The sequence below is a fragment of the Rutidosis leptorrhynchoides genome, chromosome 5 (genome assembly GCF_046630445.1).
Source record: "Rutidosis leptorrhynchoides isolate AG116_Rl617_1_P2 chromosome 5, CSIRO_AGI_Rlap_v1, whole genome shotgun sequence".
Classification (NCBI taxonomy): Eukaryota; Viridiplantae; Streptophyta; class Magnoliopsida; order Asterales; family Asteraceae; genus Rutidosis; species Rutidosis leptorrhynchoides.
In genome coordinates, this window is record NC_092337.1 from 215,193,400 (window position 1) to 215,265,488 (window position 72,089).

Here is a 72,089-nt window from a genome sequence, read left to right on the forward strand (position 1 = left end):
CTCAGGTTCAATAACTACTACTGCTATCGTCTCCTTATTGCAGTCAGAAAAACACCACGACCCTCATCATTTAACTACAGCCTTTCTACTCCATCATAAACCTTGATCAACAACCAATTGATTCTAATGCTCATGATTTGATTAACCAGAAACACAACTCACAACTAAAAATGACCTGCAAATCGTTGCTAAATTTCAGTTTCATTCAATTGTTATTTATTATTACCGGATTATAAAAAAAAAAAAAAAAAAAGATGATAACCTTAATTCTCTTTGAGAAAAGAAACAATTGAAACAAGAAAATTAATATTTAATTATGATATTACCTAAAGAACGGCATCGATTCAGAAAATTTGTTTAATAACCTGATTCTGATTTTCGCCAATTCGATAATCAAAGTGGGATGCCCTTGTTCATCATCAACAAACCCTCAGGACGAACCCTAATAAGTCTCAACAAATCCAATTCAAAGGGTGAAAAGATCCTTATATGGGAAGAAGACTGAACCGATTGTGAGCTGAAAAGAATCAGATGAAGAATTCAATTATTGATAAGCACGATTTCGATTTCTTGGGATTGAATTGGATTATAGAGAGAGAAAAGAAAGGGATGAAGACTCGATCCAATTTGGGGAACTGCAATCAAACGTATAACCTTTTTAGGTATATCATATTACAGTTATAATTATAATTATAATAATATTATTATTATTATTATTATTATTATTATTATTATTATTATTATTATTATTATTACTATCATTATTATAATAAATTATTATTATGTTTATCATTATCATTGTTATTATTTATTTATGTTATTAACACTAATCATAATTAACATTATAATTATCATTATTAATACCATGACTATAAGTATTATAACATTTATTATAATTATTATCTTTATTAATGTAATTATTATAAATTTTTCCATTTATGTATTAGTTATCATTATTATCATTATGACATTAGTTATAACTAAGAATATTGTTATTATTATTATTAATATATTTATTAACAACTAATATATGTATTATCATTATTATTATGTAAACCTAAAAACTATGATTATTATTATTATCATTTTATTTTCAAGTAACATCATTAAATATTAATAGTATTATTATTAGTATTATGATTAAGGGTATTATTATCATTATTATGAAAAGAATACAATCTATTATTGTTATTAATATTAATATTATATCATGTTTATAACTATTATTATCATTGTTATCCTTATTATTATCATAGGTATTATTATTAATGTTATCATTATTACTACTATGAATATAATTACCATTATTAATATTATTATTATTAAAAACTATTATCATTATTATTGTATTCCTTAATCGGGTATTATCATAAATATTAATCTTACGAACGAAAGATAGATATATAAGAATAAATATAATACAAAACCTAACTATATTAATATGGTTATAAAATATATAAATTAACATGTATATGATATTAATACAAAAATTATATCACTAATAATATAATATATATATTTATTCGATTACGATTATACGTTTTAATATATATACAAATGATATAGGTTCGTGAATCCAAGGCCAACCCTGCATTGTTTAGTTGTTCAATGTCGTTCTATGTATTTTTACTACAAAATACATTAGGTGAGTTTCATTAATCCCTTTTTAAATGCTTTTGCAATATATATTTTTGGGACTAAGAATACATGCGCTGTTTTTATGACGGTTTTACGAAATAGATACAAGTAATTGAAACTACATTCTATGGTTGAATGATCGAAATCGAATATGCCCCTTTTTATTAAGTCTGGTAATCTAAGAATTAGGGAACAGACACCCTAATTGACGCGAACTCTAAAGATAGATCTATCGGGCCCAACAAGCCCCATCCATAGTACCGGATGCTTTAGTACTTCGAAATTTATATCATGTCCGAAGGAGGATCCCGGAATGATGGGGATATTCTTATATGTATATTGTGAATGTCGGTTACCAGGTGTTCAATCCATATGAATGATATTTTTGTCTCTATACATGGGACGTATGTTTATGAGAAATGGAAATATGAAATCTTGTGGTCTATTAAAATTATGAAATGATTATTTATGATTAACTAATGAACTCACCAACCTTTTGGTTGACACTTTAAAGCATGTTTATTCTCGGGTACGAAAGAAATCTTCCGCTGTGAATTTACTCATATTAGAGATATTACTTGGAGTCATTCATGGCATATTTCAAAAGACGTTGCATTTGAGTCATTGAGTTCATCGAGATTGTTATTAAGTCAATTATAGTTAGATATATTATGAAATGATATGCATGCCGTCAACTTTAGATGTAAAGCAAATTTGTCTTTTAAAAACGAATGCAATGTTTGTAAAATGTATCATATAGAGGTCATGTACCTCGCGATGTAATCAACTATTATGAATCGTTTATGATCGATACGGACTTCGTCTGGATGGATTAGGATGGGTCCTTTCAGTTGGTATCAGAGCGGTGGTCTTAGTGAACCAGGTCTTGAATTAGTGTGTCTAACTGATAGTCGTTAGGATGTATTAGTGAGTCTGGACTTCGACCGTGTCTGCATGTCAAAAGTTTTACTTATCGTTTTTGTCAGAAATCATTTGCTTATCATCCTTAGGAAATTACCTGCTCATTATTCTTATTCTAGACACGTTTTACTGCAATGACTGCATGAATAGTATATAGACAAAATTCATATCTTAGCGTATCTGTTACCGTAGACTTTATCTGACACGTTTCCTTAATTTTCTCCGTAATTCACGGGATCTTTGGAAGTATGTATAGATATTCTATATATAATTAGGATATCATTCGATATTCAAAAATCATTTCATATCAAAACCCTTTATCTGATCGTGAGAGATGGATCCTATACCTAGCTTGGATTCCATTAGTTCTAGAAGCGATTTCGAGATGTATATTGAAGCAGACACCGAAGTCAATGAACCAGAAGTGCCTCAACCATTTAGTTATTTTCCTTTCTGGAGGAGATGGGGGTGGGTCCGAGACTTACTCACTCGATGGAGAAATGAAGAAGGTGAGCCCCACCGCGAACCAAACTTACCTCCTAACATCGGAGAAAACGATGTACTCACCGGTGAACCTATGCGCAACACTGTATTCACCCTTCTTGCTAAAATATTCCGCCTCGAATGTCGCATTACTTCAATCTCAGAAAATATTCAACCTCTACTTTCGAATACCAATCGAAGGGGAATATTAGAAGAAGTTAGGGAACTTCGAACTGATAATCAAGATCTATCGAATCAGATGAGTGGATGGATAGAAATGATAGAGGGTAGAATAGAAAACCTGACAAGAATGGTGCGTGATCTACAAGCTATATTTACTACACCAACATCATCACCAACCTTAGCACCAACAACACTTGTAGCACCGACAGTAACAGTACCACCATCAGCAGCACCAGCAGCATAACCAGTACCAACCACAACAACATCATCACACGTCTCAATCTCGCAGTCTATACCTCAAGCATAATCATCGTTCTACGAATCGTTCTACATAAACTATCTTCGTCCTTCATGGCGATTATGTAATCTCTAATATTTTAGAAATTATGTACTCCAGTTCTAGCCGTAAATCTGATGAGTTTAATATCACATTGACTCATTAAATCTATGATTACATCTGAAGAAGATATATATGTATATATGCTTTCAAAAAGATTGTAATTAAAAATTCTTTCGTACAAACTGTTAATGGTGAAAATATTTTAATGGGAAGGTAATACCCGAGGAATATTTAGATTTCACATTAATAAGTTATACTGTACATTCTTCGAATCTGATTCAATGGTCATTTACTATTCTATTTACAACTACCGATATACGTATCCGTTCACCACAGAGTAACCATTTTCAATTAATTTCATATTTGGATTTTGACCTATCAGAATCCAACATGTGGCATAATGAAGAAATAATGAACACAATAAAAATTGATTAGAAACAGACTAATTAACAATATGAAATTTTGTTAAGAAACCACGCTAACAAAATCCTAGCTAACTGTTCCTAGCTAACTGATTACATTTTATTTATCGCAATTTAATTATCGCAATTTTATTTATCGTCATTTAAATTCTGTTATTTATTTTACGCACTTTAAATATCGGGACACGTATATAAGGTTTTGACATATCATATCGACGCATCTATATATATTATTTGAAATCACCATAGACACTCTATATGCAGTAATGATTGAGTTCTCTATACAGGGTTGAGGTTGATTCTCAAATAATATATATACTTTGAGTTGTGATCGAGTCTGAGACATGAACACGGGTCACGATATTTATTTATTAATTCAAATATTATATATTAAATTATATATAAATTATTAGACTGTTAACTGTGGACTATCGACTATGGACTAATAGCATTGGACAATTAAAATGAATTAAAATATTGATTATAACATATGAAACTAAACATTTATACAAGTTTGCCACTTGATTTCATCTTAAACCTCGTTTGTATCTTGATGATTACAATCTGCGTTCAAACCTTTCATGATTCTTGAAAACACCTCAATCGATAGGATGCACCAACCGCACTTCATCTACGAAAGAAAAGATTGATGCATATAGTAATGCACTTGAAAAACTCTCGGAAACTGAGTAAACGTTTAACACATGACTGTGCTAATTTCTTTAGTGTTATTATTACCCAAAATAATTTTGCAGTTCTTCTTCAAAATAGCCAATTTTGTCACAGCTCCAGCAAGACAACTTCGACTTTTCGTACGAAACAACCTTATTATAATGTTGATATATACGCGTGCTCTTTTATTGTTACTAGGGAACCTTTTATATTCCACCATATTACCATCAGCGTTTAATCATCTAAAAATACAATTCTCCTGAAACCACATCGGATTAATAATCGATGATTCAGATATCATAGCATTAAATACAGAGGAAACAGAAAAATGGTAGATGGTCTAAACGGCTAAAAGTTTGATGATAAAGAAAGGAGTGTTAGGAACGCTTGATAGAAAATTGGGTATTGAAAAACAGATTGAGCTACCCATGAAGGAGACCAAGGACAAATACAAGGACCAAACCCTATATTCAAGGGATTCAGGTAATTCTGGATCCGTTGAAATCTTTAGAGAACATCTTGCTCCGAAGTCATGTTAAAATCTTGCGGAAAAATCTTTCTCCATCAACCATCGAACTTAGAAATTCCAAAATAACATCATCAATATCTTCGATATTTCTGAGGATATTTTCATAAATATTCTCGTTCGAAATTATATACCTCTTCGTGCTTCCTGTGTATCATTATATTGGAAGCATTCAATAGAAAATTTAGTACCGAAAAGCAGATTATGCGAAACTATGAAGAAAGCTGTGGACAAATCACAAAGAATAAGTTTGACTTCAAAGAATCCAAATGATTAAATGTCTGCTAAAGTCTTTAGTGAATATCTTGCTCCTTACTCTAAACCCTTGCGGACAATAGTTTCTATCATCCTCTGATCTTAGATATTCTGAGATATTATCGTATCTTTCATTATAAATATCCTTGATATTTCTGAAGATATTTTTATAATCATTCTTATTTGAAATCATTAATCTCTTCGTGCTATCAGTATTACATCATATAGAAACTGTTAGTTTCTATATTCTGTAAACTTCGAGCTTAAAATATGAATGTTACTGAAGTAATGTTGAAAATTGATGCATGAGTTAGTATAATATAATGACACTTGATCAACGTGATTATATTACAGTAAGTCATGCTGAGTTTCTAATAAGATGTGATGATTCACATATCATAACGTCATCACGTGCCATGTTACATAACTCTTTCATTCTGCGTAACTTCCGAACATATCAAGAATATATATTCTTGATAATTCTATACTCAGTGATTCTGATAATTTGACAAATCAAATCGTACTAATACTTTCTTTCTTATTTAGAACATGATGTTTATCTAAAATTCCATACTTACGAGTTCTGGACCATTACTCGCTTTACTAGAGGTCGGGAGGATAATAAAAATGCAAAGAGATCCAAAATATAAGAGAAAATATAAAGCCCAATGACAACACCGAAATTACAAACCGTGGATATCAGTACGTATAGCAATATAAAGACACGAGAGAATTATAAGTACAATAATCCCTAGAGCATAATAGATATAAACAGATTCTTCAGGTGGTAGTTGGAAAAGTAGAACGATCATTGCGATAGTTAGAATAAGAACAAGGATCAGAACAGGGTTAAGCATTTTCATAAATCTTTTGAATTTAGAAATTGAGTAAAGAAGTGGTGAAAACAAATGGAACGGAAAAGGTAAATTTTTAAAGGAAATATCAGACGTAGTAATCGGGGCAGATCACCGTATTTAATTAAAGAGATCTTAATTTCCATAAATCCCGAAGAATTAGATCTTATAGATCTTCAAGATTTTCTTTTAAATCCCTTGAATTCTGGAATTCAAACCTGACTACGTCAAAAGTTAAAAACAAATCTTTGTTTCTCATTTCATTCTTTTGTGAATAGCTTCACTCGTGCTCTTCGAATAATCAAATTGTTTTATCCATATTACTTAATGATGATAAAACTATATTTATCAACTCATATTCGTTATGAAAACATTTTTATAGTTAGCCATGATGACCTCACTCAAATTTCGGGACGAAATTTCTTTAAGGGGTAGGTACTGTGATGACCCGGGAATTTCCGACCAAATTTAAACTTAATCTTAACATGGTTTCGACACGATAAGCAAAGCCTGTAATGTGAGTCTCAGAACTGTTTACATGGATAACATTTACCCTTCGACTATGTCCGATGATTCACGAACGATTGTGTATAAATAAATATGTAAATATATATATAAATATAAACATATGTGTATATATATAATATTTGAGTAATTAAATACACATTAACCAATTAGAATTAAAAAGGTAAAATAATAAAATAAAATAGTTAAATTACCATTAAAAAATATATGTAAATATATATATGATTTATATTAATAAGTAATTGTATGTATATATATATATATATATATATATATATATATATATATATACACAAAACATATAAATATTAAATAAATGTTATCATATACTATAATATATATTAATTGTAAAATTAATATATTAAATGTACTTACAAGTTTATTTATAGTTGTTATATTAATTAATACATGGAATATTATTATTAGTTCTATTATTATCATTATTAGTATTCCCACTGTTATTAATAATATTAAGAGTATTATTATTAATAATATATATTTATTAATCATTAATATAAATTACCTAAAATGAAAAGACAATAATTACACAAATCCATTATAAGTTAAATATACTTTTTGACTTTTATTTCTTCTACTTCATACCCGTGATATTTTGCCTCAACAACTACACTTCAATTGGATTGTTATTGATGAATGACAACTACAATATCTAGATTATATATCCATATACATCATATATGTTAGAAAAACAAAAACCATCACCAATACCCAATTTCTGCTTATTGTCCACTACCACTCTGCAGCCACCTCCCTTGAATCACTACCATAGTACGATCAGCACTACAACTACACTTGTAAATCATTGCGCTGCAACCTCTATTCTCTAATTGGGATCGAACAGGCTCATCAAACCAGCATAGCCACCACCAAACCTGCTGCAAAAACCTACAACTTTTTCTTCTCTATTCAGGCTGCTGTTCCAACAGCTTCTACAACTGTTAACAAATCAATTCCCATCACCTTGTTCCTTCTCTCTTTGAAAATCATTAAACCGTCACCGCCAACACTTTTGATTAGGATGCTAGACAACCATCATCTCAGCAAACTACCTACTGCTACATACCAAGTTTCAAATGACAGTTTCAATTGAAGAAGCTGCTACACCTGCAAACTAAAAACACTTTCGATTTCTAATGATAAGTCATGAATCAATCCATAACACCATCGAAGATTGTTACATAAATCAAACCTGTTTACAATTTCATACCCCAACCCTTCATATACAATTCAAACAGTTAAATAAAGCATCGATTAAAAACTCATGATGAACGATGATAGCAAGATACATATTTATGTAGATAGATAAATAAATAAATGATTGTGACCTATTGTTCTGCTTTCTAGTTCAACACAAGAACACACCCAACACCATCACCAAACCTGTAATCTCTTCGACGGGTGCTACTCAGGTTCAATAACTACTACTGCTATCATCTCCTTGTTGTAGTCAGAAAAACACCACGACCCTCATCATTTAACTACAGCCTTTCTACTCCATCATAAACCTTGATCAACAACCAATTGATTCTAATGCTCTTGATTCGATTAACCAGAAACACAACTCACAACTGAAAACGCCCTGCAAATCGTTGCTAAATTTCAGTTTCATTCCATTGCTATTTATTATTACCAGATTATAAAAAAAAAAAAAGATGATAACCTTAATTCTCTTTGAGAAAAGAAACAATTGAAACAAGAAAATTAAATATTTAATTATGATATTACCTGAAGAACGGCATCGATTCAGAAAATTTGTTTAATAACCTGATTCTGATTTTCGCCAATTCGATAATCAAAGTGGGATGCCCTTGTTCATCATCAACAAACCCTCAGGACAAACCCTAGTAAGTCCCAACAAATCCAATTCAAAGGGTGAAAGATCCTTATATGGGAAGAAGACTGAACCGATTGTGAGCTGAAAAGAATCAGATGAGGAATTCAATTATTGATAAGCACGATTTCGATTTCTTGAGATTGAATCGTATTATATAGAGAGAAAAGAAAGGGATGAAGACTCAATCCAATTTGGGGAACTGCAATCAAACGTATAACCTTTTTAGGTATATCATATTACTGTTATAATTATAATTATAATAATATTATTATTATTATTATTATTATTATTATTATTATTATTATTATTATTATTATTATTATTATTATTATTATTATTATTATTATTACTATCATTATTATAATAAATTATTATTATGTTTATCATTATCATTGTTATTATTTATTTATGTTATTACCACTAATCATAATTAACATTATAATTATCATTATTAATACCATGACTATAAGTATTATAACATTTATTATAATTATTATCTTTATTAATGTAATTATTATAAATTTTTCCATTTATGTATTAGTTATCATTATTATCATTATGACATTAGTTATAACTAAGAATATTGTTATTATTATTATTAATATATTTATTAACAACTAATATATGTATTATCATTATTATTATGTAAACCTAAAAACTATGATTATTATTATTATCATTTTATTTTCAAGTAACATCATTAAATATTAATAGTATTATTATTAGTATTATGATTAAGGGTATTATTATCATTATTATGAAAAGAATACAATCTATTATTGTTATTAATATTAATATTATATCATGTTTATAACTATTATTATCATTGTTATCCTTATTATTATCATAGGTATTATTATTAATGTTATCATTATTACTACTATGAATATAATTACCATTATTAATATTATTATTATTAAAAACTATTATCATTATTATTGTATTCCTTAATCGGGTATTATCATAAATATTAATCTTACGAACGAAAGATAGATATATAAGAATAAATATAATACAAAACCTAACTATATTAATATGGTTATAAAATATATAAATTAACATGTATATGATATTAATACAAAAATTATATCACTAATAATATAATATATATATTTATTCGATTATGATTATACGTTTTAATATATACACAAATGATATAGGTTCGTGAATCCAAGGCCAACCCTGCATTGTTTAGTTGTTCAATGTCGTTCTATGTATTTTTACTACAAAATACATTAGGTGAGTTTCATTAATCCCTTTTTAAATGCTTTTGCAATATATATTTTTGGGACTGAGAATACATGCGCTGTTTTTATAACTGTTTTACGAAATAGACACAAGTAATTGAAACTACATTCTATGGCTGAATGATCGAAATCGAATATGCCCCTTTTTATTAAGTCTGGTAATCTAAGAATTAGGGAACAGACACCCTAATTGACGCGAACTCTAAAGATAGATCTATCGGGCCCAACAAGCCCCATCCAAAGTACCGGATGCTTTAGTACTTCGAAATTTATATCATGTCCGAAGGAGGATCCCGGAATGATGGGGATATTCTTATATGTATATTATGAATGTCGGTTACCAGGTGTTCAATCCATATGAATGATATTTTTGTCTCTGTACATGGGACGTATGTTTATGAGAAATGGAAATATGAAATCTTGTGGTCTATTAAAATTATGAAATGATTATTTATGATTAACTAATGAAATCACCAACCTTTTGGTTGACACTTTAAAGCATGTTTATTCTCAGGTACGAAAGAAATCTTCCGCTGTGAATTTACTCATATTAGAGATATTACTTGGAGTCATTCATGACATATTTCAAAAGACGTTGCATTCGAGTCATTGAGTTCATCGAGATTGTTATTAAGTCAATTATAGTTGGATATATTATGAAATGATATGCATGCCGTCAACTTTCGATGTAAAGCAAATTTGTCTTTTAAAAACGAATGCAATGTTTGTAAAATGTATCATATAGAGGTCATGTACCTCGCGATGTAATCAACTATTATGAATCGTTTATGATCAATACGGACTTCGTCCGGATGGATTAGGACGGGTCCTTTCATTCGTGTCCCATATACTTTGAAGGGGGAGTTTCTTAAAGTTTTTCGAGCTTACTAATCAAGGAAAATGTTGAGGGGGAGTTGAGTTCTTTATCAACATAAAGTGATGCTTCGATGAATGTCAAGATTAGGTGTATTCCGCTGTACAAACTCAAAGACCATTGAATGTAGAAGAACTCTAAGTTTCAAAGATCTACTTCAACGACCATGCAAGATTCGAGGGGGAGTTAGTTAGAAATAGTTAATTCTTTCTCATTGTAATTTTGTATGCATTTTACCTAGTGAGCAATCTTCGAGACATAGTTATCTCTTAGGGGGGATTGTTAGGTCTCTAGAAAGAGCTAACTATATCCCTTAGATTGTAAGGGAGGTGTTCTACAGATAAGGGCTATATATCGAACACCAAGCCTCCCTTAGTCACTAACATTAGCCACCGATTTGTAATGTATTCAAGAGAGCCGTGGAATATAGTTGACTAGTTTGACTAATACTCTTTACATTCATGTGGTTTATTATTCACATTCATGGTATTCATATGTCAAGGGTCCTATCACTACCGTGTACCATTACCTGACTCCTTTATCCCTCTATTGTAAACTAAAAATATCAACTTTGGATATCATATTATCTGAGGCCTCAAAATTTCTTTCGTTTCCAAAATTATCCACTCCCGCATTAAAGATGTAACAGTGGTTAGAGACTTTCCTGAAGTATTTCCTGAAGAACTCCCTGGTCTCCCTCCTCAAAGACAGGTCGAGTTTCAAATCGAATAAACTCCCAGTGGTGCACCTATTGCAAAGTCACCAAACCAATTAGCCCCATCTGAGATGAAGGAATTATCTAACCAACTCCATGAACTTTTGAAGAAAGGTTTCATTCGTCCTAGCTCGTCTCCGAAAGGAGCACCCGTTCTTTTCGTTAAAAAGAAAGGTGGCTCGTTTAGGATGTGTATTGATTACCATGAACTCAACAAGCTAACTATAAATAATCGATATCCACTTCCTTGTATTGATGATCTATTTGACCAATTACAAGGGTCAAGTATCTATTCAAAGATTGATCTTAGGTCGGGTTATCATCAGTTGAGAGTTAAAGAAGCCGATGTTTCTAAGACTGATTTCCAAACTCGTTATGGATATTATGAATTTCTTGTAATTCCTTTTAGTTTAAATAATGCTCCTACTATTTTCATGGATCTTATGAACCGTGTTTGCAAACCCTATCTTGACCAATTTATGATCGTTTTCATTCATGATATCTTAATCTATTCCAAAAATGAGAAAGAGCGTGAACAACATCTGAGGTTGATTCTAGAGCTCATGAAGAAAGAAGAATTGTATGTCAAGTTTTTTCAAGAATGAATTTTGGCTACGAACCATACAATTCCTCGGACATGTAGTTGATAGTGAAGGAATACATGTCGATCCTGCAAAAATCACTTCTATTCAGAACTGAGAAGTACCCAAGAGTGAGAAACATATTTGGCAATTTTTGGGACTTGCTGGATACTACGAAAGATTTATCAAAAACATTTTCTATTCGAAGCCAAACCTCTCATCAAACTAACTTATAAAGGGAAGAAATTTGAGTGGTCCGAAGAACAAGAATTTGCATTTAAGATTCTAAAGGATAAATTGACCACCAGTCCTGTTTCCATCACTACCCGAAAGCACCGATGATTTTGAAATCTATTGTGATGCCACTAATCAAGGTTTCGGATGTGTTTGATGCAACGTAAAAAGGTTATCGCCTATGCATCTAGACAATTGAAGAAAAATAAGCAAAACTATACCACACATGACTTAGAATTAGGAGCTGTGGTATTCGCGTTAAAGATATGGAGACATTACCTTTATGGAATCAAATTCACGGTGTTTACCGATCATAAAAGTCTTCAACATATCTTTGACCAGAAGCAACTGAACATGAGACAAAGGCATTGGGTCGAGTTATTGAATGACTACGACTGTGAGCTTAATTATCATCCCGGTAAGGCAAATGTAGTTGTCGATGCTCTTAGTAGAAAGGATCGTGCCATACCGATTCGAGTCCGAGATTTTAACATGGTTATTCATACAAATCTTACATCTCAAATCTGTGAAGCCCAACTCGAGGCATTGAAGGAAGAAAATGTCAAACTCGAGGGAATTAAAGGACTTGAGAATTAATTAGAAGTCAAGGGAAATGGAACACGTTATTTCAATAGCCGGATCTGGGTCCCTTAATTTGGAAATCTTCAAGAACTAGTCATGGATGAAGCATACAAGACTAGGTACTCTATTCACCTAGGTTCTAGTAAATGTATCACGATGTGAAAGAGTTTTACTGGTGGCCTAATCTGAAATTTGATATGGCTGAATATGTGAGTAAGTATCTTACTTGTTTAAAAGTTAAGGTCAAACATCAAAAGCCGTCTGGTTTATATCAACAGTCGGATATTGTGCAGTGGAAGTGGATATGTATCACTATGGACTTTATTACTAAATTGCCCAAGACTTCTAGTGGCAATGATACTATCTGGGTCATAGTGGATCGTCTTACTAAATTTGCACATTTCTTACCGATCAAAGAAACCGAGAAGATGGAGAAATTGTCACAACTTTATCTTTAGGAGATTGTTTCCCATCATGGAGTTCCTATTTCCATCATTTCTAATCGCGATAGTCAATACACTTATTTCAAGGTTACTGAATGAATTGGTTCTGTGGCATATCGATTAGAACTTCCTTCCGAACTTAGTAGTGTACATGATGTATTTCATATTTCGAATCTTAAAAAATGTCTTGCTGAAGACACACTCGTTATTCCTTTGGATGATATTCGCATTGACGATAAAATGCATTTCATTGAAGAACCTATAGAGATTATGGACCGTGAGAACAAGCGTTTAAAACAAAGTAATATCACTATTGTTAAAATTCATTGAAATTCACGAAGAGGCCCCGAGTATACCTGGGAACATGAAGACCAAATGAAATGGAAATAACCTCATCTCTCTCTTCTTAAACGCTGATGCATCCGAGAATTTTACTGAAACTTCGGGCGAAAGTTTTCTTTAACGGGGGGATACTATAACAACCCTCAAATTTTCATTCTGATTTGATTAAATTGCCCCTAGGGTTTTCTCTGCATTCTGTGTGTATTAAATATCTAGGGTTGTTATTTGAAACACAATTAATACGAAACAAATCAACGTTGACCTAACGTTACTTTAGTCAGCAACACATTTTAATTAAATTGATATTATTATATGTAACTTTAGCTAATAGTATTATATGAATTAAAATGTATATATAACCGTGTACGATATAAAAATATATATTATAGTATTTAAATATTTGTGGCACTTTTTTAAAATGTAAAGTTATAAGGTAAATCAATTAATTATATGATACATTGTTATATATAAATAAAAAATGAAATTAATATATATATATAAATATTTAATTTCGGTAATAATAATAATAATATAAATTAAATAATTATTTAATCTAACCATCCCAAGGTAGCCCAAGTGGTTGGGGCCCTGAGATCTTTGCAAGAGGTCTCAGGTTCAATTCTTGGGGTGGCCAGAGAAGGGTTGAAAACAGCCAGGGAGTATTCCTGATGGGCTGCGTACACTAGAGTATGGGGTCGGATTACTCGCCCTTCCCGGGTAACCCGAACAGGGAAAACCTTACAACTTTTTAAACTTTTAAATAATTATTTAATCTAGAATATTCTATTTTTTCTCTAGATTATTTATTTATGGAAATTATACATGTATTAATCTAAAAAGATATTTCTTTGGGAACAAGTTTGTGAACTTAGACATTTTTTCTAACCAAATACATTACTTGGAGAATAAGAAAGATATTTTTTTTAATAAAACAAATCGGCCATTTATATAAAAGATTTATTTTTTATTATTTAAATTATTTAACTTGTTTTCCAAGGTAATTTTTCTCTATAAATACCAAGCTGAACCTCACAATTTTTTCTCATTAATCCTTGGAGTCTCTGTCAAAAGCCTAAATTTATTTTGTAAGTTTTCTTTCTTTTCTTTTATTTTTTCGATTTTTATATTTTTAGCCGATTACATTATTTATTTTTTATTAAATTATATACATCAAAAATAAATATATGTAATACATGATAATTACTGTTATGTATTATAAGTTTATGAAAAATTAATTTTACAGATTTATAAGTCGAAATTATATTTTTAAATAATTAAAAATGAAATTAATATATAAATATATATACAGTATACATAAATAGCTGTAAAAATATAAATAATTCAAAATAAATTATGTAAATATTTTTACAGTAAAGTAAGATACTTGTAATAATTATTATGATCAAAATACAATTTATATATATTAAATACAAATTTATAATGAATTAATCATATTTTTAATAACCGAATAAGATGAAAATACAAAAGTAATTAATAAAAACTTTATAAATTCATGGGATCTGGTCAAAAATCATCTTAATATTATTCTAACATGTAAACATAAATTATTTAGTTTTAGAATCACTAGAATGATTGTTATTAATTTGTTTATGATTCGGTTTACATAAATAATGTGTAAATTAAGTTTTAAATTCTATAAACACTTAAAAACAATAAAAATAATTTTTACAGAATTTAATAGATTTATAATAATTTTAAAGTTGAAACCCTAATTTTTATAACATTATATATATTTATTCTTTATTTATTTGTATACCGAATTACTTAAGTACACATAAAACGAATTTAAAATTTAATAAAATATCAACAACAGTAAGTATTATATAAAAGGTATTTAGAACAGTAGTAGAACATATAAAAATAATTATAAAAATTATTGGAGTATTATTTATAATTAATTTTGAATTATATATTATTTAAACATAAAAATAATGAAAAATTCGTAATTAATATTTTTAACAGCGAATAAAATATATATAAAAATTTTATGAGTTTATAAAATTTATCTAGACCTGCGAAAATTATAAAAATAATTATTTGAGTTGAATTAGTATTTATTCCGTAATTAAACTCTATTTGTGTATAAACCGAAAATAAATAAGGAAATAAATAGAAAATAAATATAAAGATAAGGTATAATATTATTATAAAAGTTTTATACACATTTATGAACTTAAAGAAACTTATAAAAATTATAAAATTAATTATTTGATATTTAATTAAATTAAAAACAAATTTAGGGAAGTATATATCTATTTTTGGAATATATAAAATGTATATAAAAATATATTAACCAATTATAATAATTCTAAATATAAAAATCTGTAAATAAATATTTAATTAATAATTAAATATTTATTTAACATATATAATAGATATTTAATATTATACATATACCTTGTAAAATATATAACATATATTTTACATACACAAGAGCGTAGGGGTGCACGCTTCGCTGCTTATAATTGTATGCGATGCCGATGATTATTTATTACACAGTCAGTTTACATAGGAAAGTATTACATGGCTTAAAACTTACCAAAAGTCTGCTATTGGAAATGGAACTATAAAAATACCTTATTAGTGGAGTATTACTTTATTAGGTCATCAAATCTAAAGCCCAAATCAACAATAAAACATCGTTCAATCAGATAGAAAAAAAATACATAGATTCTGCAAACTACCTTCTACACTTCATAATATGCTCCAAGATTGAAGCACAATGACACCTGGTCAAGATAATGAATAAACTTCAGATTTTGCTATCGAGATCAAAGAAATCGAATAAATAAAAAGGCTCAAGTACAATGGTATGTATTGACAATCAAACTTGATCTCAATGAACCCTAAAAACTATGATATCTAGTACGAAGTATATGGAATTTAAAGTAAATGGAATATAAAGCAAAATTATTAAACACAAAGCGAGCTAAGCACCTTCTAATAAGGTATACCATCACCGTCAATATAGGAACAAACCTCACTTTGATATGATATAGCAGCCGTACCTACAATAACACTATCAAACTAAATTAAAAAATGTACTAAGGGTAAACAAAAATGGATGATATAAATAAATAACAACCAGTCCAAACAAATACACCTATAATGGGTATATAAAAAATAAATTTATATAAGTTTGAACCCTAGTTTTGAGATAAGATCATCGAATAAGCGGCAAAATAGAAATTGTGCATCTACACACACGTTTAAGCAATAATGATCACACTACAAACAAATTATGGACAAATAATATAAACCAAAACTAAATTACAAAACACTTACCAATTGCAAAATCCATGGAATGAAACTATAATGATCAAAATCGGCTTGTTAACTAAACCTCATTAGATTACAAATATTGTTACCGTTGTAATTTTTATAACATCCCTCGTCAAGTTTAAAAACAATTATCAGTATACTTTAAAAAAACATTTGTACATTTACATACAAATAACTAATCTAAAAACTAATAGCCAGTTGATTAAATTAATTCGCTTTTAAATAACATCCATACAAAGAAAAGTGTTTGTGATTCGTTGGATATTAATAGCGTGCTGTAAATTTTTATATGGGTCAAAAACACTTACTAAACATTACCCTTCATAACCCTAACGGGTCAAAAAGTCTCACTCTTAACCGAAACAATAAACACTCATTTATATAACACCAAAACTTACAAACTTACATAACTCGATAGAATGAACATGTTGACGATAACAATCACCCATTTTGAGACCAATTATAAGGTTTGTTTGCTTTTCTGCCTTCTCAATAAGTACCTGCAATAAACAGCATTTAAAAGAAAATGAAAAGTCCTTACCAACTTGTCAAAACAACCTAACTAAATTATAAGCACCCAATGTACCCCATTTACGCTCTTAACCGTTGATAGGAAACCTTCATATAAATAAACTTTTACAACATTCAACCTGCAAAAATGCTTATATAAGTTGTAAGTCAAAAAAGAGTTGTTTTTCTCTTCAGATGGAAGATCCTTGAGATCTCATGTCAGCAGCTTCAATTATGGAAGTATATTGGTACCAATCTATATACTTGTACCAAATATTCTAAGCAGCTCAGTTTCCCTTCAACATTGGTTAAACTTTAAAATTATCACCGGTAATATAACAGTCTAAAAACTTAAATTCTTACCCATCTCAATTCTACTTCCATCAATAATGCATAAGCCAGCCACTTTGAGATAAAACACAAAGACAGCAGAGCCAGCAACTAAGGCATTTGCCCCAGCCTCAATCACCTGTCATCAAATATGGAGATCAATAAACCCTTTTGCCTGAGTTTTTATTAAATAGTTGTTTCTAGGTTTATCAAATAAATTGGTAATAAACATCGAGTTTGAAGTTTAATCCTAATCATTCAAATGAATATACCTTGTATGCATTGTTGTAATTCCACCATCTACCTCAACCCACGGGTTGACGCCCTTCTCTGCACACATTTTCTTCAAGTCTGATATCTTCTTTACTTGGCTTTCAATAAACCTCTGCCCACCAAATCCAGGATTTACAGACATAATCAATCGTAAATCAACCACTGGTAAACATGAAAAGTATAATTTTAATTATAATTAATATAATATAATTAACCAACTCAGCACAACTACATTTCATTATCTAAGAAACATCGTTGTTAGAGTTAACTTTACATAACAATTGGTACTATTTACCATCAAGGACGTATTCTATGGTTGTTAACAGTGTCCCAGCGTTAAGAACTACTCCAACTTCTTCTCCAAGACTTTTAATCTGAACAATAAAACAGGATAATATCAAGTGGTAAATAGAAAACAAAAAGCAAAATACTAAGACCAAACCTCTTAGAAATCACAACTCCAAGAATAGTTTGCAACTCAACGAAAATTCCATTATATATCAGTGATTATACCTTTAATAAATATAATTAATGAAAAACAAATATAAATTATACGTAAAATTATACTGTAATAATAAAAGTGTATATAGTAGTTGAATCTACTTGAATTTCAGCCAATAAGTCAGATAGTTTACCAATTATCCTCATCAATGCACCTGTATACCCTACACAACACATTACATCATATCCAATTTGATTAAATCAATTCAAAATCATACATATATGCCTCTGAAACAAATAAAAAAATAGGGTTTCAAAAGTAAAAGATCTGATAGATACATAAACCGTACGTATAAATTCAAATAGAGATAGCTATATGTAAAGAGAACATGCTCTGGAAAATAGGGATCTCCGGAGATTGGATTTGGATCTAACGGCGATTTGGGTCGGAAAAAGAAAAGGAAATATTGATAAATGGTAAATGGATATATCGAAGTTAAGAGAGGGTTCCGGTTTCAGTCTAATTTTGTTATCTAATAATTGAAGATGCAGAAGGTAATAATAATAATGGATGAAGAAGGAAGTAAGGCACCCCATACCCCTGCCCATACCCCTGTTTATTCATTCAGTCACGCCACCTTCATCTGTCTCTATAAATAATAAATATAAAAGGGGAAAAAAGGAAAAAGGGAAAAGGGAAAAGGAAAAAAAAAAAACTGAATAGGTAGTAGAATAATGTGAAGCACACAAATATATAAGATTCCTTGAAAACTTTTCTCACGTTAACAAGAAAATCCTCCTTGTAGTTCTTCAAGATGGCCTCAACTTTGGCCGTGAATTCGGTGTCCTCGCTTGTACCACCGATATCATTATCGTGTCCGTTTCTCGTCTTCATTCTATAAAACGGAAAAGGTTAAACCATGAACGAAAAGGCATAACACGTAAGTATATACATGCGTACCACACTACCCCATCTTGCTCAACAATCGTCGCACATTACTCGTTTGACACGATTTGCACCCGTAACAACGGTAGCTAATCGTTGTTACGCGAGCACGTCGCATTAACTCTCTAGTACAACGTCCGTCTTGCTTGATGATTGCTAAACACAATACAAAACAATTAGCACAAGGTTAGTTCACATAAACCAAAGCACTAATAAATTCCCGATTAGACCCAAAGTCCTACAAGTCCTGCATAAAGCGCTCACACAATAAAGCCCAAGTCTAGGCACCTACCTCAAGTCGCCTAAATCCCTTAGACCATGCTCTGATTCCACTTGAAACAACCCAACCCGTATTCCATACGAGTAAATTTTTTTTTTATATAATACACATTTACGTGCCAATTAAATATGTAAACCATTCCACAAGTTCCATTTAAACGTACATCAATTTAAATGTTTACAAAAGGCACGAAGGCCATTGATTAAGTTTTATACAAGGTTGACCCACTACAATGATAGTTTATAATCCAAACGACACTCGAGCATGGTTTGGGGCTAAACTACCCAAAATGTTAGGCCAACTTCAAAAAGCTAACACCAAAAGCACCCCCCGACAACATAAACGGGAGACCACTAGTCCAAACGTATGCCCTTACCCTTGTCCAAGCCGGCACCTATAAAATGGTAAACAACGAGAGGGTAAGCAAGGCTTAGTGAGTGCAACAATTATACATACATATATATAACCTACTTACTTGCAAACACTTACCAAATCCGCATACATACTAGTTACATAATTAGCATACCTTTCACATGTATAACGCTAAGTACCACAATAACAAGGCTAGTATAACAATAGCATATAACACAACAATACAATATGCTAAAACACAAGTATAACGATGATGTTCACAACATCCATAGTACTCAAGATCCCAAGGCTAGCCCAACGAATGGTATCGTCAACATCGAACTTAAATCCCATTCGCCTATATTAACGTGGTATCGTCAACACCGAACTTTAAACCCACATATGAGGTATCGTCAACAACGAACGTTAAACCCTCATCAACGTCACTATAATAATCGTATGGCATCGTCAACATCGACCTTTAAGTCCATACGTATGAGGTATCGTCAACAACGAACTTTAAACCCTCGTCCACAACATAATATACTCTAGGGTATGGTATCGTCAATATCAAACTTTAACCCATACCCCACAAGCAAATAAATCATATACATGCATATATAATTATTCCACTCACCTTATCGTCTTCGGTGAATTAGGAAGTAAGCTCGCAAACTTCAAAGTAAAGCACCTATTACATTATGCATATAATTAACACAGCATCAAGTTGAATTAAATGTCAACTTCTAACAACCGGGCATTTAATGACCCGATCATTAAATGACTCATCTACACCAACCACCCAAAATTGGTCAAGACTCATTATAATCACTAAAGCTAGTGAATTAAAGTCCATTACTCTTCAACTAGCACAACCTAGGGTATTTCTCACTCATTTTACCCAAATTAGATCAACTTTGACTCATGTGACCCATCTAACACTTAAACACATAATTTTGGTCAAACATGACCCATTTAACATCTCTTTCAACTTTGAACAAGTGTTTTAATGCTTACAACACCTTTGACACTTACAAACCTCATTTCATTAGACCAAAACCCTAGATTATGGTAATTAGGGTTTTCTTTCAACAATCTAACCCAAGATCCACCCATTTATCCCTCAAATGGGTCATACAACCCCCACATGAACCAAACCCTAGCTTAAACAAAATAAAACTCAAAACTTAGAGTTGGGGCTTACCAAAACTATCCTCTTGTAGCTTATAGCAAGGAGAACAACTTTAATTCTTGCTCCTATGATTGATTCACAAACCTTCCTCTTCAAATCTTGAGATTAAACTAAGTGGGTTTTAAGTTTTGGGAGGAAATTATGAAAGAAAATGGAAAAGAAATGAGAAATAGAGGATAAGTGGCTGAGATTAAAGGCTCCAATCTGATCTACACACAAAAAGACCAAATTGCCCCTAAAGCCCTATATAAAACGAGCTGAAATTGGAGTCTGACCGGCAGTTAGGCCACGGCGCGGCGGCATATGTCGCGGCGCGACGTTACGAAGGAAAAACCACCACTCTTAACCCATGTTCTGATCCAGATTTGTTTTGCTTGTCGCTTCACGGACCCATTTCTCGCGGCACGGCAGTGGCCTGATCCTGATCCCTTCGACATTTAACACCAATCGATGGTTCAACCAACTAGCCCACCACATTCACCCTTCCTATGCACGTCTAAACTTCAACCTTAAGTCTCACACGACTCTACGCCCTCACGACACATCCATAAGCACGCACACGCACGCATTCGAATATACATATATATATATATATATATATATATATATATATATATATATATATATATATATATATATATATATATATATATATATATATATATATATATATATATATATATGCACTTACCCAAAACAAACACTTAGCTCAGTTAATCATACAAATGAACAAATTATAAGCGTGCTAGTAATTAAGTTTGTATCTTTAAACGCGCACGGGAAAACGGGATGTTACATTACAGTCAAGTGGATGATGTCTAGGTTGTAATGATGGGAATAAGGCTTTGGATTAAACGAAAGGTTGTAGACTTATAGTCCTACTGAAAGTTTCTGACCCCCGGTTACATCTGGTCATCCCGACTTACTTGATAATAACAAGGTTTGGACAAAGTTGTACAACGTGTTAAGGTGAAGATTATATCGCGAACTTTCTAAGACTGGAAACCTATTTTAAATGGAAACTTTCTAAAAGTAGAAACTCTTATCATAAATTTTCACTATTAATATAATCATTATATTAGTAAACATACTCTTTGTTTGTTAGACAAATTTCTAATTAAGTCTATATATCACTAGGTTGAAGGCCTGGTCATATATTCTCGTTCATTTCATTCGTAGAATTATCTTCATCTTTTGCGGTGCTATTTAAGGTGATTTTCATAGTCCCATTTTTACTGTTTTTATATTTTGGGATGAAACACATGCTTGCTTTTAAATGTTTTACGATTTAGACACAAGTAACTTGAAAAACTTTATATGCAACTGGATGAGACTTTTGTTAAACTTGTATTTATACATGTATTTATACTTGTATCTTTACATGCTAAATCCCCGCTAGATAATATCGTTAATTGCATGAATTTGAGTTGACAAACTTAATTATTGATGGTAGCGCTATGGGAGCAACGTCGCTACTCATTGACCGATCGTCAAGGGGGTACATAATAATGAAAGCGTGGTACGACGGTACCATGGGGTATTAATTGTTTAGTTCGATATTATACTCATAGCATATACTTTAATTTTTGATATATGATTTATATCGGATTTGTATGACTAAATCTTGTGGTCTAAAAATATTGATTATTGATATAAACCTATGGATTTCACTCAACATTTGTGTTGACGTTTTAAGCATTTTTTTCTCAGGTATAATTAACTTTGTGATGCTAGCTACTGTGCTGTTGATGATTTCCTGCTTTGCTTGCTGCATTGGAGTCCATCATTTTTTATTTATCATTTAATATCTAGACATTTGTCATTGGATTAAAGATGTAAAACCTTATTAATTTTCCGATGCAATACAATTAATGTTTTATAAAACGTCTCATATAGAGTCGTTCTCGTTTGTACACTTGTGTTATGATATTGAAAAGTCACAAATAGCCCTGTCCCTATTTGGGGGTGTGACACTGATGAACAGCATCCGTACGGATACCAGATGCATCCGTACGGATACGGATTGTATCCAGGCCATTTTGGGTGCATCCGTACGGTTACAGATGCAACCGTACATATACAGATGCATCCGTACGGTTGCAGGTGCATCCGTGCAGTTACAGGTTGTCAGCATTTTGCAAAACTTGTTTTAGCCGTAACTTTCAAATTGTAACTCCGATTTTGATGAATAACTACTGTTGGAAATGTAATAAGGTCTACTTTCCATTGGTAAGGTTTTAAAACACTAAATCAAACTTTAATTTGGGTCAAAATGATAGGATAGCGTGTATGCCTCGTTTACACGTGTGTGATAGATGCAATCGAATGGGGAACCATGTAAAGTTGTCATATATGGATATATTAGGCTATATGATGTTGTTTAGAATATTAATTGATGATATTATTGATTAGATATGTGCTAACTTGAGATATATTCTTGAGTAATAAAGGAACGGAGAAGACTCAATAATATAAGACTTCTGAATTCTTGTTGTTTATCAGGTGAGTGGGACTATCTGATACTATTATATGTATGTAGTAGCGGGTTATGCTACTGTTATCCTGCTATGTTTGACCTGATTTGATAGTATATGATATACTATGTTATTTGTGGTGATGGTGTACACATTAGTATTATCAGCTTTAAATTGTGAAGCTCAACAACCGGCTTTGAATTGTGAAGCTCGACAACCGGCTTTGAATTGTGAAGTTGGGTGGAGGTCAACCTTGAATTGTGAGGTTGGGTTCAAGTGTTACTATTCATGTAGTATAGTATTGAATGATGTATTCGATACGTCTGGATTACTATATGAAGGAGACAGTAACAGGAACTAACGGTAAACTCTAGCCCGATCAGCTAGTAGTTAATGGCCCCTACAAGCCGACGTTCCTCTATTACTGTGTTGTTTGTTTAATTGCTGTTATGCATTTGTGCTTAGCTTGAGGCTAGATACTTATGACTGTTAAGATAGTTTCATTCACTTAGCTTTATGCTAACCCCCACAGTTTCCTCCCTTACAGGTTAAGCTTTGCATGCTAGAATTTTGGGGAGTGGTTACTTTGGAAGTGTTTGACAAACTTACTCTGATGACTGTGATTTGTTACTTTAAAACAGATGATTTTTAATAACGTAACACCAGTGTTGATGCGATAATTATGTTTGGTTAATGATATAATTATAGATGTTTATATATACATATGTTATATTTTCGCTGTGATTTAAAAAAAAAGTAACGTGTTACAATTATGCTAACTATATTTTGATCAACTGGAATCTTTTTTTTTGGAAAAGGGGACGGTACCCCGGAAAAATTTATATCAACCAAATAAAAATGAATACATGGGGGGATGTTATTTAGTGGAACATCCGAAACACTTTTACACTTTCCTAACAATCTAGAAAGCATAAAATCTAAATATACACCATATTTCATCTCTATACCAATAAAATACAAAATCGATACAATCACCAATACCATTCTTATATGACCTATTACTCATACCCAGATGAAGATCCACCTGCAAATAAATGTATTTTAAATTAAAATCACAGTGCGTACCTTTATACTTCAACATGATCCACATCCTTTGGTAGCACCCTGGATAATTCAGCTCTTGATCTTCATAATCTTCAAAACAACATATTTCGCAATCTTTAAATTTTAAACCTTGAATGCCTTTAAACTTCAAACTTCTATTTTTTTCAACCAAAACACCATCTAGCCATGTTGCCTTTTCCCTTGTATCATCCATGCTATCCAATGCACAAATCCAAGATCTGCAATAGCTATCAACAAAAGACACTACATGACCATATATTCCTCTATTTTTTATAATTTCATTTTTACAATCCCATATAGCTACAAGAATCAGATTACAATGAGACATGACAAATTGACTAGGTAGAGTCAAACCTGCCATACTACATATACACATACAAACCATAAACCAGTCACTTATGAAAGAATAATGATAATCAATCATTATGACTTGGATTAGGTTTAACCATGACATTTACCATATCAAATCTCCATATATCAGCAGCAAATTTGACCTGGTCAGATGGAATGATTTTTAGCCCAAGTAGCATTAATTTAATCACCTCCTGAATTGCATTACAGATCACCTTTGATGTTCTTAGCTCTCCTTTAAATATTCTAGCGTTTCTTTCCTACCATATGAAGTAAATGGTAGCAGCAACCACCAGTCTACCAATAATACTCCAAATTGATTTATTACATGGAATTTTGACAAAGAGGTCAACAAGACCATCCCATGACGGATCATCCTCAACAATTTTGTCAATAAAATCATCAATATGCGCTTTACCCTTAAAGGATTTCCACACCTCTTTAGCAAATGAACAATCAATAAATAGATGTTTGTGGAAATCCTTAATAGTATTACACAAAGGGCATACCTGGTTAGTGATAATTTCCCACTTCTCCATTCTGTCTTGAGTAGTGAGTCTTGATTGAACAGCTAACCAAAGGTTGAAACCATATTTTGGAATATTCTGAGAAAACCATACCAGTTTGCACCATTTAACCTCCTCCCTTGTTTGCCTAAAATCATTCCAAGCAATATTGACACTGAATTTCACTAGTTTTCCCTTTTTATCACACCATTCTATTGAATCAGCAACATCCATTCTGAAATCAGGATTAAAGGAACACAATGTTGTATCATATTTCTCAATAAACTCCACAGGCCAGACCCAAACCCCATTTCTAAAACAATTGCTAACATAGCATGTTCTGCCTAATCCACTAACATATATATCTCTATTGGAAAACAGATTACATAGTGGACCAGCAGGATGCCAATTATCAAACCAAAAAGATGTATTCAGCCCATTGCCAATATAATGAACAAAGCTCATTCTGAATTTACTTCTTAAGCTTAACAAACATCTCCAGCTATACGAATCATCATCACATAGTTTCACCTCCCAAAAGTTTTTCCCTTGTAACTTATAAGTATTGATCCATTTTACCCACAAGGACTTCTTATTAGTGACAACATTCCACATATGTTTAGCAATAAAAGTGGTATTCCAATCATACAGTGATCTTAAACCAAGGCCCCCTTCTGATTTGGGTAAGCATACACTGTTCCAGGCCACTTTTGCAAGCACTCTACTCTTATCATATGCACCCCATAAAAAATTTCTCAGTATTTTTTCAATATCATAAATCACAGTTTTGGGCAATAAGAACATGGACATCCAATACACTTGCATAGATTGAAGAACAGAAGCAACAAGTTGCAATCTACCAGCATAAGATAGAAATTTGTTTCTCCAATCCTGAATCCTTTTTCTGACATTATCCACCATCGCACTGCAGTTTTTACAATGTAATCTTGAAGAAATTAGTGGAACACCGAGGTATTTAACAGGCAATTTACCAATGGCATAAGGCATAATCTGACTTATTTCCAATCTACTACCTTCATCAACATTACCCAAAAAGATAGTACTCTTAGATACATTAGGCACTAGACTAGAATAAGAGCCAAATTCATCCAATGAGTCTTTTAAAATTCTAATAGAGGTAATATCACTTTTGCAGAACATCATTAAATCATCAGCAAAATAGATATGGGTCAGTTTAAGCTCATTACATTTTAGATGATATTGAAAATTACCATTTTCCTCAATTCTTCTGTTAATACATAAATTCAGGACTTTCATCACAAGAGTAAAAAGGTAAGGGGATAGAGGGTCACCCTGTCTAATATCCCTTTTCCCTTTAAAGTACCCATGTTGTGCCCCATTGATAGCAATAGCATACGAAGGAGTAGTAACACAAGCCATCAACCATCTAATCATTATATCATGAAAACCAAACATCTTCAAACACTTTTCAAGAAAAGACCAGTCAACTGTGTCATAAGCTTTTTGAATATCTACTTTAAAAGCACATCTACCTCTACCCTTTTTCCTATTATATCCCTTCATTAACTCTTGGGCTAACAAGATATTGTCACTAATTTGTCTTTGTGGGATAAAAGCAGACTGATTTTCATTTACAACATCATCAAGGCAGTGTTTGATCCTATTCGCCAGAATGTTACTAATGATCTTATACATTACATTACAACAAGCAATAGGCCTAAAATCAGAAACAACCTTAGGGCATTCGAGTTTAGGAATAAGAGCAATAATAGTAGCATTTACCTCACCCAGTAGCTTACCATTCAGGAAGAACTCTTTTATTGCTTGGAACACTTCATTCCCAATAACTGGCCAGGCAGCTTTAAAGAATTTAGCACCAAATCCATCTGGTCCAGGAGATTTAATATCATCAATCTCCCACAATGCGTCCTTAACCTCCTTCATTTCAACCATCTTGACCATATCCCATGATTTTTGTTCATCAATCTTTCTTTTGAACAAGACATCAGGCCTATCAATAGGGTTTGCAGGTTAACTTTTACCCAATAAATCCTCATAGTATTTAACTATCTGATTTGGAATTTCATTCCCCTCAAATCTATTACCCTGCAAATCTTGAATCACTTCAATTCTGCTTCTATTAACCCTACTGTTAACAACTCTGTGAAAGTAGGTTGTGTTGAAATCCCCTTCTTTAAGCCATTGTACTTTACATTTTTGGATTAGAAGTTTCTCCTCATCAACAGTAGCTTGTTTAAAAGCTTTGAAACACTTGCTTTCCTCATTTCTGAAATCTTGATTCTGGGGGTCTTTCAAGACTTTACTTTGTATATTAGCTAATTCTTGTCTCCTCTTTTGCACATTAACAAAAACATCACCTTTAATCTTATTAAGATTTCTTAGTTTCTTTTTTGCTTCTTTCATCTTTGACACCACTGAGAACATAGTGAATCCAGGAACAGATTTACTCCACACTTCAGTAACAAGTGGTAGGAATTCTTCTTTAGAAGCTAAGTGATTACTAAATCTGAATGGCTTCACCTTTTTTCTATCCATATTAGGAATAGACAGTAGCATTGGACAAAGATCAGATTTCATATTTGGTAAAAATTCAACAAATGCTTTAGGGTATTTGGATATAAATGCATTATTACACATAACTTTGTCCAGTTTGGTAAGTATACCCTTATTTGGACCAGTAGCATGTGGCTTTTGCACCCAAGTAAAATGAAACCCAGAGTGATTTAAATCATCCATTTCAATCTGTTCAACACAATCTCTGAAATTAATCATCTCCCTATCCACAACTAAAGTACCAGATGATTTGTCCTCCGGATTGAGTGCCACATTAAAATCACCCAATATAACCCAACTATCACTACCAACCAGTGACTTCAAGATACACAAATCCTTCCACAGTTCTCTTCTCTCAATATAACAACTAGAAGCATAGATAAAAGAGCAAAAGAATTGTTTCCTGCTGCTTAATTGATGGACTTTACAGTGTATAATCTGATTAGAAGAATGGATAATGTTACATACCACCTCATTCCGATCCCAGCCTACAATTATTCTGGTTCTTCCTTTGCAATAGGCACTGTTTGACCCCCATCTCCAATTACCAAACACTTTTGTAACTACTTTAGGTACATTCTTAGTTAATACCTTAGTTTAAACTATGCCACAAATACTACTACCACTATCCATTAAATGTTGTTTTACCTCCTTTTGTTTAGAGAACTCATTAAGTCCTCTAATGTTCCAACAAGAGAGCTTAAACATTGGAAACAATAGGATTAATATCCACAATAGGATGCTCCTGTTGCAGCCCACTACTCCCCATATCATCCATGTTAACTGTCTGAGCAGTACCTTCATTATCAGACTCAACATCAATCACCATGCCATCTTTATCAAAATCACCAAAACCAGCAGCAATCCATTGAGTCCTAAAATAATTGAACTCGTGTGGTTGCCATTGATCAATTACTTCTTTTCCTGGTGGATTATCTTTGTCCAAATAAACTTATAGTTTCTTTTTTTCTGATTTCCATAGTTTCCACCAATCATCAAATTTATCATTTATAGTTTCTTCAATTATAATCTCATCGTCATCCAAAATAGAATAAGGGTTATTACTTTTACCTGAACCAGAGGTATTCCTTTCACCATTTACCTTCTTCCATTTTTGTTGAAAATTCTTATTAGATCCAATACCAGACTTCATATTTCCTCCTTCAATACCCTTACCTTTTTCATTACCTCCTTCCATGACTTTACCACTATCATTACCTTTTCCATACCCACCATATTTTTTCTGATTTTGATTGTTACCACCTTTAAACGCATTACCATAACCTCCCTCGTTACTTGGTTCCTTATTTTGATTCCTTTGGTTATTCCATGATTGATTAACAAATTGTCTCTGCCCCCCAAAAGCTGGTCTAACCATAGGAGCATCACCAATATCCTTAATAGTTCTATTTCCCTTACCTACAGTTTTCCAGCCCTCATCGCCTTCCATTTGTTTTTTCAATTCTTTCAACTTCAATTCTTCTTCTTTTTTATTCCTAGCTTCTAATTCTTCCTCATTTAATGGTCTATTGTTGCATTTCTCAAACACATGCCCAAAAACTCTACAATGCGAACATCTTAATGGCTTCCATTGATAACCTATTTTCAAGTTAATCGATCTGCCCAAGTGGCCATCGCATGTTGGATAGACTGCATTTACAACATCAGGTAAACCATTAGTTGCATCAGCTTCCATAAGAACCCTTGCGTAACCTGCTTTACCCATTTGATTAGTACACCTCTCATTTGTAATCTTATCCATAACTAATGGTTTACCAATACAGCTCACAATCTGACTAATATTACCCCTATTCCATAATTCAACAGGCAAGTCTATAATTGATACCCACAATGGTATAGTAGATGGTTCTGGTTTTTCCAAACATAACCCAGGTTCCCATTTCTTCCGAAACAATGGAACATTATCAACAAGCCATGGACCACTATCAAATACCTTTTGCATACCTTCTTCATCATTGAATCTAAAGAAAAAATAACCTGAGGTATTCACTGATATATCCCTAATGCCATATACACGCCACATCCTTTTGAGGTTGAAGTTAACAGCAGTAAAACTCATGTTTATACCCACAAAATACACATACAAAGATTTGGCATAAGCATTACATGTTTTAGCAATAAACTCACCCTTCAAATGTACTATCTTCTCCCCATTAGGCATGACCACAGGTGGACAATATTCCAGCTTAGAAAGGTCTTCTTTACCCGCATTTTTACTAACAGTTTCAGCAAATGAAGCATATTCAACACCATCCTTAAAAGTCTTGGGATGAATATCATTTTGGTGTTTATCTTTTCTTTTACTGGCAAACTTAAATTCCTTATCAAAGCTAGAGTTTGATTTCCTATTAAACCATAATTCATCAGCATTATCCATTTTACCACCCTTATTATTCGACCCAATGTTGTATCTCAGAGAAGAATTTTCCATATTCTTAAGAAAATTATTATTCTCATAAAATTTAGGGAACTTAGTGGTGTTTTTTCTTCGACGGTAATAAGTATTTAGTCGTTTGGATCTTTTAGAAGTAGCATTTTCAGCATCTAACTTGTTACTAATGTGAGCCGAATACAAGTTTTCAATTTCTTCATTGCTATGATTAACCAGTTTGGAACTGAATATGTTACCTTGTTTCTGAATCTTAATAGACTCCTCATTACTCATGAATCTTTTTTACCTACTAAGATTGTTCTTCATGTGATTATTATTCATTTCAGCATCACCATTTTCATTATCATTATCAGGTTCCATCTCATTTTCACCCCTATTAATATTGAAATTAATTTCTGAATTCTGTGCAGGAGCAGTTCTTGGTCCACCCATATTGTCATCATTCATATGTAATTCCTTATCATGCACATGATTATGATCTTGAGATTCTCTAATAACAAATTCAGTTTGAGATTCAGTAATACCTTGTTTGATGTTACTAGTATTGTTGTCAATTGTTGCTTTTAATATTTCACTTGTCACTGGAGCACTTGCAACATTTAATTGAATCTGTTCTTTGCTAACAGCAGCCATACCTGATCGATTAAGTTCCAGATCTGAAAAATCCATCTCCAAATCATTAGTAGGAGTAATACTCGGATGTAATTGAGTGCAGATCGAATCAGCAAAACCTCCATTATCAAGCATCGCATCAGATTCATCAATATGAAACTGTTCATCTAAAAAGTTTGCTGAACAATTAAGCCCAGATCCAGTAGTGTTAACATGATTTGATACATCAGGGGGGTCAGGGGGAACATTTCGCTTGGATTTCATGGTGTTACAGTGAAGATTAATTGAATAAAACAGCAGAATTCAGAGAATTACAAGGAAAAAATAATGAACAGTAAAAAATGCCAAAATTGCCACTGTAGCAGAGAGACAGTTTTTTTAAATGCCTACCAGAGTAGCACCATGATCAACTGGAATCTTGGAGTAGTCTTAAGTATGTATTTTGGTTGAATGGTATAACTGTATTGATCAAAGCATCACCCAATTTTATGTTTATGTTAATGTTACAATTAAGAATATGTCATAATTGTCAATGTTTTGATCAACTCATCACTATGTGTTATGTTTATGTAAATGTTATACTACATTAAGAATGGGTCGTAATTGTCACTGTAAATGGGTTTGCAATTCAGTAGTTTTCAAGAAATAAATTAGGTGCACAGTAGGTGTCAATGAATTGTTAATGTCGGTGTGCATGTATTTAGTTGTTACATGAGGTAGGTTTTGTGTGGTCCGTAAATAAATCATGTACCTAGTATGATTCTATTGAATTACATTTTGTATTCCAAAATAATAAGCATACAACTCTGATTTATTATAAAGGTTATAATAGTCATTTACTGTCATTCAGTCCATTCAACAAGTATAAAAAGTAAACAACAATTTTTAATATGTTCTTACTACATATAACTCTTCGGACCTGTTTACTTTTTTAGCCATTAATCTCTTCATGGATATAGATGATAGAATGGGTAATGAGTGACTATATGAAGTAAGTTAAAAATATAAATTGTTGTTTACTTTTATGGTGAATGGCCACTTGAATAATAACAAATGACATATTTAACCTTAAGATGAAAATGATGGAATTCTTTGTTATTAGCAATAAACGATAATTTCTGGTCACAAACAAGAAATATCAATCAATGAATCATAATTTTTGGTCCAATAGAAATCACATATATCAATTACAAAGAAGCACATGAACACGTTTCACAACAAGCTCCAAATCTATACAATATTTATCATCCAGATCTGATTCAATTTATAGGTATCTTTGGTGGGGTTTAACAAGAAAATGGTTGACCTAAATTTCATGACCTACCTTGAAACAAAAATCAACCAATTATATAACAGCCACAACTTCAATTCTTCTTTAATTTTCATCTTCATCATTGTGACAACCCGTAAATTTTCGGCAAAATTTAAACAAAAATCTTTATATGATTTCATTTAACCTCGACTAATTCCGACGATTCATGAACAATTATTTGTAAATAATTACACATTAATTTGATATATTAATATTATTATTATTAATATCCTTTTTAAACAAGATATCAATAATTAATATCTTTATTATTAGTATTGTTATTATGAATAAAAAAAATATTGAAAAATATTCTTGGAAAAGTAGTAAATCAATTTGTTTATTTTAAAAAAATATATATATAAAAAAAATCCTTAAAATAATTGATTTTTTTAATAAAATAAATAAATAAATTACTTTTTAATTAAAAATTATAATGGAAAACTACTTTTATTATTTTATTTTGTGCATTATCCCATGACCCAACATTTAATACTTTTGAATTTTAAAATCCCATTAAAAATTAAAATATATATTTTTAATTATTTTATTCTTTTTATCTAATTTTTTCAAGTATAAATACCCCTCATTTCTCATTCAAACTCACACCAAAATTTCTCTCATTCTCTCTTTGAAGAATTACTACTAGTAAGTATTCTTTTCTTACTTTTTACTTTTTACTTTTTACTTTTTACTTCGGTTTATTATTTTTTTTACCGAAACATGTAAATAATGTTATAAATTATATGCAATTAAAATTAAAATAAATAACATGTTATAATTAGTAATATATGTTACTAAAAATTATAAAAGTATTTTTATGAATTCATATATAGGAGTTATAATTAAAATTGAATTAATGAATATATATATATATGTATATACGCACCTAACGTCAATGTTATAATTAAAGATATCGTACAAAGACTACAAACATCACTGCTACTTGTGGCCTAGGGTGATCCTTGTTACCATTATGGGATGCTTGTGGATCTCAAATGCCAAGACTTAGATTCTGGTCAAGAGATCCTGGGCCGCTCGGTAACAATAGATCATTCGAGTGACTTGCATGTTAGCGACGAAGTTTGGGCGAGATTATACAACATCTTTGTTAAGAATTATAACCCGAACATTCTTAAACTATAAGCTTACTATAAGTGGAAGTTTTTCATAAATAGTAGGTTTCCAAAAATAGAAACTTTTCAGAAATAGAAACTTTTCTCAAAAACCGCCACTGTCAATATAGTTGCTATATTAATAAACATACTTTATGTCAAGTTAGACATTAACTAATCAAACATTATACCTCAAGGTTGATATCCAGATCACTTACTTGCTTTACTTTCCTTCTTGCGTGGAATACTTCAACTGCTATTTAATGTGAGTTTCATATGATCCCTTTTACTCTTTACATTTTTGGGCTGAGAATACATGCGCAACTTTTATAACTGTTTTACACGTATCAACTATTAAACTGTGATATGTTGGGCTATGACCAGCAAGTCCCCAACCGACAAGTATAAACGATAACTTGTTACGGGGCAAACTTGAAAGTTTAGTCTAAATACAAGTACCAACTATTAAACTGTGATATGTTGGGCTATGACCAGCAAGTCCCCAACTGACAAGTATAAACGATAACTTGTTACGGGGCAAACTTGAAAGTCTAGTCTAAATATCAGTACCAACTATTAAACTATCCTATACCCGGCTATGTCAGACTAAGTCCCTACAGTGATATTTTAAATTGCTGCGGCATTCTTAATTATTGGGGATAGGCCTATCGGGAATAATGTCCCCGATACATTTGACTAAGTCTTTGTATTACTTGATAATGAAATTAAATGACAAGGACAGAACAACTTGTTACGGGGCAAACAACGTTTAGTCTAAAAATCACGCACTGGCATAACTTTTTGATCCTGCGGAAGATCAACTTGACTGGATCTGAGTGATCTACTTTTGAAAACAAATCTTGTGGTCTAATACTATTACTGAAATCATTATTTATGACAAACCTATGAACTCACTCAACCTCGTGTTGACTTTTTAAGCATGTTTATTCTCAGGTACTTAAATATTGCTTCCGCTGTATATCTGCTGCTTTGATGATGATTGCTTGCCATGCTTGGAGTCTTCATGCATTACTTACCAATTCATTTAAAAACATTTAATGTAATCTATTTATATTCCGCTGCAAAACTCAATAAATCGTCTCATATAGAGTCATTCTCGTTTATACAACTGTAATTTGATATAATTAGTCACAAATACCTCAGGCCCTATTTGGGGGTGTGACAGATTGGTATCAGAGCAGGTTGTTGTAGAGAACCAGGATTGCATTTTATGTGTGCCTTATACAATTAGGTACCTTAGCAATGTAGGACTACAACTTTTCTTGACCATAGTGCCTTTAATTGTTGACTTTAATTGTTAAATGCTATACTATACTTTAAAAACTTTACTTATCTTAGAATGCCGAGCCAACATAAGAACTCTGCTCACTTTCCTAAGTACTATCCAATTCCGCCACCACATTTAAATACGACACATCATACTGCCATTATTGCATAAGTGGAGTATAGACACATCATATCTTATCATATCTATCTCAATAGACTTTGTCTAACACTTTTCCTAAATTTCCTCCGTAAATTACGGAAATCTTTTTGCTATAAATACGTATTCAAGGAGACGAATATATCATTCAGTATTCAATACCCATTTCATATCAAACCCTATTCCAAACACATAATATGAATTTCTCGAACTCCTCGAGCTCCAACGGCAGCGTAACCGGAACAAATGAACCAATCAGCCATCATCTATTCTGGATGAATTGGGGATGGGTTCGTAGCCGACTCAATCAATGGAGGCAAGAAGAAGGTGATCCCTTCCACCAACCAAATTCACCTCTTGGCGAAGAACCTGAGGCGCTTACCGGCGAACCAGTCCGAAACACCATTTTCTATCTTCTTTCCAGGGTATCCCGTCACGAATATATAATATCAAAGATTTTAGATCTTATTCACCCCCTTGTTCTAACCACCAATCATCCCGGAATAGTAGAAGAAGTCAACGAGCTTCGCGCTCGAGTGGTGGCACTAGAGAATACGGTGCGATATCTACAAGCATCAGCTGCACCAGCAGCATAACCAGTACTATCATCACCACCACCAACAACATCCGCATCCCACGCCTCAACATCACACTCAATACCTCAAACATCAACATCATACGCCCATAGATACCAAGGAATATTAGTAATAATGAGTTAAGATGTATTGACTCATTCTTCGTGAAGAATTATATATGTTTACCATATATATATATATATATATATATATATATATATATATATATATATATATATATATATATATATATATATATATATGATTTGGAACAATAATAAATCTTGTCGTACTAAGCAATTACGTGTGAATCTCAACTAGTATCTACTACTTGGTTAATTCATATCACTAATATGCTATGATGTACACCCTTCGCTAATGACTTAACAATTGTTAATCACTGTTTCAGCACAATAAACTCCATTTCATAATAAATCAAGTGTAACGATGAATGTATTGATTCATAACTTCATTAGCGAAATATTTCGCGACAATTATGAAATCTCTAAGGTTTTGGAGATTATTTACTCTCGTTCCAAACCGCAAATCAGATGAGTTTAATATATATTAACTCATTAAATCCATGATTACATCTGAAGAATACATATATGAACGTATATCTTCATAAAGATTTTAAATTCTGTTGTACAAACTGTTAATTGTGAAAATATTTTAACAGGTAGGAAATACCCGAGAAATATTTACATCTCACATTAATACACTGTACATTCTTCAATTTCGATTCATAAACCATTAATTATACTCACTACCTTCACAATGATACACAATCATCTTCATACAAAATCAATTACACATTCTGAAATTAACATATCGGAATTCAAGTAAAGCTTTAGCAGGTGTTATCTTCCTAAAGATCACTACATTCATGAATTATATTCATTCATATTCTATGATGAATTATCACATCAAACCACCGAAATTATCATTCATTACTTTTTCAACAATGCCTATTCATCAACCATTAGAACCGTTGACGATTACAGTCAGCGTTTAGTCATCTAAAACTAAAATTTCTTGAAACCATTGATAACCGATGATTCAAATATAGATGCATTAAATGCAGAGGAAACATTGTAGAAGGTCTTAAGGGCCAAAAGTTTGATGATAAAGAATGGTATAAGCTCAGATTTGGGACTGAAAAACGGATTGAGCAAAGTATGAAGGAGGCTGTGGATAAATCACAAAGATTAAACCTACCTTCAAAGAATCCAAATGATTCAGTTTCTACTTAGGTCATTAACGAATACATTGCTCCTGACTCTAAACCTTTATGGACAAATCTTCTTTATCATCCTTCGATCTTAGAAATTCTAAGATATCATCGTATCCTTCGTTATAAATATCCTCTATATTTCTGAAGATATTTTCATAACGATTCTTGTCCGCAATTAATTATCTCTTTACGATATCTTTATTACATCATAAAGGAAACTGTATTAATTTCTATATTCTGTGAAATTCATGTTTAAATTATAAATGTTTTAAAGAAGTGTTGAGAATTGAAGCATGAGTTAGTATAATATAATGACGTCAGGCCAACGTGATTATATTACAGTAAGTCATGCTAAATTTTTAATGGAAGATGATGATTCATAGACTTTATAATCATCATTTGCCATGTTACATGACTCTTACATTCTACTTAATCTCTGAACATATATTCTTGATAGTTCTATCCTCAGTAATTCTGGTAATTTACCAAATCAAATCATGATATTACGTTCCGTTCTACTTAGAACATTAGGTTCATTTGAAACTTCATATCTACGAATTCTGGACCGTTACTTGCTTTACAAAAGCATGAAGCTTCGACATATAAGGGAAAATATAAAGCCCGATAATGACACAGAAATTACAAACCGTGTATATCAATGCGTATAGCAATATAAAGACACGGGAGAACTAAAAATACAATAAATCCTAGAGCATAATAGAAGTAAACAGACTCCTCTGGTGGGAATTGGAAAAGAAGGAAGATTGCAGCGATAACCAATATAAGGTCAAAAACAAGAACTGGATTGAGCATATTAACAAATCTTTTGAAAGTATGAATTGAGGAAAGAAAGTATAGAAGTGGTGAAGATAATGAAATGGAAGAAGCTAATTTATAGCGAAATTCTAGACATAGCAATTAAGGCAATCCACCGCATTTAATCAAAGATAATCTCAATTTCCTTAATTACCGGAGAATCAAATCTTATAAAGATTTCGAAGATTTTTTTAAATCCTTTGAATTCCGGAAATCAACTTTAACCATGTCAAAAGTCAAGAGGAACATTTAATTTCCTCATTTCAATCTTTTACGATAGCTTCGTTTATACTCTTCCTATAATCAAATCGTTTCATCCATACCATGAAATGTCGATAAACCTCTAATTTTCAACCCATATTCATCATTTTTGATGTAAAGAATGACGATCTCTATCAAATTTCATGATTATGATTTTCATGAACTCCTCTCTATTTTGTCTACCCTAATATTGTGGCATAAACGCTCAAGGTTTAAATAAGCTTACTATTATTCATCACACATTTCATGTATATTGAAATGCTTATATAACGTCATCATCTCTTTCTGAGAAAAACCTAATCAATGACACTCTTGTTAAATACTTTAGATAACCTCCGCATTAATAATGAAATGCACTTCGTAGAATTTATGGATCGTAAGATTTAAACGCTAGAAACAAAACAATATCCTATTAGTTGGAATTCACGAAAGGCCCCGAGCATACCTGGGAACGTGAAGACCAAATAAAACGAAAATATCCTCACCTGTTTACAAACAACGCCGACTGATGGCAACAACTAAATTTCGGGACGAAATTTCTATTAACAGGGGGATACTGTGACAACCCGTAAATTTTCGGCAAAATTTAAACAAAAATCTTTATATGATTTCATTTAACCTCGACTAATTCTGACGATTCACGAACAATTATTTGTAAATAATTACACATTAATTTGATATATTAATATTATTATTATTAATATCCTTTTTAAACAAGATATCAATAATTAATATCTTTATTATTAGTATTGTTATTATGAATAAAAAAAATATTGACAAATATTCTTGGAAGAGTAGTAAATCAATTTGTTTATTTAAAAAAAATATATATATAAAAAAATCCTTAAAATAAATGATTTTTTAATAAAATAAATAAATAAATTACTTTTTAATTAAAAATTATAATGGAAAACTACTTTTATTATTTTATTTTGTGCATTATCCCATGACCTAACATTTAATACTTTTGAATTTTAAAATCTCATTAAAAATTAAAATTTTTTTTTTTAATTATTTTATTCTTTTTACCTAATTTTTTCAAGTATAAATACCCCTCATTTTTCATTCAAACTCACACCAAAATTTCTCTCATTCTCTCTTTGAAGAATTACTACTAGTAAGTATTCTTTTCTTACTTTTTACTTTTTACTTTTTACTTTTTACTTCGGTTAATTATTTTTTTTACCGAAACATGTAAATAATGTTATAAATTATATGCAATTAAAATTAAAATAAATAACATGTTATAATTAGTAATATATGTTACTAAAAATTATAAAAGTATTTTTATGAATTAATATATAGGAGTTATAATTAAAATCGAATTAATGAATATATATATATATGTATATACGCACCTAACGTCAAGGTTATAATTAAAGATAGCGTACAAAGACTACAAACATCACCGCTACTTGTGGCCTAAGGTGATCCTTGTTACCATTATGGGATGCTTGTGGATCTCGAATGCCAAGACTTAGATTCTGGTCAAGAGATCCTGGGCCGCTCGGTAACAATAGATCATTCGAGTGACTTGCATGTTAGCGACGAAGTTTGGGCGAGATTGTACAACATCTTTGTTAAGAATTATAACCCGAACATTCTTAAACTAGAAGCTTACTATAAGTGAAAGTTTTTCATAAATAGTAGGTTTCCAAAAATAGAAACTTTTGAGAAATAGGAACTTTTCTCAAAAACCGTCACTGTCAATATAGTTGCTATATTAATAAACATACTTTATGTCAAGTTAGACATTAACTAATCAAACGTTATACCTCAAGGTTGATATCCAGATCACTTACTTGCTTTACTTTCCTTCTTGCGTGGAATACTTCAACTGCTATTTAATGTGAGTTTCATATGATCCCTTTTACTCTTTACATTTTTGGGTTGAGAATACGTGCGCAACTTTTATAACTGTTTTACACGTATCAACTATTAAACTGTGATATGTTGGGCTATGACCAGCAAGTCCCCAACCGACAAGTATAAACGATAACTTGTTACGGGGCAAACTTAAAAGTCTAGTCTAAATACAAGTACCAACTATTAAACTGTGATATGTTGGGCTATGACCAGCAAGTCCCCAACCGACAAGTATAAACGATAACTTGTTACGGGGCAAACTTGAAAGTCTAGTCTAAATATCAGTACCAACTATTAAACTATGCTATACCAGGCTATGTCCGACTAAGTCCCTACAGTGATATTTTAAATTGCTGCGGCATTCTTAATTATTGGGGATAGGCCTATCGGGAGTAACGTCCCCGATACATTTGACTAAGTCTTTGTATTACTTGATAATGAAATTAAACGACAAGGACAGAACAACTTATCAAGGGGCAAACAACGTTTAGTCTAAATATCACGCACTGGCATAACTTTTTGATCCTGCGGGAGATCAACTTGACTGGATCTGAGTGATCTACTTTTGAAAACAAATCTTGTGGTCTAATACTATTACTGAAATCATTATTTATGACAAACCTATGAACTCACTCAACCTCGTGTTGACTTTTTAAGCATGTTTATTCTCAGGTACTTAAATATTGCTTCCGCTGTATATCTGCTGCTTTGATGATGATTGCTTGCCATGCTTGGAGTCTTCATGCATTACTTACCAATTCATTTAAAAATATTTAATGTAATTTATTTATCTTCCGCTGCAAAACTCAATAAATCGTCTCATATAGAGTCGTTCTCGTTTATACAACTGTAATTTGATATAATTAGTCACAAATACCCCAGACCCTATTTGGGGGTGTGACAATCATATATAATAGCTTCAATCCCTTCTTGCTGTTATTACTTACTACCTGCAACAATGAAATTTACTATCTATGTTACACAAACGGTGACGGCCGGTCGGAGGAGCAAGTAACAGCGACCGGAAGAGGGACTGACGGCGAACGAAGGTCCGACTGACGGAGACCGGAGGAGCAAGTGACGACGATAGGAGGAGCAAGTGACGGCGTTACCATCCAAGGTTTTCGATCACGTTCGATTTTACAGATGATCGGTTTAGATGAATTTTGAAGATGATGATTAATTTCGATTGTAGTTATTTTCAGTTTAATCAAGGTTTTTGTTGAGAATTATGTGGAGATTAAATGGGCACCTGCTGTGAAGATGAAATTATTTGAGGGTAAAAGGTGGAAATTAGATGGCCATATGGGGACAACACCCGTTTTTTACATTAACCAAACAGCTCTTCAGTATGATGGATTAAAAATTAAGTCAAAAGTAAACAAGGCTAGAGTGCTGACCGAATAATCCCTCTAGACCATTAAGCCCTATTAAGTTAAAAGTAAACCGGCCCTTCATTACCCATACAGCTGCGATATTCATAACTGGCTCAATGAAAAAAAATAAATAAATAAACAAAAAAGTAAACAGCCCTGAGCATTTTTCCTTGTTTTGATAACTAACCCTAAACTTGTGGTTTTTTAAGTCTTGAATTAAACTCGGAGGATTAAAAGCAACAATTAGTAATTCTACTTCTGTGTTCCAAAGCCTATGAGACCTTGGGCAGTCTTGCTGACCTGAGTGCCATTACCTTCATAGCCGACTACCTTACTCAAGAGAATAACACACCAACAACGTCTTCTTCATCCAAGTTTTTCAGAATATAACGAGGTAATTATAAATAAATTTTCTCTTTCTTTCAAAATCCCTAAAACTCAATACGCATAGCACCTGTTTGATAAAAGTCCTCAATGAATAAATTCAAAATTTGAGTAAATCCTAATCTAAAACGATGGAATGTTGTTTAGCTTAAGACCCAAAGTTAATTTCAAGATATAGTTATGATTAGACTATAGATTGGGTGCAGAGAAACACTATTGTTAGTGGCTTATATAGATATACATTTGCTATATTTTGTGACTTTTAGTATTAGGAATGTTTTATGGGTTAATAAAATAATGTGTTGTTATCGAGAGGCTTAAAAGATACTGAGCATATCCAAATTCTAATGAATTGCAGTCATTTACTTTTTAGGGTTTATAATAAAAATGTACATGTGAATTATTGAATTGGAAGCCTGATGTTAGAGAATCCAAAAGTACTAGTTAACATTGTAGAATTAGCTTTGTTACAATAAAAGAAAATACATTTGATTTAATTTAAATGGCATTGGCAATGGGCCGCATTATCGAGGAGTAGTTATACCTTTAGACTAAGGTAAATGGTGCAAAAGGTATACAATTATACCAAATCTCTCATTTTCGGTCCTCACCTTTTATGAAGTTGAGCCCCCAAAAGGAACAATTTGGTTAAGTTGGGTACTTTTTTCAGGGGTGTGCATTAAACGGTTTCGACCACGAAACCGACCGAACCAAACTAATTTGGTTAAAGTGGGTTGGCTTATTTGGTTTTGGTTTGGTTTTCTGGTTTCACCCGAAAATATTAATGGTTTCCGATTTGGATTTGGTTTGTAAAATGATCATTTGGTTTTAAACCGAAATATACTACTACTATTTATGGTATATATATTCAATATTAAATATATTAAATATTTAATTTATTTTATCTATATTGATATGGTCATGGTTGTAAAACTCGGCCAACTCGGCCGAGTAATCGGCGATTACTCAGTTGGAAGAACAAAACGAGTAATCGGTGTCTAACTCGTCCAATTACTCGGTCAACGCCGGTCAAACGGTGGTCAACAATATCGGAAAACTCAGTGAAAAGATGAAGGAAAACAGGAGACGATTTGATGTGTTTGTTTGTTTAGAAAGAACGAATTGAAGGAACATACCTGTAATGTCTCGATTTCCATTCATGAAGACTCTTAAATAAATAATTTAGGGTTTGGTGAATGAGCTAAGGTTGAAGAAGAAGAAGGGAAGATGTAGCGTTAGGTGAAGAATGATGCGGCTGATTGATTAGGGTTTCTAAAATAACACTCATTTTATTATTTTTTAATTTACATTTAAACCCCCTAAAGTTTAACTGTTATAGATTTTAACACCTTAAGTTTAGTTTTTCTTTCTTCTTCATTATCAAATAGATACAAATCTAACCCCTCCAATTAAAACAAATATTTATATGTAACTAAACTTTACATATTTAACATATATATTTATAAAATTTTATATATTTAACATATATATTTATAAAATGTTTGTTTATAGCTAATAATATATTGAAAATATTTAGTTATATTAGAAAAGTCAACAAAAGTCAACATCCGAGTACTCCTCCGAGTTCTCCCCGAGTAGCCGATTACTCCTCAAAAACCTCCGGCTGAGTACTCCCCGAGTCGCGAGTTTTACAACCTTGGATATGGTGTAAAATTGAAATCATGTACCTAATGTTTATCCATTACTCCATACTGTGAATTTTTTGTACCTAGAAACTTAGTTGCTACTGTTTTCGTTTTTATTTCTATGCTACTAATTTTTTATACGGTTCGTTGATATAGTTTAGATTGTAAATATATGTTATAGTGCATGCTTGACATTAAATATTGTATAAATTGTATACTTATAGTTTAATCAATAAAATATATTTGCTTTTCTTAAAAAAACACTACACATTTTTTTATCAATGAGTTTTAATTTGGTTTAACTGAAACCGAACCATGTAAACCGATTTTTTATTTGGTTGGATTGGTTTGGTTTTGTCAAATTTGGTTCGGTTATTGGTTCTCAATGAGTTTTAATTTGGTTTAACCGAAACCGAATGGTAAATATATTTACAATAAAATATATTTGCTTTTCTTAAAAAAACACTACACATTTTTTTATCAATGAGTTTTAAGAGTAGTTATACCCTTAGACTCAGGTAAATGGTGCAAAAGGTACACAACTATACCAAATCTCTCATTTTCGGTCCTCACCTTTTATGAAGTTGAGTCCCCAAAATGAACAATTTGGTTAAGTTGTGTAATTATTTGTGCCGTTTACCGTAGAAATGATATTGATGTGACAACCAAGTTATCGTATAAAAAAGTTCTTCGGGCTACTTTGCTTTGTCCTGTGACCATGCTTTACAGTTATACAGGAAAATTTTCATTTGAGTTATTAACTCTGGTTTTTTCTCTACAAGGCATTGAATCACGAGTTAATTCAATTTGAGCTAGTGCTTTTGTGGTGAAGTGAAAAAATGCTAGGCAGCCCTGGGCTTGAATCTGTTGTTGATCGTAAGTACATTGTTCTTCATCTCTTTTTGTTTGTTCTTGTTAATACAGTAATAATTAAAATTAAAATGATTTGAATACCAGCAGCGTGTACTTATTTGTGGAACTCTTTTTATTTAACTGTTTATCTCTGTTTTGCAGAACTCATTTGGGTTATCACAAATGACGGACGGAACATAGTGGTAGGCTCAATATACTTCATATTTTATCACTCTAGTACAGTCACCTGCCCATAATAATGGATTTTTACTATTTATCATTGCTTGCATTCAGGGATATTTGAAAGGTTTTGATCAAGCGACAAATATAATTCTGGATGAATCTCATGAAAGAGTTTATTCCACCAAGGTTTATTCTATTTCTATTAATGGTCTTTCTGAATTATGAAAACCATCTAATTTTTTTGAAAAATTAGCTGAACGAACAATGTTTAAATGCGCACCTGTCTCTTAACTTTCAGGAAGGGGTTCAACAACTTGTGTTGGGTCTCTACATCATAAGGGGTGATAACATGTATTGTTTCTTAAACCTCTATGTTTATGAATTAATGTTTGTTCATTTATAGCTTTGCCAATAGATCAATTAACGAATCAGTTTATATATCCAGAAGCGTTATTGGAGAACTAGATGAGGAGCTCGATGCAGGCTTGGATTTGTCTGAACTGAGAGCTCATCCCCTCAAGCCTATTATTCACTAATCAACCACATGGGATGCTTCTTAATTGAAAGTATGTGTTTTGGATAAAGTAAATGATTTATTAAAAAACACTACTAGATATACTAGTTCCTTATGTGTAACGCACGTGTATTCTGATCTTCATTATCTCTTTCTCAATCATGATCACTTTTTTAAGAGGTGACAATTTAGACATGTTTACTAAAAATGGGTCACTTGGGACGGGTCGAGTAGTTAAACTAGGAAATGGTCAAACGGGGGTTACACTTGGCCGTAGCTTGTCCTCAAATACATTAAACCTTTGATTAGTCAATGCCATGTTCCTGGCTTTGTTAACGTAACTTAGTTTAATAGTAAAAATACGTAGACTTTCACTCAAAAAATGTGTCATTGTCAATGCTTCTTGTTATAGTTTCATGATGATGATGATGATAATAATCCTTGACTTTTTCTTAGTACGCACATCATACGTAAGTTATATGTAACTACCACTGCCTTAAATAAGAACTTGTCTTTGCTTGTAAAACACACTTGTGATTGCGTTCAAATTTGTAACTAAACAAAATTTTGATGCAAGTTCAATCGCTCATTCAATAAGATAATAAACATCTGTAAGAATTATTTCGTATAATAATCATACTAATAACCTCTATTTAATTATTGAATGTCGCTTTTGAATCAGTCGCAAAATATTTGGTTAATATACAACAACAACATGTATAGGAGTGGTTAATATACAGTTCAATGTAATATGTTTATAGGAGTGGTTAAAGCTTATGAAAGCATAAATTGACCATTCTTTTGCATTATTTTATGTACATTAATGTGTTTCTTTTTTAAGAAAAAATAAACTGTTGGTAAACATCGTTCAACACAACTCTAAAATATAAAATCTATTGTTTAAACAAAAAACAGTCTTATTACTAAAATTTATGCATATAATAATAGTATTAATATAATGGTATGATAAAACAATCCAAAATTATAAAATGCTAATGTATGACAATCTAGAGAAGGGAGGAATACAATATCCTCCACTTTCTCTTCGATATCTAATCAAGAAGCAATAAAAATAGCAATACATAATAATGACAATAAATAATTAATAGAATTAAAACTTAAACCTGAAACTACAACTACTATCCCTAATCCTAATAACATTATCAGCTGATAATGTATTCACATTCACATTACACCTCACCAATGGTTTCCATTTTGGCAACTTTAACTTACCAAGTTTAATACGAACCGGAACTTTAGCTCTTAAAACAAGAGGTACAGTTCCGGTTGTTTGTTGGGCTTGTAACGAATTCAATAAGCCCGTTGCATCTTGAGTTTGGCCCGTTAAAGGAACGTTTAGTATAGTTGTATTCTTTTGATCTTGATAGAATTTTGGCCATGATCCTTCACAAAGAACCGTGTTCATGTAGATCACGGTTAATTTTGATCCACCTTCATAGTATATACCAATTTTTGTGTTGGGATTTCGAGCTGTTATGTTGACGTTAAATTGAGCCGAAATAGAGTTATCATTATTGAGATTGAATTGAGTGATAGTCATGCCATCGACCGAGTATTTTGGTATTTTTGGATCAAATCCAAAGTACACAATTGCTGCTAAAATACCTATAATGATCACAAGTGTGAATAGCAAGCAAAATGTGCAACATATGCATCGACAGCACCAGTTTTTTCGTTTTGGTGGTTTTGAGTATTGAAGAGGGATTGTACGTTGGTGCGGTTGGTATGGTTCGGTTGGGTGACCATTTTCGGACCTAGATGAGCCCCGAGAGACTAATGGCTCGGTGGGTTTGTATTGTTTTTCGAGGTCGACGGTTTTCAGTTCGACAGGGTGGATTCTTTGATGATCCGCCATTGGAATGAGAAGATGATCTTGATCAAAAATAAAAAATGGTAGTAGTTTTATTATGTGATTTGGTTCAAAAAGCAAGCAAAGTAGGACACTTGCTTTTTTCTTCTTTAATGAATGAAACCTTTGTGTTATATAAGACTTGGAAGAATAAAAGAGTAGATATATTCAAGTGCAAGTTTTACTAAAAATAAAAATTAGTCATGAAATTTTAGTTTACAGTAGTTGTCCTTGTACTATGCACTATATAATAGTTTTAGTGAGTTAGAACTTCATGCTTGTACTCTAATTCTTTGTTATACTATATTAACCAACATATTTGATCCAATGTGACAAGACAAATTGCCTTCCTATGTCAATATGTTCGTTCCTAAAGCATCATACTTTCATACCGTTAAATAGCGATAGATTGATAGTCTACCACTCATAAACGTATTTGATACAGATTGTCTATTGCTTCATATTCACTAAGCAATGATTCAAATTAGTATTTGGTAACTTAATTTTATCAACATCACAACATGGCTAACTGAAAAGATGCAAAAGAAAATATGTAGGTACCATGTACCGACCCTTTCATTTTTAGCAATTTTTGCGGCTACACTTTGGTGGATTTAGTGGCTTAGAAACGACATTCTTTTTGCTAATAACAAGATTAGAAAGGAGGATGTGTTTGATCTTATTAGACTTTTTCCGTTTTATTGGCTTAAAAGTAGGAGTAAATTTTTTCCTTCTTGGAACTCTTGGTTATGTAACCCATTGTAATTTGTGTTTCTTTTCTAGCTCCTTGCTTTGTAAAATCAGCCGTTCAAAAAAAAAAGAGTTAGATTAGCACGTTTTCCCTATGTATTTTTTTGTCTGTTGCGTACTTTTTGTGATGTTTTGTAAGCGTCATCAAATTATGTGCTTAATTTTGGTACTTTGGACTAAACATGTCCGACTACATAATAGAGGGATTAGTTTTATAGTTTAGTGAAAGTACGAAGGTCAAAAGCATTTTTATTTGACTTTGTATTATGAAATGGTTGGACGGTCCCTTTCTTACTAGATTTTTATACACGGTTTGGCTTTAGTGTTTACATTTAAGCTTCCTTCCATAACCATTTTAGCAACACCGCATCTTGGGGTTGTACTGTACTACTGACGAAGATTGGTTGTATAATCAAGTAATGCGTGAGGGATTTTAGGTACAACCCCATTAAGAGTGGTATGATTGGGTGTTTTTTCGGTTAGCTACCCTTGAAGACTTGGTGCTATTTTTACACAACATATTTTAAATTATTGACGCGTAGTTGTATTATTTTTTATTATAAAAAACTTAATGAAATTAACGTGTTTAATATTCATTATATGTGTGACATGTTATTAATCATCCTGAATATGATATTTGTTTATGATGTATGCCGTTTTAGTGTTGCACACATACGCTAACTTGTGTTCAACTTAAATAATACGGAGTACTTTTTTAACTTTATATTCAGTGACAGATTTAGAAATCATAGTTATTGGAAAAGAATTTATATTATTCAATACAATGTCAGATTCACAAAAATTTATTCTCGTGGATTGATGATTTAAGTGTGATTGCAGATTCAAAGAACAAAATTTTGGTGATCTTTGCGACCACGCTTTGGACTTTATGGAAGCTTCGGAATAGTGTTTTGTTTGGGCCTTCTCCTATCCGGAAAAATGAGCTCTTTGATTTCATTCGTGATATGTCATTAATTGGTATTGTAATAGAGGTCGCAAGCGTATTAGTTGGAACGTGTGGCTTCAAAAGCCGTTGTAAATCTGTATTCTTTTTTATCCCCTAGCGTATAGCTTGGGGTTATCTAATAAATATTTCTGCTGTTTCAAAAAAAAAAAAAAAAAGTTTATTTGTACAGGGGCAAAAAACTTGCTAAATATTTTGGACATAAAAAGTTACTAGGCAATGTTAACCCATTAGTAAATTCTCAATATACATCAATTAATAACATAATAACCTTAAAAATCACACTCGTCGTTAAAATAATGTTCTCTCATATAAAAATTTAAGATATTAATTTATAAACTTAAGAGGAAATAACATTTTATTTTTCTAACTATTGATGTAGTCAAAACCTTTATTTTTTTATATGTTCACAAGTAAGAATAAAAATTAGAAAAGCGATAAAGAAGAACTAAATTCAATTAATTTATATTATATATAAAAATTAATATTAAAGTCAAAATACAATTATTATTTATATATATACTTTAGCTATAAAGTACTTCGTAAAATATTACTCCCTATTAGAGTAATAGTTACCACTGTTGCAAAAGACCCCGTCTCGAGCCGTTGCGACGCCCGTTGCGATGGTTTGTTGACTAGCCCGTCCCGTCTCGAAGAAAACATCTAATATGACAGTCAACGGTCAAAATTCAGGTCAAAGTTGAGAAAAATTGGGTCAAAGTCGGTCAAAATTCATAAAGGTCAGAAACTCAGTAAAATCAGTCAAATTTGTTGTATTTTACTTTGAACTTTTTGTATTAAATTAATGCTGATAGTGATTATCGATACAAATTAATCAATTAAAGTTTTTGGCTTTAAAATACGTATACATATACATATATACATTTATTTATTTATTTATTTTTTGAATGGCAAGTAGCAATTTTATTAAAACCTCTAGTAAGTCACTGGAGGCAAAAGAAAAATACAATGAGTAAGTTACAAAGGCATCAATAGCCAATTATTCCAATTCACATTATCTTTACTTCTATGAACTACTCATAGAAAATACGTACTTCGAAGCAAATCAAAAAGCTCTCCTTGTCTAATGTTCTCGTCCCCAAAGACTATACCGTTTCGAAAACACCAAATGAGCCATAAAAGAGCAGCAACAATAGAATATAAACGAATCTTGGAACGACTAGGCTTAGCCCTATTGTCAAACCAATGAATCCAATTACTCCAACTTGTAAACTCGGGAAGCCTAATGTTGCACCAGACTCTAATTCTCCTCCAAAAACTTTTCCCTAATTCGCAGCAAAAGAACAGATGCGACGATGATTCCTGTTCAATGTTACAAATCGGACAATCAACATTCTGTATAGCTATACCACGATGAACAATGTTATTACGAGTAGCCAACCAATCACGAGCAATTCTCCACAGGAATATGTTTATCTTGATCGGTAATTCTTTGACCCATCTCGTTTTTATATCCACTGTAGGTAATAGACGATTATCGATAAATTGTCGTGTGATACTAACTTTGTAATTGCTTATATTACCGATCGGCCAACTGAATAATTCATAATCTATTATTAAACGAACATCAACTAACATGCTCTTTAGGTTTTCTAAACTTACTTCATTCCTTCCTCCAATGTTGTTTCTATGCCAGTTCCAAACCCACGAACCAATGGCGTATTTATCATAAATCATACAATTTTTATCACTTGCCAGATGATATAATGTGTTATACTGTTTGCACAAGGGACCTCCATTTCACCAACTATCTTCCCAAAACATAGTTTTTGACCCCATTTGGGCTTTACTAACAATGGGATTAGCAGGGATCAAATTGGCTTGTTAACTTTTCACATATGCTTTAACTATGTTTGTCCAGATACTGCATTTGTAGTTAACAACGGTGTTAATTGCAGCCCTTTTTCCATAAATAGATAATAATACTTGTCTTCAAAGTTGAGTATCCTATGTGAAAAACCTCCATATCTATTTAAACATCAAAGCTAAGTTAAATGCTTCTAAACAACCAACATTCAAGCCTCCCTTTTCAAAAGATGATAATATCGAGTCCCATTTAATCCATGGCATTTTCTTGGCCTCTTCATCACTACCCCAAAAAAATGATCCTCTTAAACTTTCGAGTTGCTGAATCACCTTCTTAGGACATTTAAAAAACAGAAAGATAATGAATTCCAATACTCCCAAGGACAGATTTTATCAAACTTAAACGACCTCCATAAGATAACATTCTTGCTTTCCATAATGATAACCTTTTCTTAAATTTATCCATTAAAGGAGTCCAACTAGATAACAAATTCATGTTGGGTCTTAAAGGTAAACCAAGATATGTAAAAGGAATCGAGCCCGTTGTACAACCTGAATGTGCCACCATTTCAACCATTTCTTGATTATTAACGTTTATCCCGAAAACATTTGATTTGGAGACGTTTATTTTCAAACCAGAAGCTAAGAAAAAAATATTAAAAAATCGTTTAATATCATTCATTTCTTGTTGATCCCACTCCGAGACAATCAACACATCATCAGCATAGAATAAATGTGAAATGTTGACATTTTCATCACCTACTTTGACACCTTTTATAACATTAGAATCAACAGCTTTTTTGATATCCAAGTGTAGTCGATCCATAATTATCAAAAAAAGGAAAGAACTTAATGGATCGCCTTGACGTAAACCTCGTTGAAGTTCGAATTCCTTTGTCGGGCTCCCATTTATCAAAATAAAGGTACGAAAACAAGATAGGCACATCAAAATCCAATTCCTCCAAACAACACCGAATCCCAACTTGAGTAGCATGTGGTCAAGGTATTTTCAACTGACAGAATCATATGCTTTTTCAAAATGCACCTTTAACATCATTAACTTTTTCGACTTACCTCTGTACCAATTAATAATTTCATTGAGAATCAAAGGATCATCTAGGATTTGGCGATTAACAATGCAGTAGATTGCTCCTTGCTTATCACTTTATCGATGACTGAAGCTAACCTTGTAGCAAGAATTTTAGCCACAATTTTATAATTGTAAGATCCTGAATTTTGTGCGTCAGAAAATGTTCCTAAAAGTGTCAGTAAAAGTGTGCAGCAGAAGTGCCACTAAAAGTCAACGTAACACTTATGCATTTTCAGAATTTACATCAAAATCAGAATCAGTCAACTTCAGTCCCTGAACTTCAGAATCAGAAAAGTTGGTTGCCTTCTCTTTCAGTTATACCGCACGGCGCGCACTTATTTGTGCGGCGTGCAAAATGAGCTGACAGCTAGACACATTTTTTTAGGGGTTTTAAAGGGGCAAAGTGGTCTTTTCACTTTAGGGTCGGGTTTTTGGCCACAAAACTGGTTCCAAGCTTATCTTATCCTCATTTCTTATCCATTCAAACATTCCCAATCTTAGAGATAGAGAGAGAATGGTTTCTAGATAGAAAAATCTTGAGTGGGTGAAGATGGTGGTAATTCTTGCCCAAATTGGAGTGGATCTTGGTTCTTCTTGGTGTGTCTAGGTCTTGGCTTTGTTTTGGTGCTAAGGTAAACCCTGATCCGAATTGTAAGTGTTTATTATTTTGAGTTAGGGTTTGAGTTAGTTGGGGTTATAAACCCCATTCTTGTGAAATTTGGGGGTTTTGTTGTATTGTTAGTGTAAGTGAACCCGATTATTGTGGATTTAGGGTTTTTGTAACACCCCATTTTTCGTAACTTGTTGCATGTGGTGGTGTTCAGGTTCCTAGACGCGAAGTTGGGTTTGTAAAATGATAAAACTTGGGCTGTCATTTGAATTATGAGGTATGTAATCATATCTTTTGACCCCAAATAAAGTTTGAGTTAATGTTTTAGAACCTTACCATTGGAAAGTAGACCTTATTACGTTTCCAACGATATTTGATTCATCAAAAACGGAGTTACGGTTTGAAAGTTACGACCAAAACAAGTTTCACAAAAAATGTTGAAATGGGGGTACAATGCGGTCGCGAGATTTTCAATGCGGCAGCGAGATTTGGTCAGGAATCAGCTATTTTGAGTTGTAATGATCGCGGTCACGACCCCAGACCTTGCGGTCGCGACCCCAGACCTTGCGGTCGCGAGATTCGTCAGACAGGGGCATTTTTAACCCGTTTTAAGGCTTATTTGAGGGGTATTTGGGTCTTTTCACTTGTGAACGGGTTATAGGCTTGGGAACTAATCTAGAGCTCATTACAAACTCATTTCTTATCCACAAAACACTCCCAACATATCCTAGAGATAGAGGGTGATTTTAGAGTGAGAAAGCTTCGATCTAGGAGGAAGAAGGTCGATTCAGGTGAAAGCTCAAGAGTTAAAGTTGTTCACCTCGTTCACGGCTACGTTGTAGTTTTTGTGGTAAGTTTTAACTCCGAATTTCATTGTTAGGTTTGATATTCAAAGTTAGGTTTTGAACTTGATTTGTTGAGAAACCCATTTAAACTTATGAAGTGAGTTTATTGATGCTAGTAATCGGGTTTAATGTTGTTGTTGGTGGATTTTAGGCTGGTTGATAATTTAACCATGTTTAGGACTTGTAAAATGGGTATAATCACTAGTGTTAGTGATTATGAAAGTGTTGGAACCCATTTGGGTGTATTTGGAAGAATAATTTTGAAATGGGTCAAAATTCGGGTTTATGAGTCAAATTGGGAAAGACAAGTATTTATACTTATGTTTTGGTTAAATTGGCATTATAGGACCATTTTCACTTGTGTTAGGTGATTATTGGTTAGTTTGGGCTTTGGTTGTGCTTGGAAGTGCAATTGGGTCAAAATTGCACTAAGTGTCAATTTGGGTTAGTTCGTAATCCACCCTAATTATGTTGTTGTTGTGTGATTGATTATGTATATGATGTAATAGGTACGTTACATTGAAGGTCGCGAGCTTGTTTATCAGGTGAGTGAAATAATTATATATGTATGTATATGGTTTATTTACTTGTGGGATATGGGTTTAAAGTTCGATGTGACGATACCATATCCTTGTGGGTGTTAATGTTTGTTTGATGAGGGTTTAAAGTTCGGTGTTGACGATACCTCATGTATGGATTTAAAGTTCGATGTTGATGATGTCATACCACTATTGTAGTGATGTTTGTTGAGGGTTTAAAGTTCGATGTTGACGATACCTCATACGTGGATTTTAAGTTCGATGTTGACGATACCACGTTAAGTAGGGTGAATGGGTTTTAAGTTCGATGTTGACGATACCATTCGCGGGACTATTAATGAATACTAACAGATGTTGCGAACATCATTGGTTCGTGTGTGGTTTACTATTTACCATTAATATTATTGAGGTTTTGAGCTAATGATGATGCTTGTTGATACGTTTGAAAATTCTATTTTGTATGCAATGATATGCGGGTTTTATGCGTGGATGCAAGTAGGTAAATTGTATATGTATGTGTATAATTATTGCATTCACTAAACATTTTGCTTACCCTCTCGTTGTATATCTTTTTAAGTTCCGGCGTGGACAAGGGCAAGGGTATTCATTTGGATTAGAGACCTCCATCTAGTGGGCTATTGGACGAAATTTTTGGATGCGATCTAGTTGGGTAGTTTAACCCCAAACGTCATGCTCCTATTTTTTTTGGAAATTAAACTTATGGGTCGTTATTACATTTTGAATTGTACTAAATTTTAATACTCGAAGCGTTGTGCGAAACCTTTTATGTCATGGTGGTTGTTTATTAATCGAGTAATGTATTTGAATGTTGTAGAATGTCGTTATTGTTTAAAAAAAAAATTTGTCGTGTTAAAGACGGGTTGGGTCGTTTCAAGTGGTATCAGAGCATGGTCTAAGGGATTTAGGCGACTTGAGATATGTGCCTAGACTTAGACTTTATTGCGTGCGTTTATGCGGGACTTGTAGGATATGGGTCGGACCGGGATTGGTTAGTGCCTAGGCTTAGGTGTACTAACCTTGTGATAATTGTTTTTATTTGTGTTTGCAATCATCAAGCAAGATAGACGTTGTACTAGCGAGTTGATGCGGCGTGCTCGCGTAACAATGACTAGCTACCATTGTTACGGGTTCAAAACGTGTCAAACAAGCGATGTACGACGAACGTTGAGTGAGATGGGGCGGTGTGGTATATATATGTCGTTTCCAATCATTTCGTTGTTTAATCTATTTCCTTTTTATAGAATGAAGATGAGAAACGGGCACGATACCGATAACAGAGGTACGAGCGAAGACTCCGAGTTCACGGCCAAGGTTGAGGCCATTATAAAAAGACATCATGCGGCCTTTCTAGAGGATGTTAAGAAAATGTTCCTAGAGTCGGTGGATGAGCAAGTAACCGATCTAATCAAGGAACAAGTTAATGCTATTTTTCACGGTGATAATGTTGGAAGGCGAGACTTCCACTATAAAAATTTCAAGGATGCTCAACCTCCCACCTTTGATGGTGAACGAGACCCACTAAAGAGCAACCGTTGGATCTCCGATATGGAGGGGCTTTCCGTACTAGTGAATGCCCTCTCGATAAGAAGACGAGGTACGGAAGTAGTATACTAAGGGGTGCTAAGTTGTGGTGGGATGCGAAAATCTGACTTTATGGTGAAGAGCAAAGTATGAGTTTGACGTGGGACGAGTTTAAGGCGGAATTTTTCAAAGAGTACCGAACTTCGTTCGATCTTTTGAGGCTTAAGGATGAGTTGCGTACCTTGAAGCAAGGTTCAATGGATTTGAACACTCTCAAGTCCACTTTCTTATCAAAGACCCAATTTTGTCCGGAGTATGTCGGGAACGATCATATGTTGAAGGAAGACTTCTATCGAACCTTGAATGACAACTACCAAGAAAAGATTAGTAGGAACTTGGTGAAAACTTTTGATAAGTTGTTTGACATGGCTAAGGGCTTTGCGTCGCTCGTTCCGAAAAAGAATGACTTTACTTTTAGCAAAAGAAAGTTCGAAGCTAATAGCTATTCCAACAAGAAGAGTAAAAGTGCGACCGAAAGCGTCAGTAGTGCGAAGATGGGTGGTTCCAGAATATATCCATACTTGTTACAATTATGGGGTACGAGGTCATTTGTCTCGAGATTGTACAAAGCCATCTTCAACAAACAAGCTCACTTGTTTTAATTGTCAAAAAGAAGGGTACCGAAAGTCAGAGTGTCCCGATTTATGGGGTGATCAAGTTAAGAGGCTAGAGAAGGCAGCGGGTACGACTAGGGGGTGAAATTATTTGATAACCAATGATGAAGCCAAACAATCCAATGAAGTTGTCTCAGGTACTTTCATGGTTAATTCTAATCCAGGAAGGATACTATTTGATAGTGGTGCTAATTTATCGTTTGTGTCTCCAAAGTTTGTGCCTAAGCTTAATAAGCCACTAGCTAAGTTAAGTCATCCGGTAGAAGTCGAAATAGTGGATGGTTAGACGGTGCTAGGGATTGATGTGTGTAAAGATTGTAATGTTGTGTTCGGTGCCGAAACCTTTAAAATCGATCTTATCCCGATGACTTTGGGCGAGTTTTATATTATTGTTGGTATGGATTGGCTTGATCATTATAGACCCGATATTGCGTGCCATGAAAAGTTTATTCGTGTGAAGACCCCAAGTGGGGGAGAGTTGATTATTCATGGTAAGAAACGGAGAAGACTTGTGCCATTATGCACTTATGCACGGGCATGTCGCTTCCTTAGTAGTGGTGGCATGACTTTCTTTCCCATGTAGTTGATACTCGTGATGAGCCACCATCCATTCGTGATATTCCGGTGGTTAGTGAATTCGAAGACGTTTTTTTCGGATGAATTACCAGGTGTTTCGGCGGAAAGACAAGTTTTCGCATTGAGTTGATTCTGGGGGCTACTCCCATTGCTAAAACTCCTTATCGTTTAGCGCCAACGAAAATGCAAGAGTTGTTGAATGAAACCTAAAAGTTGCTTGAAAAGGGTTTCACCGACCAAGTGCTTCACCATGGGGTGCTCCGATTTTATTCGTGAAGAAGAAGGATGGTAGCATGCGAATGTGCATCGATTATCGGGAGTTGAACAAAGTGACGATCAAGAATCGTTATCCATTGCCTCGGATTGATGATTTATTTGATCAACTCCAAGGCGCGACTTATTTTTCTAAGATTGACTTACGGTCCGGTTATCACCAAATGCGGGTCTGTGAGGAAGATATTGAGAAAAAGGCCTTTCGAACTCGTTACGGGCATTTTGAATTTGTAGTTATGTCTTTCGGTCTTACGAATGCACTGGCTCCATTCATGGATCTCATGAACCGAGTGTGCCAACCTATGTTGGACAAGTCGATAATTGTGTTCATTGACGACATACTTGTCTATTCTAAGAGTATGAAGGAACATGAATAACCATTTGCGCGAAGTGTTAAGGACGTTGCGAAAGGAGAAGTTGTATGCTAAATTCTCCAAGTGTGAATTTTGGCTAAGGGAAGTGCAATTCCTTGGCAATATTGTGAATAAAGGAGGTATTCAAGTGGATCCGGGGAAGATAGAGGCGGTAAAGGGTTGGGAACAACCGACTACACCAACGGAAATCCGAAGTTTTCTCGGATTGGCCAGTTACTATCGTCGGTTTATCCAAGACTTTTCTAAGATCGCTTCTCCATTGACAAAGTTGACAAGGAAGAACGCGAGATTTAATTGGAAAAATGAGCAAGAAATTGCTTTCCAATTGTTGAAAGAGAAATTGTGTCAAGCTCCGGTTTTGATGTTACTGGAAGGTGTAGAAGATATGACGGTTTATTGTGATGCCTCATTCAATGGGCTCGGGTGTGTTCTAATGCAACGGGGTAAAGTCATCGCTTATGCCTCTAGACAATTAAAGGAACACGAAAAGAGATATCCGACTCATGACCTTGAATTGACGGCGGCGGTTCATGCGTTAAAAATTTGGCGCCACTACTTGTATTGTGTTAAGTGTACGATTTATTCGGATCATAAGAGCTTGAAACATCTCTTTGATCAACGAGATTTGAACAATCGTCAACGTAGATGGATCGATTTATTGAAAGATTACGATTGTGAGATACTTTACCATCCGAATAAGGTGAATGTGGTTGCGGATGCGTTGAGTCGAAAGAGTCAATATCCAGCAATACGAGTGGGATCATTATGCATGACCATTACTAACGATTTTCTTGTAAAGCTTGGTGAGATAAAAATTGAAGCGTTTATTAACAACAAGCGTGAAGAGCGAATCATGGGGCAAACGGAGTCTATCACCTTAGGCTCACATGGTTTGTTGTCCTTTCAAGGACGAGTGTGGGTGCCTAAGATGGGCGATTACCAACAAGTGCTACTTGATGAAGCATATAAGTCAAAGTATTCCATTCATCCGGGTGTGACAAAGATGTATCTTGATTTGAAGAAAGATTATTGGTGGCCCGGAATGAAACGTGTCGTGGTTAAGTATGTTGAACAATGCGTTACGTGTTTGCAAGTTAAGGCCGAACACCAAAAGCCGTGTAGTATGTTACAACCGTTAGAAATCACGAAATGGAAATGGGAACACATTACCATGGATTTCATTACAAAGTTACCAAAGACGGCGAGAACTCAATTTGATACGATTTGGGTGATAGTTGATCGGTTGACGAAAAGTGCATTGTTTCTTCCCATTCGAGAGACGATATCGTCGGAGACTTTGTCAAAGTTGTTTATCAAAGAAGTGATATCGAGGCAAGGGGTTCCTATATCTATTGTTTCGGATCGGGATACTCGTTTCACATCACGATTTTGGAACAAGTTTCATGAAGATATGGGTACACAATTGAAGATGAGCAAGGCGTATTGATGTTAAAGTTAAGGGGTATAAAATACTATTAAATTTTAGCAGGAAAAACTATTAAATACGATACAATTTTACACAAGATATTTATTTATTTATAGAATGGATATACTTAAACCTTGCTACAACACTTATAGGCAGTGTACCTAATCGTACAGTAGTGTATTTTTTAGTAAGTCCGGTTCGTTCCACAGGGAAAAATCTTTAACCAAAGCTTAACGCTATATTAGTTTTATTTTATAAAAATACAAATATATATATATATATATATATATATATATATATATATATATATATATATATATATATATATATATATATATATATATATATATATATATATATATATATATATATAAGTAATATTATTATTATAAAGGGGGGTTTTTACCGTTTAATGACCAGTTTGTCGATTTTAAAACTTTAGTCGCAGTTAAAACCTAATGTAAAATATTAAATAAATAAAAGACAAGACTTAATTTAAAGCATAAAGTAAATAACGATAATAAAATTGCGATTAATAAAAGTGCGATGAAATAAAATACAATAATTAAAAAGTACATTAATTAAAAGTGCAATTAAATACAATGACAATAAATAAAAGTGCGATAATTAGAAGTGCAATTAAATATAAAATAAAGGAAATTAAATATGAAATAAAATAATTATGCTTATTTAAACTTCCGTAATCATGATGTTTGACGTGTTGATTTTAGTTTTATGCCCATGGGTTAATTGTCCTTTGTCCTGGATTATTCAATATGTCCGTCTGGTTTTTGTCCATAACAGTCCATCGGTCATAAATTTAAGGTGCGAGTGTCCTCGTCAAATTATCCTTATACCCGAAGTCAAATATTCCAACTAATTGGGGACTTAAACTGTAACAAGGTTTTATTACTTTGTTTAATAATTACACCAGGATATCGACTGCGTGTAACCCAAAGTTTTAATACTTTGTTATCAATTATGCCAAGTGTCCTTGTACATAATTTCACCCCTGTTTTAATAATTCTAGTGACTATTAATCCATTCCCGTGTCCGGTTAAATGAACGATTATTCGTACATATAAATATCCCGCCCATCGTATCCGATCGAGTGTATATGGTTATTTATAGGGTCGTCCAATTGTAAATCTTTATATTAAAATTAACAAACTATAATTTAGTTAAACAAATATAATGCACATTAATAGCCCATAGTCTAATTTCCACAAGTGTCGTTCTTTTGTCCAAACCCCAATTATGGTACAAAGCCCAATTACCCAATTTTAGATATTTTTAGCCCAACATCATGATTACTTCGTTTTAAATAAGCATAATAATAACTTAGCTACGCGACATTAATGTAAAAAGGTTGAACATAACTTACAATGATTAAAAATAGCGTAGCGTTACACGGACATAATTTCGACTAACACCTTTACAACATTCGCTAACATACCCTTATTATTAGAAATTAAAATTAAAATTAAAATTAAAATATAAATTATATATATATATATATATATATATATATATATATATATATATATATATATATTTGCGTATATAGATAGAGAGGATGGATATATGGATATTTAAAACTCGTCGAATGCGTTGGCTTTTATAGGCAGTTTCAGAATTGGGGACTCCGCGAGTCGCGGCCTTTTTTCACTACAAACTCCGCAAGTCGTGGAGTTCGTAAAACCAGCTCACACAAGTTTGTCTTTTAATTTGCCGACGGTATTTAAATATAAATATAATATATAAATAATTTTTAAGAATTATTTAAATATTATATTATATTTATGTGCATAGTTGACTCGTAATTTTTAGTCCGTTGCGTCGAGCGTTGAGAGTTGACTCTGGTCCCGGTTCTAGATTTTCGAACGTCCTTGCGTACAATTTAATATCTTGTACTTTGCGTTTTGTAACTTGTACTCTTGTCATTTTTAGACGTTTCTTATCAATAATTGGAACCTCTTTGATTGTATTTTATACTTTTGAGCTTTTTGGTCGTTTGCATCTTCAATTCGTCGAATCTATCTTTTGTCTTCACCTTTTATTATTTAAACGAATATCACTTGTAAATAGAACAATTGCAACTAAAAGCTTGTCTTTCTTGAGAAATAATGCTATGAAATATATGTTCGTTTTTAGCATTATCAAATATTCCCACACTTGAGCGTTGCTTGTCCTCAAGCAATATAGTCTTGAAATACTAGAATCACTTCTTTATTTTTCACACTTTGTACATCAGTGATTTCTTTACGGCGGTATAAACAATGGTAGTAACGATGTGGTTTACAGTCCCACATGACTATAAAATTTAGATCCATTAAGGAAATTGGATCTTTATGAAAACATTTGATCTTTTAAAAATTTCATTCTAGCTTTTACCCTAGATAAGTTTTCCGGAATAACCCTTCACCGGTGTTTGCAAATTCTTTTTGTGGGTTTGGTGGGTTTCAGATTTGAAAATTTTAGCTCAAAACTTGCGGTTTTGTGTCACCCACTTGGTAACCTTGTATTGGGAAAGCAACACGTCTAGTTTACTTGCTCCGTATATTACCTTTCGATAAACTACCGTCCGATTGTAAAGGAAAGCGTTGAACAAGCAACTGTTAAGGCAATGTCCCCTGACAAACTTTTAATTATGGTCTATAACGTGTCGGACGCAATTACTATCCTTTGTAGGAGCAATAGTAAAGCTCACCCTTATAATTTTTCTGGTCTGGCACAAGGTCCTGTCTTTGACCATGCTATGCAATCACCGTTCTTACGGTTGACACCCGAATTGGTTCAGGTGACCTAATGAATTCCAGGTGAATTCCTAAGATTTTACGTTCAATGGTAATGAACGCATTGAAAATGGGTTTTTAGAAAACAAATCGGTTTTAATTTGATCAAAATATTTTCTCGTTCAAGCTCGAGTTTAGATATCATTAAATTCCATGAGTTTGTAATTCTCAATCTTTAAGGTCAATCTCTAGGATTGAGTAATATCAGTCTTAAAAGCTGATTTTTGATCTTTAAGGAGATTATCCTTTCTGGGGATCTGATTCATTAGTCTTATCAAGCTAATTTGCACGGCGTCCTCCCCATTTTACAAGACAGATCCTCTCATAGTTAGGATAAGTCTGACCACTTGGCGACCCTGTTTTATGCTGAGGTCCGTGGATTTCCTGCTGATTTTAGAGATGACTTTTCTAGGTTTTTCGTCAACCTACAGCTGGTCTGGACGACAACTTCATGACCTAAATCAAGAAGCGCGTTTCTTTTTCGGAAAACTTTACTTCCTTTTAATGATGGAATTGATTCATCGTGTAGATCCATCTTTTCTTTTCTTTCATTGGGTAAAACAGTTAATTATCATCCAAAACAAAAGTATTTTCAATTATTTGTACAAAAATATGTGACATATGTTTAAAATAACTTGGTAAATTTTCTCACACTTGGATTTTATTTTCCTTTTTATTGTCCTCTATTCCATTTTAAATGAAATCTAACATTTTGGTTTGTTTCTCAATTTATGTCCTTTCCGAGGTAACAATAATTTCGGTGTTAACACCTAGTTTTATCGTTCATAAATATGTATAAACATGATTTTGAGTTCATTTAATTGAAAATTTTGAAAATTTTTACTAGAATTGGGTAGTCAGTATATAAGACTAGGGCTGTTCTTTATTATCAGAGAGCACTAGATTCTAATACAACTACTGCTTTACTAGTATTTCTAATGGTAACCAAGTGTATAAAGTAAAAATTTTAAAATCCGAAAGAATTTAACCCCTTCCCACACTTAAGATCTTGCAATGCCCTCATTTGCAAGAAATCAGTAACAATTTAAATTATTGAGGGTGATTAGCGCAGAAAAAATGATTAAATTTTACCAAAGTTTCCAAACATATTGTTGTTTGTGTTGAATGATAAATGGTGCATATCATTTGTTCATTCCGTCTTGTTGTTACATCACATTTATTTTTTCATTTTTTTTATAAAACCTTACACTTTTAGAACATATAATTAATTAAATTTAAAATTTTGTTTCTTTTTAGGATGAGGGTGTTTCGGAACAATGTCCTATTCCGTTCCTCGACAAAATTTTAAAATTTGTCAATTCAAAGCGCGGTTTTAAAAGTAAAGATTTTTGGATTTTTTAATGTTTTTGGCATACTTTAATTCAATAAGATTAAAAATAATGATAATAAAAGTTCTCGTCCCTCCCTTGGGTAAAGCAATTTCGGTTCAAAGACCTAGTCTTCAACTTACGACGAATTTTAAAAATCATATTTTTAACTTAGCAAAATAAAGTAAATTTTTGTTTTTTCACACCAAACTTAAATTTAAAATGCATAAAATTAAAAATTCACACCAAACTTAAATTATATTTTTGTTTTTATACATACAAACTTATATTAATTTTTCAAATATTTACAATTTTAAATAAGTTTACAATATTAAATTAATATTTATATATTAAATTTAAAAAAAATATGGTAAAAATAAAATTAAAAATCTTTTTGGTCTTTTATCCCACTTTAATCAATCAAATATTATCAAAAATATGCGCCCCTCTTTTCGGTAAAGTAATTTCGGTTCCATAACCTAATTTAACTCATGACGAATTTTTGAAATATTTTGGGTTGAATGATTAAAGATATTTATACCTTAAGAATAAATGTTAAATTTCGCATTGATGTAATAAATTTTTGTATGTATCAACAATTTCGGTCGCAAGACCTAATTTCATCGAATACCAATTTAATACTTTATAGCGAACAAATTAGCGTTTATTATCAAAAGGTTAAAAATAAAAATAAAAATAAAAACTGTACAGACTTACCTGTGAGGTATTTTCTTAGTGATATGCTCTAGCCCACTCATAAGATAGTCGGACTAATTGGTTTTCCATGGCTACATAGGCGTAACCTCGAGCATTTAACGTTTTTTCTTCTAAACATATGAACGGTCCATCTCTGCATAAAGTAACAAATTCGGTGTTTGAATAGGTTTGATTATTTGAACATTTACCTTCGTGTGACTATTTTCCGCATTTGTGACATTTTTCAAGGTGTCGTGCTCTCATTTTCGCTGTGGATTTTGATTTTCCTTTACCAAATTGTAACTTATTATCTTCGCATCTGGATTCTTTTCTTACTCCGTCTAATTTACCTCTGATTAATGATACTATTTTACTCGGAAGTGTGTCATTATTACGTTTAGTGATCAAAGCGTGTAGCATTAGACCATGGTTTAATTCACAGGAAGTCTTCATTTCGTAAAAACCTAAAAAAAATAAAAATTCAAAATGGGGGGAGAAGACTAGTTCTTTAGGGTCTGCTAGGGAAAGACCATTCGGGTTCCATTTTCGAGAACTACACGAAAACATAAAATCTAACTCTAACAAAAATACATATTATCCTTTAAAGACTTGATTCTCCCCACACTTAGTTAGCTGTGGTATTGAAATTGTGATTAACTTCGTTGTCGACTTCCATCGGACTATCTATGTAATGTTTAACTCTGTGACCATTAACCTTAAATTCAATCCCATTTGAATTTATTAATTCTACTGTTCCGTATGGGAAAACTCTTTTGACTATAAATGGTCCAGACCATCTTGATTTCAATTTTCCAGGAAATAGCTTGAATCGTGAATTGAAAAGAAGAACTTTGTCTCCTTCTTTAAATTCTTTTGAACTTCTGATTCTTTTATCATGCCATTTCTTCGTTCTTTCTTTATAGATTAACGAATTTTCGTATGCTTCATGTCTTAATTCTTCTAATTCCTTTAATTGACTTAACCGTAGACGTCCAGCTTCATGTAAATCAAGATTACATGTGTTCAAAGCCCAAAATGCTTTGTGTTTAATTTCTACTGGAAGATGACATGCTTTTCCATAAACGAGTCTGAAAGGTGTGGTTCCAATTGGAGTTTTGTAAGCTGTTCTAAAAGCCCAGAGTGCATCCTCCAATTTAATGGACCATTCCTTCGGATTTGATCCTACGGTTTTCTCTAGAATACGTTTTAAAGCTCGGTTGGTATTTTCAACCTGTCCACTTGTTTGTGGATGATAAGCAGTGGAGATTTTATGAGTTACTCCATATCTTTTAAGAACTTTCTCAAGTTGATTATTACAAAAATGAGTTCCCCGATCACTTATTAAAGCTTTCGGTGTTCCAAACCTTGCATAAAGACGTTTTAAAAAGTTGACTACAGCTCGTGCATTGTTAGTTGGGAGAGCTTGTGCTTCCGCCCATTTAGATACATAATCAATGGCTACGAGAATGTATAAATTATTATGAGATTTTGGAAATGGACCCATAAAGTCAATACCCTAAACGTCAAATACTTCACATACTTGAATGACATTTTGTGGCATTTCATCACGTTGACTTATTTTTCCGGCCCTTTGACAAGCATCACAGGATTTGCAAAGAAGGTGTGCGTCTTTGTAAATTGTAGGCCAATAGAATCCAGCATCGTAAACTTTTCTTGCTGTGAGTTGAGGCCCATAATGCCCTCCTGTTAGTCCTGTGTGACAATGGTTTAAGATTTTACTAGCTTCATTTCCGAATACACATCGGCGTATTATTTCATCTGGACAACTTTTAAACAGATGTGGATCTTCCCAGAAATAGTGTTTTATATCACTGAAGAATTTCTTTCGTTTTTGGAACGACAATCCTTTCTCAAGGAATCCACAAACTAAGTAGTTTGCATAGTCTGCAAACCATGGAATTTCATTATAATCTATCTTCAATAGATATTCATCAGGAAAGTTGTCTTGTATGGCCGATTCATTTAGAACTTATAATTCGGGATTTTCAAGACGAGAAAGATGATCAGCGGCGAGATTTTCTGCTCCTCTTTTATCTCGGATTTCAATATCAAATTCTTGTAAGAGTAAGATCCAACGGATTAATCTTGGTTTGGCATCTTGTTTCGAAAATAGGTATCTAAGAGCAGAATGGTCGGTATAGACCACCGTTTTTGCTAGAACGAGATATGAACGAAATTTGTCAAAAGTAAAGACAATAGCAAGGAGTTCTTTTTCAGTAGTTGTGTAATTTATTTGTGCTCCTTGTAACATCTTACTAGCATAATATATAGGTTGAAATCGTTTTTCAATCCTTTGTCCTAAAACGGCTCCCATTGCAAAATCACTTGCATCGCACATAAGTTCAAACGGTAGATTCCAATTTGGTGTTATCATGATCGACGCATTAGTGAGTTTCTCTTTAAGAATATTAAAAGATTTGATGCATTCATCTGAAAAGATGAATGGAGCATCCTTTTCTAGGAGTTTATTCATAGGATATGAAATGTCGGTAAAAACCGGCATGCCCTAGAAAACTCCTAACTCCTCTAACATTGGTGGGATGTGGAAGTTTAGCAATTACATCTACTTTAGCTCTATCCACTTCAATTCCTTCCTTTGAAATTTTATGTCCAAGAACGATGCCTTCTTTAACCATGAAATGGCATTTCTACCAATTAAGTACTAGATTTGATTGTTCGCATCTAATAAGCATTCGTTCCAGATTAACTAAACATGATTCAAATGTATCACCGAAGACTGAAAAGTCATCCATGAAAACTTCCATGCATTCTTCTATCATGTCATGAAAAATCGCCATCATGCACCTTTGAAAGGTTGCAGGGGCGTTGCAAAGTCCAAATGGCATGCGTTTGTAAGCAAAAGTACCATAAGGGCACGTGAACGTGGTTTTCTCTTAATCCTCGGGTGCTATTGGAATTTGAAAACATCCGGAAAAACCATCAAGAAAACAATAGTAACTATTTTCGGCTAATCTTTCCAATATTTGATCAATAAAAGGTAAGGGAAAGTGATCTTTTCTGGTGGCGTCATTTAATTTTCTATAATCAATACACACACGCCATCATGTTACAGTCCTAGTAGGAATAAGCTCATTTTTCTCATTTGTAATGACAGTCATGCCACCCTTCTTAGGAACGCATTGAACTGGGCTTACCCATGAACTATCAGAGATTGGATAAATTAAACCTGCATCTAGCAGTTTAATAATTTCTTTCTTAACTACATCTTGCATATTAGGATTTAGTCTTTGTTGGCGTTGCACATACGTTTTATGACCTTCTTCCATAAGGATTTTATGTGTGCAATACGAAGGAATTATTCCTTTAATATCATGAATCTTTCATGCAATGGCTGGTTTATGAGCTTTCAACACCGAAATGAGTTTAGATTTTTCATTTTCAGTAAGAGAAGACGATATTATTACAGGTAATTCAGATTCACCATGTAAATAAGCGTATTCCAAATGGTTTGGAAGTGGCTTTAACTCTAATGTCGGAGGTTTTCTTCTTTTAACATTTGAATTTCTTCTGTTGTTGGTGAAATGTCCCGTTCTTATTGATTAAAAACGTTCCATATTAATTGATTTCGTTGCGAGGTTTTGACCTCTATATGAGACGTTTTTCAAAGACTGCATTCATTTTTAAAACAAACCATAACCTTTATTTCATAAATAAAGGTTTAAAAAGCTTTACGTAGATTATCAAATAATAATAATCTAAAATATCCTGTTTACACACGACCATTACATAATGGTTTACAATACAAATATGTTACATTGAAATCAGTTTCTTGAATGCAGTTTTTACACAATATCATACAAACATGGACTCCAAATCTTGTCCATATTTTAGTATGCAACAGCGGAAGCTCTTAGTATTCACCTAAGAATAAACATGCTTTAAACGTCAACAAAAATGTTGGTGAGTTATAGGTTTAACCTATATATATCAAATCGTAACAATAGACCACAAGATTTCATATTTCAATACACATCCCATACATAGAGATAAAAATCATTCATATGGTGAACACCTGGTAACCGACATTAACAAGATGCATATATAAGAATATCCCCATCATTCCGGGACACCCTTCGGATATGATATAAATTTTGAAGTACTAAAGCATCCGGTACTTTGGATGGGGTTTGTTAGGCCCAATAGATCTATCTTTAGGATTCGCGTCAATTAGGGTGTCTGTTCCCTAATTCTTACATTACCAGACTTAATAAAAAGGGGCATATTCGATTTCGATAATTCAACCATAGAATGTAGTTTCACGTACTTGTGTCTATTTTGTAAATCATTTATAAAACCTGCATGTATTCTCATCCCAAAAATATTAGATTTTAAAAGTGGGATTATAACTCACTTTCACAGATTTTTACTTCGTCGGGAAGTAAGACTTGGCCACTGGTTGATTCACGAACCTATAACAATATATACATATATATCAAAGTATGTTCAAAATATATTTACAACACTTTTAATATATTTTGATGATTTAAGTTTATTAAGTCAGCTGTCCTCGTTAGTAACGTACAACTAGTTGTCCACAGTTAGATGTACAGAAATAAATCGATAAATATTATCTTGAATCAATCCACGACCCAGTGTATACGTATCTCAGTATTGATCACAACTCAAACTATATATATTTTGGAATCAACCTCAACCCTGTATAGCTAACTCCAACATTCACATATAGAGTGTCTATGGTTGTTCCGAAATATATATAGATGTGTCGACATGATAGGTCGAAACATTGTATACGTGTCTATGGTATCTCAAGATTACATAATATACAATGCAAGTTGATTAAGTTATGGTTGGAATAGATTTGTTACCAATTTTCACGTAGCTAAAATGAGAAAAATTATCCAATTTTGTTTTACCCATAACTTCTTCATTTTAAATCCGTTTTGAGTGAATCAAATTGCTGTGGTTTCATATTGACCTCTATTTTATGAATCTAAACAGAAAAAGTATAGGTTTATAGTCGAAAAAATAAGTTACAAGTCGTTTTTGTAAAGGTAGTCATTTCAGTCGAAAGAACGACGTCTAGATGACCATTTTAGAAAACATACTCCCACTTTGAGTTTAACCATAATTTTTGGATATAGTTTCATGTTCATAATAAAAATCATTTTCCCAGAATAACAACTTTTAAATCAAAGTTTATCATAGTTTTTAATTAACTAACCCAAAACAGCCCGCGGTGTTACTACGACGGCGTAAATCCGATTTTACGGTGTTTTTCGTGTTTTCAGGTTTTAAATCATTAAGTTAGCATATCATATAGATATAGAACATGTGTTTAGTTGATTTTAAAAGTCAAGTTAGAAGGATTAACTTTTATTTGCGAACAAGTTTAGAATTAACTAAACTATGTTCTAGTGATTACAAGTTTAAACCTTCGAATAAGATAGCTTTATATGTATGAATCGAATGATGTTATGAACATCATTACTACCTCAAGTTCCTTGGATAAACCTACTAGAAATGAGAAAAATAGATCTAGCTTCAAAGGATCCTTGGATGGCTTGAAAGTTCTTGAAGCAGAATCATGACACGAAAACAATTTTAAGTAAGATTTCCACTCGAAATAAGATTGTTATAGTTATAGAAATTCAATTAAAGTTTGAATATGATTATTACCTTATATTAGAAAGATAACCTACTGTAAGTAACAAAGGTTTCTTGATCTTGGATGATTACTTGGAATGGATTTAGAAAACTTGGAAGTAAAACTTGCAATCTTGGAAGTATTCTTGATTTTATGAAACTAGAAATTTTGGAATTTATGAAGAACACTTAGAACTTGAAGATAGAACTTGAGAGAGATTAATTAGATGAAGAAAATTGAAGAATGAATGTGTTTGTAGGTGTTTTTGGTCGTTGGTGTATGGATTAGATATAAAGGATATGTAATTTTGTTTTCATGTAAATAAGTCATGAATGATTACTCATATTTTTGTAATTTTATGAGATATTTCATGCTAGTTGCCAATTGATGGTTTCCACATGTGTTAGGTGACTCACATGGGCTGCTAAGAGCTAATCATTGGAGTGTATATACCAATAGTACATACATCTAAAAGCTGTGTATTGTACGAGTACGAATACGGGTGCATATGAGTAAAATTGTTGATGAAACTGAACGAGGATGTAATTGTAAGCATTTTTGTTAAGTAGAAGTATTTTGATAAGTGTCTTGAAGTCTTTTAAAAGTGTATGAATACATATTAAAACACTACATGTATATACATTTTAACTGAGTCGTTAAGTCATCGTTAGTCGTTACATGTAAATGTTGTTTTGAAACCTTTAGGTTAACGATCTTGTTGAATGTTGTTAACCCATTGTTTATTATAACAAATGAGATGTTAAATTGTTATATTATCATGATATAATGATATATAATATATCTTAGTATGATATATATTCAGTTAAATGTCGTTACAACGATAATCGTTACATATATGTCTCGTTTCGAAATCATTAAGTTAGTGGTCTTATTTTTACATATGTATTTCATTGTTAATACACTTAATAATATATTTACTTATCATTTAACATAATTAACCAAGTGTATCAATATCTTAATATGATTCATATGTACCTAGTAAGACGTTGTTATAACGATAATCGTTATATATATCGTTTTCGAGTTTCTTAAATTAATAGTCTCATTTTTATGTATATAACTCATTGTTAAAATACCTAATGAGATACATACTTATAATAAAATCATGTTAACTATATATATAACCATATATATGTCATCGTATAGTTTTTACAAGTTTTAACGTTCGTGAATCACCGGTCAACTTGGGTGGTCAATTGTCTATATGAAACCTATTTCAATTAATCAAGTCTTAACAAGTTTGATTGCTTAACATGTTGGAAACACTTAATCATGTAAATTACAATTTCATTTAATATATATATAAACATGGAAAAGTTCGGGTCACTACAGTACCTACCCGTTAAATAAATTTCGTCCCGAAATTTTAAGCAGTTGGAGGTGTTGACGTATCTTCTGGAAATAAATGCGGGTATTTCTTCTTCATCTGATCTTCACGCTCCCAGGTGAACTCGGGTCCTCTACGAGCATTCCATCGAACCTTAACAATCGGTATCTTGTTTTGTTTAAGTCTCTTAACCTCACGATCCATTATTTTGACGGGTTCTTCAATGAATTGAAGTTTTTCATTGATTTGGATTTCGTCCAACGGAATAGTGAGATCTTCTTTAGCAAAACATTTCTTCAAATTTGAGACGTGGAAAGTGTTATGTACAGCTGCGAGTTGTTGAGGTAGCTCCAGTTGGTAAGCTACTGGTCCGACACGATCTATAATCTTGAATGGTCCAATGTACCTTGGATTTAGTTTCCCCCGTTTACCAAATCGAACAACGCCTTTCCAAGGTGAAACCTTAAGCATGACCATTTCTCCAATTTCAAACTCTATATCTTTTCTTTTACTGTCCGCGTAGCTCTTTTGTCGACTCTGGGCGGTTTTCAATCTTTGTTGAATTTGGATGATTTTCTCGGTAGTTTCTTGTATTATCTCCGGACCCGTAATCTGTCTATCCCCCATTTCACTCCAACAAATCGGAGACCTGCACTTTCTACCATAAAGTGCTTCAAACGGCGCCATCTCAATGCTTGAATGGTAGCTGTTGTTGTAGGAAAATTCTGCTAACGGTAGATGTCGATCCCAACTGTTTCCGAAATCAATAACACAAGCTCGTAGCATGTCTTCAAGCGTTTCTATCGTCCTTTCACTCTGCCCATCAGTTTGTGGATGATAGGCAGTACTCATGTCTAGACGAGTTCCCAATGCTTGCTGTAATGTCTGCCAGAATCTTGAAATAAATCTGCCATCCCTATCAGAGATAATAGAGATTGGTATTCCATGTCTGGAGATGACTTCCTTCAAATACAGTCGTGCTAACTTCTCCATCTTGTCATCTTCTCTTATTGGCAGGAAGTGTGCTGACTTGGTGAGACGATCAACTATTACCCAAATAGTATCATAACCACTTGCAGTCCTTGGCAATTTAGTAATGAAATCCATGGTAATGTTTTCCCATTTCCATTCCGGGATTTCAGGTTGTTGAAGTAGACCTGATGGTTTCTGATGCTCAGCTTTGACCTTAGAACACGTCAAACATTCTCCTACATATTTAGCAACATCGGCTTTCATACCCGACCACCAAAAATGTTTCTTGAGATCCTTGTACATCTTCCCCGTTCCAGGATGTATTGAGTATCTGGTTTTATGAGCTTCTCTAAGTACCATTTCTCTCATATCTCCAAATTTTGGTACCCAAATTCTTTCTGCCCTATACCGGGTTCCGTCTTCCCGAATATTAAGATGCTTCTCCGATCCTTTGGGTATTTCATCCTTTAAATTTCCCTCTTTTAAAACTCCTTGTTGCGCCTCCTTTATTTGAGTAGTAAGGTTAGTGTGAATCATTATATTCATAGATTTTACTCGAATGGGTTCTCTGTCTTTTCTGCTCAAGGCGTCAGCTACCACATTTGCCTTCCCCGGGTGGTAACGAATCTCAAAGTCGTAATCATTCAACAATTCAATCCACCTACGCTGCCTCATATTCAGTTGTTTCTGATTAAATATGTGTTGAAGACTTTTGTGGTCGGTATATATAATACTTTTGACCCCATATAAGTAGTGCCTCCAAGTCTTTAATGCAAAAACAACCGCGCCTAATTCCAAATCATGCGTCGTATAATTTTGCTCGTGAATCTTCAATTGTCTAGACGCATAAGCAATCACCTTCGTCCGTTGCATTAATACACAATCGAGACCTTGCTTTGATGCGTCACAATAAATCACAAAATCATCATTCCTTTCAGGCAATGACAATATAGGTGCCGTAGTTAGATTTTTCTTCAATAATTGAAACGTCTTCTCTTGTTCATCCTTCCATTCAAATTTCTTCCCTTTATGCGTTAATGCAGTCAAGGGTT

General features: G+C 32.8%; 3 protein-coding genes and 1 pseudogene across 3 annotated transcripts; 1 reads left to right on the forward strand and 3 right to left on the reverse strand.

Moving 5' to 3' along the window:
• Positions 1 to 16,157: 16,157 nt before the first annotated feature.
• LOC139847250 (ribulose-phosphate 3-epimerase, chloroplastic-like) lies at positions 16,158 to 19,064 on the reverse strand (annotated as a pseudogene).
• Positions 19,065 to 27,748: 8,684 nt separating this feature from the next.
• Positions 27,749 to 30,977, reverse strand: LOC139849265 (uncharacterized). The gene is made up of 3 exons (XM_071838923.1): positions 29,363 to 30,977; positions 28,998 to 29,215; positions 27,749 to 28,882 (listed from the first exon to the last, which is right to left on the reverse strand). Exons 1-3 carry the CDS (start codon positions 30,975 to 30,977, stop codon positions 27,749 to 27,751), a joined length of 2,967 nt encoding a protein of 988 aa, XP_071695024.1.
• Positions 30,978 to 41,563: 10,586 nt separating this feature from the next.
• On the forward strand, positions 41,564 to 45,052 carry LOC139848341 (sm-like protein LSM8). Its single transcript, XM_071838070.1, has 6 exons — positions 41,564 to 41,706; positions 44,125 to 44,218; positions 44,357 to 44,397; positions 44,489 to 44,563; positions 44,676 to 44,728; positions 44,823 to 45,052. Exons 2-6 carry the CDS (start codon positions 44,182 to 44,184, stop codon positions 44,911 to 44,913), a joined length of 297 nt encoding a protein of 98 aa, XP_071694171.1. The 5' UTR covers positions 41,564 to 41,706; positions 44,125 to 44,181; the 3' UTR covers positions 44,914 to 45,052.
• An 810-nt stretch (positions 45,053 to 45,862) lies between these two features.
• On the reverse strand, positions 45,863 to 46,875 carry LOC139850390 (NDR1/HIN1-like protein 6). Its single transcript, XM_071839972.1, has one exon. It carries the CDS (start codon positions 46,765 to 46,767, stop codon positions 46,003 to 46,005), a length of 765 nt encoding a protein of 254 aa, XP_071696073.1. The 5' UTR covers positions 46,768 to 46,875; the 3' UTR covers positions 45,863 to 46,002.
• Between the last annotated feature and the right edge of the window lie 25,214 nt (positions 46,876 to 72,089).

Excerpts from the sequence above, each read along its gene's own strand:
- LOC139848341 (XM_071838070.1), top strand. The coding sequence starts at position 44,182 with ATGCTAGGCAGCCCTGGGCTTGAATCTGTTGTTGATC. Across the intron at positions 44,398-44,488 it reads ATGACGGACGGAACATAGTG|GGATATTTGAAAGGTTTTGA; the intron begins GTAGGCTCAATA and ends GCTTGCATTCAG. Across the intron at positions 44,564-44,675 it reads AAAGAGTTTATTCCACCAAG|GAAGGGGTTCAACAACTTGT; the intron begins GTTTATTCTATT and ends CTTAACTTTCAG.
- LOC139849265 (XM_071838923.1), bottom strand. The coding sequence starts at position 30,977 with ATGAGTAATGAGGAGTCTATTAAGATTCAGAAACAAGGTAACATATTC. Across the intron at positions 29,216-29,362 it reads AAGGAATACCTCTGGTTCAG|GAAAAGAAGTAATTGATCAA; the intron begins GTAAAAGTAATA and ends ATAATCCACCAG. Across the intron at positions 28,883-28,997 it reads TTAATCCTATTGTTTCCAAT|GTATTAACTAAGAATGTACC; the intron begins GTTTAAGCTCTC and ends GTTTAAACTAAG.
- LOC139850390 (XM_071839972.1), bottom strand. The coding sequence starts at position 46,767 with ATGGCGGATCATCAAAGAATCCACCCTGTCGAACTGAAAACCGTCGAC.